At 41.8% G+C, this 72,089-nt stretch overlaps 2 protein-coding genes and 1 pseudogene across 3 annotated transcripts; 1 reads left to right on the top strand and 2 right to left on the bottom strand.

Moving 5' to 3' along the window:
- Positions 1–18,166: 18,166 nt before the first annotated feature.
- On the bottom strand, positions 18,167–26,349 carry LOC308417434 (diphthine methyltransferase-like; annotated as a pseudogene). Its single transcript has 4 exons — positions 26,309–26,349; positions 25,435–25,549; positions 19,216–19,429; positions 18,167–19,149 (listed from the first exon to the last, which is right to left on the bottom strand). The product of its transcript is annotated as a diphthine methyltransferase-like (transcript).
- Positions 26,350–53,784: 27,435 nt separating this feature from the next.
- Positions 53,785–64,822, bottom strand: TMX1 (thioredoxin related transmembrane protein 1). The gene is made up of 8 exons (XM_080929082.1): positions 64,662–64,822; positions 61,583–61,698; positions 61,086–61,131; positions 58,996–59,124; positions 57,585–57,630; positions 57,398–57,499; positions 57,226–57,292; positions 53,785–55,712 (listed from the first exon to the last, which is right to left on the bottom strand). Exons 1-8 carry the CDS (start codon positions 64,811–64,813, stop codon positions 55,534–55,536), a joined length of 837 nt encoding a protein of 278 aa, XP_080785208.1. The 5' UTR covers positions 64,814–64,822; the 3' UTR covers positions 53,785–55,533.
- LOC308417423 (nuclear envelope phosphatase-regulatory subunit 1-like) lies at positions 64,812–67,608 on the top strand (the record flags this gene model as incomplete). Its single annotated transcript, XM_080912734.1, has 2 exons — positions 64,812–64,913; positions 66,999–67,608. 2 exons carry the CDS (start codon positions 64,812–64,814, stop codon positions 67,386–67,388), a joined length of 492 nt encoding a protein of 163 aa, XP_080768860.1. The 3' UTR covers positions 67,389–67,608.
- Positions 67,609–72,089: the final 4,481 nt, after the last annotated feature.

Genomic DNA, 72,089 nt, shown 5'->3' with positions numbered 1-72,089 from the left:
CTTTAACTCACAGTGGAGAAGAAAATCTGGTGAAAGTTAAGCGAAGGGACTTTGTGACTACGAAAAGTAGACTTACCAATGCTCCCATGTTATCCAAGATTCGGGGAATTTTCCAAGAGTTGGGATTTTGAATAATAAAGCCAGAATAAACCCAGGCAGACCTGTATAAACTCTGATCAAAAATTTGCTTTAATTTCCCTGCTCTCTGAGAGCTGCTATGATTTCTAAAAAGAAAGAAATTCTTTTCCCCAGAAAAGTTTCAGACAAAGACTTAATCCACAGACAGTGTTTTTGGCTCCAATCCAGGCTAATTTAATCACACAGAACTTTTTAATGCTCCTTAAGTACTTGTCCCACATCTGGGTCTGAGCTAGGAGGTCACCACTGCTGGAGTCATTACCTCCAATTGTATCAAACAATCAGGTGAATGTTACCCTGCTAAAGTCATCCATTAACGTTAACAAGTTTTTATTTTTAATGCTGTACTTTTTAAAAGAAGTCACAATGGATGATGTTTTGATTGTTCAAATTGCTGATTTAAAGAGGAACCTGAGAGCAGTCGGTCAAACGGTTCTGTCACCGTGAAGTTTTCTGTGACTTGTGCACAACCAAAGAACTCTTTGTGCTCAACTTGTCCTTTGGAAACTTGGTTCATTCTCTTTGAATCACCCATTGTATTTGTAATTCTGGAATGATCTTAGTAAACCAAACTGCAACCCTGCAGGTCTGCTCATTCTCTGAGGCTCAGGGTTTGTGTGTTTAGGAGGCCTTCACAGGGAGGCTGTTCCTTGGACTTCTTCTTGGTGACATGCCACCTTCCCTTTCTAGCAGCTCAACCCCAGGGAAGCCGTGAGATACTCTCTGGGCTTTGCCAACTTCCTGAAGCCTTTCCCATAACACGTCGATAAAGCCGTGTGAATAGAGTCCTTTGAGAAGAAAAGAGTAGCTGCTTGTGTAATGTAGCTTCCATCACTTAAAAAACAAATACAAGAGAAAGCTGGTGGGATGGTAGAGTGGGTAGGGTAGCTTGCCTACAGACCACACACACACACACACACACACACACACAAAATGTGTGTGTGTGTGTGTGTGTGTGTGAGAAAGAGAGAGAGAGAGAGAGAGAGAGAGAGAGAGAGAGAGAGAGAGAGAGAGAGAGAGAGAACAGTAAATAAATATAGGAAAAGGTTATTGTTTTTAAATCTCCAAGATACCCAACTTATAGCCAGGAAAGGCTGATTTAGGCTCATGGTTTTGGAGCATTCAAGCCACAGAAGAATATGGTGCACTCTTAAAAAGACATACTTATTACTGAATCTACAACCTCTCTCATGGTGCTCTGGAACATGAGACTGAACACAGGACTCTGATTTTTCTGCCCTGCCTTTCAAACTGATTTATGAAGGAAACCAGAAATAAGAAGGTTTTTTTTTAGTGCATACTGAAACTTTTATCCAAAATCCCTTTGAAACTTGTTATCGACCCAATGGTAAATATTGGAAATTCATTGTTCAAGTTCAGAAAGGCTCACCAAAGATAAATAGTATGTATTCCCAACCATGATAGTAATCCTTATTTTATCTTGCAAGATTCTAATCCCATTTAAACTCTCCTAGTGGCAGTTGGCCCCTTTCTCGGTCTGCATCTGAAACTGTCAGAGGGATAAAGGTGGAGTCGCTCTTGGTCAATGACTGCTCACTTCTCTCGATATTTAGTTTCTTCCCACATTCACAATCTCACATCCTTCATAAAGAAGGAATGTGAGTTGATCTCCTCACCATTTCTCATGATTGGGATGAAGATAGTTGATCACAGAATGGAAATCTTTCATCCGGGGAGAAGGTGCAAACTAGAATCCAGAGCTATGTTCTTCTGGTGGTAAAAGAACGTGAAGACATTTCACATGTGGGAACTATGTTCCAGTGCCAGGCACAGAAGAAGGTAATCAGAGCCAGGGAGATTGAAAAGATTTCAAGGTGCTGTGGCAGATACGACACAGGCACACTTTGTTCGGCCTTGACATAGGCTACCACACAGAAGGCTAGGCAGACAGATACACACCAGGCACACAGGCACATGCCGGAACACATGAGCAGACAAGGATACTCATATGGGTTGGCATGGAAAACATAGGTGGGTAGCTCACAGGTCACACACAGGCAGGCTGGGAAGGACAAAAGCTAAGCTTCTGACCTCAAGGTTGTATTCATAAAATATGCACACAAAAGTGGCATTCTGACAGAAACAGTTATATAACCAATTACATCATTGCTTACTTTTAGGTTCCCTTGGCATCCAATGTCAACCATTCTTGCTGAGTAATAAGATTTATACTGCCTATCAGGAAATTCCTCTTCACAAGCACCCAGAGCTTTACTGAGCTCAGACACCTTCATCTTGCTGCTCAGTGACTTTCTACATCTGCTGGGTTCTCCTTGAAGTTGTCCTGTCCGTGATGCTCACTGCCGGTGGCCCACACCCCTCCCATCACCCATAGTTCACCCCATGCTTCAGTTTCCTTATCTCATCATGACCCCCCTTCAATCTGTCGTCTTAGTCAAACCTGTGCAAAAAAAAAGTTATTCCTGGGCTGTCAAACTCGTCTCCCTTTATGCCATCTAGTGGGAAAGGCTTTATAAAAATAATAACTGTATAATTCACAGTTACGAATTAATTATGTTGAAAGCAACAGTCACCAGACTACTGTTTGGTTTGCAACGTTTCCTTCATGGCTTCCTCAAAGTGACTGAACAAACTGCTGATGCCATCACACCCTTTCTTTGTTAAGAGTTTTGTCTGTCTTCCCTGTGCAAACCCCAAAGCAAGGGCATTACCGCCTTTGCCTCCCACTCTTTCACAAAGCCACTGCAGGTTCTGGTTTCTCTTAGAACCTAAAACCAAAAGTGGGAGATGAGTTCCCATGCCTGGGGCAATCTCCAAAACTGTGCTGGTCCTCTTCCTCCTCCTGCTCCTCCTCTTCCTCCTCCTGCTTCTCCTCTTCCTCCTCCTGCTCCTCCTCTTCCATCTTCTTAGTTCTCAGAGACTGCAAAAAGCTAGATCTCTCACATTATATACAAAAAGGCACTGTAGAGATAAGGTTTGACTAACTGCCCCTGCTTTGGTGTGTGTGTGTGTGTGTGTGTGTGTGTGTGTACATAAATGTGTAAAACATAGCAGAAATTGCAGCACTGAGAAGAGCAGTGTGTTTTAGGACTCCCAATCACCCTCTTTACCTCAGTGCCTTGGCATTCCCCTACATTGGGAAAAACATGCCCTCCCTGGACCAAAGGCCTCTCCTCACATTGATGCCAGACACTGCTATTCTCCACTGCATCTGGAGCCATGGGCCTCTCAATGCGTGTTCAATGGCTGCCGACCTAGTCCATGGGAACTGTGGAGGATTTGGTTGGTCGACAATGTTGTTCTTCCCATGAGGCCACAACCCCTTTCAGCTCCTTCATTCTTCCCCCCTACCCTCAACCCCAGAGTCCCCTTTCTCAGTCTGATGGTTAGCTTCGAGCATGCTCAGCTGCATGATTCTGGCTGAGCCCCTGAGGAGGCACCCCATCTGGTTCCTGCCAGCAAGCACCTCCCAGTATCAGGGACAGTGTTTGGGCCCAGTGGCTGCACATGGGGTGGATCCCCAGGTGAGGCAGCCCCTGAAAGATCCCCTCTTCAATCCCAGTTCTTCCATTTGATCCTGTACCTCCTCCTGTGAGTGTTTTGTTCTCCCTTCTAAGAAGGACTTTGAGCTCCCTAAGGTCTGTGAACAATTCATAATTTTTAAATGACATGATAAAATCTTGTACCATTTAAATGTGTCATCCACTCCATCCAGCATGTCCATTCTGTACACCGTACCTGCCTGCTACTTGCTTAGCAGCTAACTCTGCTCTCACAACAGTTGCTATGGTAACTGAGTGTGTGTGTGTGTGTGTGTGTGTGTGTGTGTGTGTGTGTGTGTTCAAGTCACCCTTGTGCAATCAGGAGCTCGATGCTGCAAAACTTCATGACATCATGCAGGCGTTGTATCATTTTACAGCCTCCCAAGAAAAGTAAGTACAATACCAGACTATAACAAGTTATTTGGAATGAGAGGGAGAGAAAGCATATTCAATAACTTCTTTACAGTATTACTAGAGCCATCGATTCTTGTAATCTCTTGCCCTGTCTAATTTATAAATTAACCTTTTATGACAGCTATGGGAAAAAGCATACTGTATATCAAGTTTAGTTCTACCTGACCATTGAGGTGATTGGACTGTCCTCTCTACAGATGAGGAGAGACTACCAACTATTTAACATTATTTTGCTGCACAGTTTCCCATCAGATAAATATATAACTCAATTTTTTTACATAATCTAACAATATTCCTCCTGATGATATCTGTACTGGCTGGTTTTCTGTCAACTTGACACAAGCTGGAATTATCACAGAGAAAGGCGCCTCAGTTTTGGAAATGCTTCCATGAGATCCAGCTGTAAGGCATTTTATCAACTAGTGATCAAGGGGGGAGGTTCCAGCCCATTGTGGGTGCCATCCCTGGGCTGATAGACCTGGGTTCTATAAGAAAACAGGCTGAGCAAGCCAGGGGAAGCAAGTCAGTAAGTAACATCCCTCTATAGCCTCTTCATCAGCTCCTGCTTCCTGACCTGCTTGAGTTCCAGTCTTGACTTTCTTTGGTAATGAACAGCATTTTGGAAGTGTAAGCTGAATAAACCCTATCCTCCCCAACTTGTTTCTTGGTCAAGATGTTTTGTGCAGGAATAGAAACCCTGACTAAGACAATATCTAAATATCCAGTAGCTCTTCTACTGGAATTGTTTGTCTTCCCCTGAAAGCTGCTTAGTTTACTACCACTGGACTATAATAACTTTTAGCCGTGTTTTATGGTTGAGTCTAAACATCGTATATTTGTCCATTGGCTGATGAATCTTTATTAAATATTTACTATGTACTCAGGACCACGATTTTATTTCCAGAGAAATTTAGCACTACATGGCAGGAATTCTGAAAGTATGTGGCTATTGTATTTTTAGAAATTTATTGTAAAAAAGAAATTATAGATGTGTAGACAATGTACTTAAATGTGCACTGCCATGTTGGGAGCAAGAAAATGGATGTGACCCCGTTTGCTGCTGAGGAGAGAGAACTGAGATGCTTGTGGCCCATCCATAAGATGGGATGCTTTTCAAGCCTTTGAGAGTACTGTTCTCAAAGAGTGCTTAATAATGTGGGATTCCAGTTCCCATTCCCACTAGGGAAGCAGGAAGGCTAACTGCAGATCTTCCCCTCTCTCTCCTCTCCAAAGGCAATCCTGGAGCCTTATGCCAGTTTTGTAGCAGAGCACCAGCTGTAGCTTCCCTTCCTCCTGCCACCATCTCCAGTGGATCACAAAGCTCTTCCCTTCCGACCTTCCTTACCCCCCAACTCCAGCCAGCACATCTGGGAGCCCACAGGCCTCCGTGGCCAGGAAAGCAGAAAGGTTAACCACAGATCTTAGCTTCTTCCCCTTCTTCTCCAATCCAATCCCCCAGTCTCATCCCCATCTCTGTTAAAAAACACTTACTGTGGCATCTCGCTTTCTCTGCCCCCATTTCCAGCAGACCATGCAGATCTTTCCCTCCAACCTTCCTTCCCCTGGCTTCAGCAGGCATTCTCTGGGAAACCTACTGCCTAGGTGGCAGAAGCTCTTCACTCTTTCTCCTTTCCTCTGAATCCAAATCCTCATGTCTTAAAATAGCCTTTATGAATATGGTAGAGGTCCTTAAAGAGGAAGTCAATAGATCACTTAAAAAATCTATGAAAACACAAGCATTTTAAGGATATAAAATTTTTCAAGAGCTGAAAGTGGAAATAGAATGAATAAAAGACCCCCCCCCCCAACAAAACTGAGGAAAATCTGGAAATGAAAATTTTAGGAACTTGAATGGGAGCCTCAGAGATAAGCCTCAACAAAAGAACAAAAGAGATGGTGGAGAGAATCTCAGGCTCTGTAGATATGATAGAAGAAATAGATTAAACAAACAAGGGGGGGAGGGAGGGAGAGAGGGAGACCGAGATCCTGGCACAAATGTCCAGCAATCAGGGACACTGTGAAAAGAATGAAAGAAATAGAAGTAGGAGAAGAAAAACAGGTCAAAGGTACAGACAATATTTTAAACAGAACCATAGAAGAAAATTTCTTAACCTAATAAAGATGTCTATCAAGGTACAAGAAACATAGACAAAACCAATAGGACAGAAGAGAAAATTCCATCAGCACATAATAATAACACTAAATATACAGAACAAGGAAAGAGTATTAAAAGCTGTGGAGGGAAAAAGACTAAGTAACACATAAAGGCAGACCTATTAGAATAAGACCTGACTTCTCAGTGGAGACTATAAAAGTCAGACGGGGCCAGACAGATGTGCTGTAGACTCAGATGCCCATACTATTACACACAGCAAACCTTTCATCACAATAGCTGGAGAAAAAGAGATATTCTATGATGAAGCAAAATTTAAATAATATCTATAAATCTAGCCTTATAGAAGGTGCTAGAATAAAAACTTTAACCAAAAGAGGTTAACTACACTCAAGAAAACACAAATAATAGATAATTCCAGACCAGCAAATCAATAGAGGGGAAACATACCATCACCAACACCAATACCACCACCAACAAAATAACAGGAATAAACAAAACTGCTCATTGGTCGGTGGTCTCAATTCTCCAATAAAAAGACACAGAATAACAAAATGGATGCAAAAATAGGTTTCATCCTCCTTTGGCATCCAAAAAACTATCTTAATATCTAGGATATTTTACCTCAGGGCAAAAAGATGAAATAAAGACATTCGAAGCAAATGGACGTAAGAAGCAAGCTGGTATAGCCATTTAATATCTGACAAAATAGACTCCAAACCAAAAATAATCGGAAGAGATAAGGAAGGACACTACATATAAATCAAAGGGGAAACATTCACCAAGAGGACATTGCAGTTCTTAATATCTATTCACCAAACACAAGGGCCTCCAAGTTAATAAAGGAAACACCACTGCAGCTTAGATCACGTACTGACCCTCACACACTTCAGTCCTCCACTGCAACCAGTATACAGCACATCCAAACAAAAATTAAATACAGAAATGTTGGAGCTAACAGATGTTGTCAACACAATGGACCTAACAGATATTTGCAGACATTTTACTCAAATAGAAAAGAATATACCTTCTTCTCAGCACCCCATGGAGTGTTTTCCAAAGCTGACCACATACTTGGACACAAAGCACACTTCAACAGATTCAGGAAGATTGAAATAACACCCTGCAACCTATCAGACCACCATGGACAACAGCTGCAAGAACAACAAACCGAAATACAAGAAACCTTACAAATCCACGGAAAGTGAATAATGCACTATTGAATGAAAATGGATCAAAGCAGAAATTGAGAAAAAAATTTTTTTAAACTTTCTGGAGTTGAGTGAAAATGAATACATGGTATACCTAAACTTATGGCACACAGTGAAAGTTATTCTAAGAGGCAAGTTCATAGCACTAAACGCTTACATTTTTTTTTAAATGGTGAGATGGCATAACTTAACAGACTACCTGAAAGCTCTAGAACAAACAGAAGTCACAGCTAAAAGGATAACAAATAAACTCACAACAAATAAACTCAGGGCTGAAATCAATAAATGAAAAACAAAAAGGACAATACAATAAATAAAACGCAGTTTGTTCTTCGAAAAAAAATCAGTAAGATTGATAAACTTTTATCCAAATCTGCTGAGAGGTGGAGAGAGAGTTTCCAAATTAACTAAATTAGAGATGAAAAGGACATAGAAATAGACACTGAGGGAATCCGGAGAACCATTAGGATATACCTTAGCCTGTACTCCACCAGAGTGAAAAGTCTAAGCAAAAGGAATCATTTTCTTGATTGGTACCTTTTATGAAAGTTTAATCAAGATCAGATAAGCAATTTAAACAACCTATAACACCTAATGAAATAGTACTCATTAGAAGCTACTAAACAAACAAAGAAAGTCCAAGGTCGGAATGGTTGAGTGCAGAATTCTACCAGAGTTTCAAAGAAGAGTTAATGCCAGAATTCTTCAGATTATTTCATAAAGCAGAAATAGCTACATTGACCAGTTCATTTTACAAGGCCACAGTTACCCTCATACTCAAACCACAGAAAGAAAGAAAATTACAGGCCAATTTCCTTTATGAATGTAGATGCAGTTTCTTTTTTCAATAAAATACTTACAAACTGTACTGGCTGGTTTTGTGTCAACTTGACACAAGCTGGAGTTATCACAGAGAAAGAAGCCTCAGTCAAAGAAAAGCCTCCATGAGATCCAGCTGTAAGGCATTTTCTCAACTAGTGATCAAGGGGGGAGAGCCCAGCCCATTGTGGGCGGTGCCACCCCTGGGCTGGTAGACCTGGGTTCTATAAGAAAGCAGGCTGAGCAAGCCAGGGGAAGCAAGTCAGTAAGTAACATCCCTCCATGTCCTCTGCATCAGCTCCTGCTTCCTGACCTGCTTGGGTTCCAGTCCTGACAAAAATCAAACACCTCTTCATGATAAAAGTCCTGGAGAAATTATGGATACAAGGGATGTATCTCAGCATAATAATGGCAGTTTACAACAAGCCCATAGCCAACACCAACTTAAAAGGAGAGAAACTCACAAACACTAAAATCATGAACAAGACAAGGACATACACACTTTCCATCTGTTCAGTAAGGTAGGACAACTGGAAAAGACCAAGGGATATAATTGGAAAAGAACCTATTTTTGCGTGCAGATAATGTGTATATAAAATGTATATATACATACATAAGCAGTGTACAAAAATGAGCCTAAAATTCTACTGAGAGACTTTTACGGCTTTTAAACACTGTTATCCAAATATATGGATACAAGATTAACTCACAAAAATCAGTAGCTTTCTCATATACAAATGACAACCATCCTGAAAAAGAAATCAGGGAAATAACACCTTTCACAATAGCCTCAAATAAAATAAAACATCTTGTGGTAACCTTAACCAAACTAATGAAAGACTTGTATGATAAAACATAAATACATTAAAGAAAAAAACTGAAGATATCAGATGGAAAGATCTTTCATGCTCATAAATTGATAGGATCAATATAGTCCAAATTAGCCATCCTACCAAAAGCAATCTACAGATTCAGAGCAATTCCAGTCAAAAGTGCTACATAACTCTTTACAAATCTTGAAAGGATAATTTTCAGTTTCATTTGGAAAAACATGTACACCAAAACCCAAAACAAACCAAACAAAAACAACACAACAGGGTAGCTGAAACAATTTTGAATAAATAAGAGAACTGCAGGAGAAATCATCATCTTCAACTCCAAATTGTATTACAGAGCTATGGTAATAAAAACAAAACAAAACAAAACAAAAAACAAACAAAAAAAACAGAACAGCTGTAATTCCACACACCTCCTTATATAGAAGCCAGAAACACAGCTGGAAAATAGACAGCATCTTCAACAAATAGTGCTGGTCGAACCTGGAGGCATCCAAGTAGATCTAGACTTGTCACTCTGCACAAAATTCAACTCTAAATAGAACAAAAACCTCAACATAAAGCCAGATACACTGAACCCGACAGAAGAGAAGGTTGAGAATAACCTTAAACCCTGGCCCAGGAAAAGACTTTCTGAACAGACACTGTTAGCAGAGGCTCTAAGATCAACAGTTAATAAAGGGAACCTCAAGAAATTGAAAAGCTTTTGTATGGCAAAGACACAATCAGTTAAACAAGGAGACAGCATAAAGAATGGGGAAAGATTTTTTGCCAACTACACAACCAATAGAGGACCGATATCTAACATATATAAAAAGAACTCCAAAAATTAGATAGCGAGAAAATGAATAACCCAATTGAAAATGGGGTACAGATCTAAACATTGAATTCTCAAAAAAGAAAACTCAAATGGCTGAGAAACACTTAAAGAAATTATTCAACATCCTTAGTCATCAGGAAAATATAAATCAAAACAACTGTGAGATTTCATCTTACACCCATCAGAATGGCTAAGGTCAATAAAACACATGGCAGCTCATGCTGGCAAGGATGCGGAGTAAGAGGAACATTCCTCCATTACTGGTAGGATTGTTTGTACAATTTCCATGGAAGCAAGTGTGCTGATCCCTCTAGAAGATGGGACTTGATTTACCTCAAGATCCAGCCATACCACTCTTGGGCATATACCCAAAGGATGCTTCATCCTACCACAGAGACACTTGTTCACTGCCACTGTTCATAATAGCCAGAAACTGAAAACAGCCTAGATGTCCATTAACGGATGAATGATAAGGAAAATGTGGCACCTTTACACAATGGACACAAATGACATCATGAAATTCTTGGGTAAGTGGATGGAACTAGAAAAAAGAAATCATCCTGAGTGAGGAACCCCTTACCCAGAAAGACAAGTATATATTTCCTTATATATGGATACTAGCTGTTAGGTTGATGATAACCAGCTACAATCTGTAGAACCACAGAGATTAAATATACAGTAAGGAACTATGTGAAAAAGATAAATTAAATAGATGAATAGGCTGTTTGTTTGGGGGGGGTAGAATGGAAATATAATATGGTAGATGCTTCCTAAAATATATGCGTTTATAAAGACAATCTAAATGAAATTGCCAAATAATGAGGGAGAAAGAGCTCCAACTGGATGTCTCTTGTTACTGACACTTTCAGTATCAGGAATGGGTTACATCTAATTAGAAGTGTTAGCTAAAGAGGCCTCGTGGAAATTCCCAAACAACTCTGTCTATTGCCAAGACTATAGGGTGCTCTCCACAAACTGATGGCAATGAGCTATTGCTGAAAACAACACCTGTACAGCTCAGTAAACACAGAGAAGTTGAGCTGGAGCTTACACAGAGCCTTCGCCCCCCTGTGCAAGCAAAGAGAGATGCAAACACCACCTCAAACACAAAACCCCTGATCTACAGTGGTGTCCTGCCTTCAAGAGATGCTAGCACAATGGTGGCATAAAGCTCATGGGAGTACCCAATCAATTATCTGGTTTGGCTCACTACTTGAGAGGGAGCTGATACCTGACACTGGTAGGTGACTAAGCCTGAGACTAGGGTACAACCAAATACTACTATCCTAGTAAAGGAATATCATCATAAAATGACCCCTTATGACATTCTGTTGTACTCATAGACAGCTTTGCTCAGCTATCATCAGGGAAGCTTCTTTCTGTAGGAGTTGAGAACAAATACAGAGACTCACGGCCCAATATTTTGCAAGGAGTGGGGATATTGGAACACTCAGTCCTAAATGACGTGTCTCTGTCAAATCCCCCTGTCAGGGTTCAGGAAACCCCAAGGAAGAGGAGGTAAAAAGAGTATAGGAGACAGAGGAGAAAGAGGACACTAAGAAAATAAGTCCGTCTAAATCCACACGATAAAGGTCCCGTGAACTCACAGAGACTAAGGCAGCACACACAGGACCTGCCTGGGTCTGACTGCTCCTCTGCACATAGATTATGGTTTCCAGTTGAGTGTTTTTTACAGGATTCCTGAGTGTGCAAACAAGTGGTTCTCCAATTCTTGTGCTGTTTTTTGGGCTCTTTCCCTTCTGTTTCTTTGTCTTGTCCCACTCTGATATGATACTATTTGTCTTATTTTATTTTATTTTGTTACATTTTATTATTATACTCTTAGAAAGGAGTAGATCTGAATGGAAGGGGGAGGGGAAGGGGGAACTGGGACAAGTAGTGGGAGGGGAAACTGTAATCAGGATTGTATTATGTGAGGAAAAAACATTTTAAACAAGAGAAAAAAATGGTTTATTTAGCCTATTGATTTTAAAATTTAAGATCCAGAAAGCATGGTGCTCTTCAGAGAGCCTCTTCTGCACCATTCCATGGCCATCACCTGAGTGGTGGAGGCAGGCATAGAAGGGAGAGATCACATTGTGGGTTAAAAGGACAGAAAGAGGGGAGGAGCCAGTGATGCTCCCCCACCATGCCTCACCTCTGAAGTCAAGGTTTAGACGCTGATCACCTAACCACAGTCAAAGGCACTGGATGTCTACAGCTGTGGTTCGTGGCAGCTGGAGTGCTCAGTGTCCCTGCAGAGGGTCGTGTCACGGAGCTCACACCTCCCTGTACCTCTAGGCCCAGAGAATCAAATGTCCTTGCAATGTTTAGTTCTTTGTCAGTGTGACACAAGCTCAAGTGACCTGGAAAGAGAAAACCTCACATGAGAAAAATGTCTCCATCAGATTAGCTCGGGAGCCATTTGTGGGACATTTTATTGATTAATGACTGATGTATGGGCATCTGGGACATTGTGGGTGGTGCCATTTCTGGGCAGGTGGTCCTGGGTTTATAAAAAAAGAAAAGAAAAAGAAAACAAAAAAAAAGAAAGCAGAGCAAGCCAGTGTGCAAGCCAGTGCGCAGGGCTCCTTTGTCGTCTCTGCTCATTCCTGTATCCATTCTGCTTGACGCTTCCACTGCAGTGTCTGCCAAAAAGGCCTTGCTCTTGCTCATGGTGTTTATCACAGCATTAGAGAGCATAGTAAGCCAGCCCTCTTCTGGATGTCATAGACTCCTGCACTGACCTATGCATATAACCACACATGCATATGTAATTTTCACGTCAAAATAAATACTTTAAAACATACCGCTAAGGCTCTCACTAGGCAAAAATCAAATAGCATTAATCTTACCCAGGCCAGTTTTGGAGGGGAGTCCATTTAAAAGGGGGGGGGGGATTTTAGTCTATGAACTCGAAAATAATGGAAGAAAGGAGAAAGCCACGTGCTGGGTTCCAGCTGTGCTCACCCAACGAACAAACACACCCACCAGACACAGCCTGAGAGCCCAGAGGCCACATCTGCGCCTTAGCGAACTGGTGCCGAATGCCATAGACTTTGGAGTTGCTTCCAGACGGTTGAAACTGCAAATGTCAGGCGCAGTGTACCAGCAAAGCTTAGTGTCGGGGCACGAGGCAAAGGAATTCCCGAACTCTGAGGACTATAAGCAAGGCCCTGTGTGCTGGCTTCTGTCTTGTTCTAGTTGCCATATTTGGATCTCGATTTGATCAGGTGAAGCATTAGAAACCTATTGGTAATTAGAGGCATCTGAATTTCTTTTCTTTTATTCAATATTTTTATTTACACTTCAAATGTTATCCCCTTTCTCGGTTTCCCCTGTGGAATTTCCCTATCCCACTCCACTCCCCCCTGCTTCTGTGAGGGTGCATCCCCACCTACCCACCCACTTCCTCCCACCTTTCTGCCCTTGCATTCATTCCCCTACACTGGTGCATTGTGCCTTCACAGGACCAAGGGCCTTTCCTCTTATTGATGTCTGACAAGGCCATCCTCTGCTTACATATGTGGCTGGAGCCATGGGTCCCTCCATGTGTACTCTTTGGTTGGTGGTTTATTCTCTGGGAGCTCTGGGGGTTTGGTTGGTTGATACTGTTGTTCTTCCTATGGGGTTGAAAACCCCTTCAGCTCCTTCAGTTCTTTCTCTGACTCCTCCATTGGGGTTCCCATGCTCAGTCTGATGGGATCATAGCGTTCTAAAACCTTACAAATAAAATGTTGTCTAGCAGCTTCTCCATCACCCAGAGCCTGTTAGAAATGAAGAACCTTAAGTTCTAAATTCTTTTCCCATCACAATGCCCTTTAACCAGATCTCTAAATGAGTTATGTGCACATTATAGCTCAAGAAGTCATGCTTTAGGAGCTAAGGGACCCCAGGAGCCATACAGATGCTGACTAAGGTAGCTCATTTTCTTTTTTAAAAAGATTTATATATGTATATATTTATTATTTATATATTTATAAATTTATATTTATTTTTATATTTATATTTATTTATATTAGTATTACACAGTGTATATATACCGTGAATACATGATTGCTGTCTTTAGACACACCAGAAGAGGACATCTGATCCCATTACAGATGGTTGTGAGCCACCATATGGTTGCTGGGAATTGAACTCAGGACCTCTAGAAGAGCAGTAAGTGCTCTTAACCACTGAGCCACCTCTCCAGCCCCTGGTACCTCATTTTCGGAGTGAGGAAAACGACATCTAAAGCCCTACAAATCATTCATAGACTTCACGCAGAAATGGCCCATTGATCAACCACAACAGTTTTCCTAAGCCTTCTTTCTTGCCGCTCTCCACCTTACAAGGTGAAAAAAAACCTCTTTTTCTTGGTTTTATTTGCATGGATCCCTGGCAAGTGGTATCTGCTTAAGATAACTCATTTGAAGTCTGCTTTCTTTCTTATAGAGTGAAGCGTATATGTAGACCCTGTCCCCTGCCCTGTTAGTCCTGCCAGAGAGAGGATGCAGGAAATAGAGCAGGGACGGGCATGGGCATCTCTTGGAATAAAGCCTCAAGCATGTGGATAAAATGGCCAACATTAGGACAGTCCAGAGAGACTTTCTTATGCCTCCTTCATTAAGTAAGAAGTCCTAATGTGAAGACACAGGTGTGCATTGAGAGATGCTTTGTGAACTCTTGCAGAGATGAGATTCTATTTTGAGGGCAGATACCATGTTCAGTCTAGAAACTGTGCCTAAGGTGCCTGCCCACCTTTAAGGATAATAATAATTTAAGGATAATACGGATTGAATGAGCAGACAGGTCTCATCTCAATCTAGAGTCTCTGCTGGGCATTTCAGAGCTGTGCGGAATTGATATGTAAAATTCATGCAAACAGGAGAAGCAATTCCATTTTGGTGGGGCCACCTATCACCAAATGCAATGTCAGTTCATCAGTGTCTGCAGATTTTGTTAATGTGGACTTAACGGGTTATTAAGAAAATGGATGCTTATCTAAGCGTGGGCTGCTGGTCTCAAACATAGTTTTCAAAAGTCAAAAGAAAAAATGCTAGGAATCATTGAGTCTGCAAAAAAAGAAAAAACTAATCAAAGTAATAGCTCCCCCAGAAACTAGAAAGTCTGCTCCTTCCCAGGAGCCTGTAGGCAATGAAAAGGCATGCATTTCTGGCTGAGTTTACAGGAGACCCTAGCCAGGGTGTCTGGAGACCAGTAAGAGGGTGCATATGCCAGCTTCTGTAGCACAGAAGGCTTTCTGAGTAGCTGAGGGTACCCCAAATGGGAACCCACCAAAACCATCTGACAGTTTTCAGAAGAGAAAATAAGATTTTTCCAGACACTGCATCCCACAGTAACTTGCTTCTGTAAAGTTACATGTTGCAAGACAGCTCTTCACACCTTGCTACAGCCTGGTCAGGTTGGGTCCCTGGTGGATGAGGAGCACTTCTCAAGATCACATACAATAAGCAGAAAGAGTGTAGACAAGCTTGCCTGTTTCCCTCTAACCTTGCTGGACCACGTCTCCAGGCTTCAGCCTTCCTGCTGAGCTCCCAGCCCAGCACTCGGTCCACGCCCCTCTAATTCTCGTTTCAGCTGGGCTTACTTGCTTAAAAAATATCTGTTTCACATCCGGCCCTGAACCACATATCCCTTTATGAGCCCTCACAATGTCACATGCCCCTCAGCACTTACAATTGTTAAACAACCAACTTATAGATATTTAAATTGGATTCCATCATGACTTTTGTAGAAATTATGAGACTGTATGTTATGTTGGCAATGACTGGTCCTAGACCATTCAACATATCCATTAGTTTTTAAATAAACAGATTATCTGGCACTACAAGATAGTGGATCACCACAAGAAGGTGGCTCTCTGTCATTCTCTCTCTCTGTCATTGGAATGCAAGTTCCAATCCTCTCTTCTGTAGAAACCTCAGATCTACTGCGACAACCATGAGACCCTCCCAAGGGCAGGAGGTGTTTCATATCCCATTGGATCCTAATACAGTGTCGAGTACATGGTGTTTGCTGAATAAATGTTTGGCTAAATGACTTAGGATCCTCGGGTCATTGCTGTTCCACTCTGCCTTTCTGCCTCTTTCAAGATGGAAGGCTGCAGAACTGTTGCTACATTCTTCTTCATAGCCTTTGTAGGGACAGGAACTCAGAAAGGCACAGCTTGGCAGACAAATCTTGCTTATGGATTTGGCTCAGATATCACATTATTTTCCTAATTAGAAAGAATTGCTAATACAGAGGTAGTAACGCATAACAGGGACTTCCGGGCAGCTATAATCCTTGCAGCACATCTTTCAGGCCACCAAAGGCTCCGGGACTCCATTCTCAGGCCATCACCAGTAGATAGGCCAAACTCAGATCCACCCACTGCGCATGCTCCAAGCATCTGATTTGAAAAGCTCTTAAACAAATGCTGACCCGAAACAGTGTCAGGGGCCCAGAGAGCAGCCTTTGAAACCCCAATCTTATCACGCACAGAATATCTCTGGCCCAGTTAGAGAGATAGGACAACTAAATTGCTTGGGCCTGGTCTTTGTCACTTAAAACCACAGCTCAAAGTTCCAGACTAGGTCTGGATGGCGCAGAAACGCAATGGATTTTGATTGTTTATTTTGAGCAGGGACATTTTGGCTGCCAATTCCTAAACCAAGACAGAACCAAAACACCGTTGTCTAAGTGTCTGTCACTCACAGGTCTCCTTGTTAGTTGTCACTGCTCCTCGCCCAGCCTCCTGCTAAAACAAAATATTCACCTAGTGTTCATTATCTGAGAGAGGCCAAGGACACAACAGATCCAAAACATTCACCAATGGCTCCTGGATCCCATCTTCCTTTGAAATATGAACACATCTAATACATCTACAGCACTGAGCATCTCCCCTTCATTCTAACACCACATAACTTCTGCTACCCATGACTTTCCATATGACTATAGAGATATGTGGTATTTTGGAGCTAGTTCATGGTACTATGCTCAGAAACCCAAATTAATAATTATGATACACATGGTGGAGAAATGTCTACAGCATTTTTATCTACCTGAAGGACAGTTGGGGGTATACTGGGTGGGCTGAACAAGACCAGTTTGCTAGTACTCTCTTTCTTCCTGTTCTGCTTGTTTGAAATGTGGCAGAGATGTAGACAGTTGCAACATTTAATTTGCTGGTGCTTTTATTAACACCAAGTGTTTTTGTTATTTTAGAGACATTAATAATTGATTATATAGAATTTAATATGTTCATGAAATAACCATACTTGGCAAATTTAAAGGTGTAATCTTGGAGATAATTAAATATTTACCAGTCAGATTTGCTTTAGGGCATGCTCTGTGTGTTCTGAGGTATTGCAACTGATATACTTTTGAGAAATGTAAGGTTGGTTTGGCTGCTTTCTCAGAAGCATCCCAAAGCTAAACATCCTTTGCTTAAATTAATATCTATAAGGTTTGTCAGTTTGATGCTTTGTGGATCTGGAGTTCATATCTAAGAGGAGGAAATTTCCACATCCAGGAAGCGGGCGCAGAGCATCGTAGATACACGGGATGTCCCTTCTCTCACACTGTCTGGGTAACTATGTGCTAACTCTGCAGTCAGTCTCGGGGAGGAGGCGCTCAGAAAAGGGGCTGTTATCATTTTTCTATAAAGATGGTGACAGCTTCATGAATACTGTAATACTGCATTTCACCATTTTCTATAGCTTGTAAAACATAGTTTCTCATATACCACCCAAACCAAAACCAAAACAAACAACATTCTTTTAACCTTCATGATGTGATGCCTCCTTTGATCACACCACCCTCTGTTTGCTTGAATGTTTCACTCACTGGGATGCAGTTTCTGCTGGTGGGTTTGTGATAGCCAAACCTTTTGTGTACCTAGCAATAGCCTCTTCTACCTAAGGGATGGCTCTTCCTGTTTTAGATTTCTGGAAGCTTTTTGATATGTTTAATCCTCAGAGCGTGCATATTTGCTTCACAGACATCAAATTAAAGCCCCACTGCTCTGTTTCAAGGGAAGCAATTTTTTTAATTAAAAAAAAAACAAGTTATTTAATTAATATTAATAGGGACTTAAATACAAATGAAGAGCTGAAAGTCAAAATATACCCAAGACACTTAGTTGTAGAGCTGGAAAACCCCAGCCACTGCCAAAATAGAACCACAGAGTCCATTCTCAATGGCTAGCACTCCCCAAATCATATCCAGGATCCCTGCAAAGAGTGGAGCCCCAAGCTTGTTTTGTCTCCCACTACGTCTCTCAAAAGTCTATCAGTCACCCCCTTTTATGAGAGCACGGTCATAAAAGGAGCAGCCAGGAGGCTATTGTCAAAGTTCTGTCCACTAGAGCAGTGGCTAATATCATTCATCTTGACTGAGGATGAGGAGTATCCTTGGCTGTTGTTTCTTCATGTCCTCTGTTAATGGGAGGAGAGAATCCTTCAATTCAGCTCTGCCATGAGCTCTAGCTGGGCCTTCCACATGGTGAGCCACTGTGTGTTCATGAGAATGTGCTGGTGGCTCCTCTGTCACCTTCAGGCTATAGTGGTCTGCTGCTTTGGCTCCCGTGACATTTTGATCAAAGGATGAGGTAGGTGTGGGCTTCGTGGAATGGGAAAGAAGAGAGGACCAGTCAGCCCCATATACTAATGAGTTAGGCATGTTGTGGATGTTAAACAGTTATTTCTGCTTCTCCTCGATGGCCTTCTGGCAGTTGAGACTCTTGAAGCTGCTGTGTGTGCAGGCCGCCAGGAGTAGGTGGTGGTGGACTGGGTGCCACCTGAGCCTCCATGAGTCTCCTTGCACTGGTACATCTGCCAATGGCTGTCTTATGTTCTGAGTGTCCCACAGCAGAACGTGCTCATCACAGCTTCCAGTAGTCAGGACACGCTCCTGATGGGGGTTGCTCTGGATACTGCACACACCCGTGGAGTGTCTTTTGCTAGTGAAGATAGGTGTACCCAGCATCCTAGTGTGCCAGGCTTTCAAAAGGCGGTCATCTTCACCAGAATACACCTGCAGTCTGCCAGTAATTGAAATCAGCAGTCCAGGCCTCAAAGTGATGGGCTGGCCAAGACACTAGCTGTGGTCCAGCTGCGCCCTCATCCACCATCAGGAGGTGCAACTGCCCCTTAGAATCACTGGTAATGCACTTCAAGGGCTGCTCTCTGGCCCTTACAGATTTCCCAGTGGACCAATCCAGTGACAAGGACAGACAGCTCTCATCCAGAGTAAGGCTAAATACTGGCTGCAGGGTATAACTATTCTTCTACCAGAGGGAACAAGGACACCCTTGTGTAAGCAAGCCTCCAGTCCCTAAGGTGCACCCTCACACTCTTAGGCAGAGCAGCTCTACAGATCCACTGACCTTTGCCAAGCCTAAAAGCACATGGCCAGACACTGGGATATGGCAGCATTGCATGTCCAGGACAGCAGAAGAATCCCTTCTTTGGACCCCCAATCAGAGGTTTGGCTGTGTTGTCCTCACTGAAGCTGAACAGGTAGAGACTGCCCAAACGAACTTGAGGCTCACTGCCATCCAGTGCAAGCTAAAGAATACACACATTCTCTGATTACCTTAACAAATGCTGTGCTAACAAAGGATGGGAAACCTAACTGGAGCAAAAAGGAGGGCCAAGGCAGAGAAGAGCTTCTAAGGTAGATGCTTTCAATTTCTGAGAAAGAATCTCTTTTCCTGCCAAGTGTTCACAGAACAAGGAAGCTCTCCTGAACCCAGTACAGCCAGGACAGTCCTGACTTGCCTAAAGTTACAATGGCCAAAATTCTACTCTTACATGGGTTGCTTTTTTTTTTTTTTTTTGTGGAGGCAGGGTCATGTTCAGAAAAGTCCCTTGCCATTAGGTCTCACAATTCTAGACCTTTCAGGTTGGCGGTCCCTCTTCTCCAGCCCTGGCCTCACCCTCCCAGCCATGCACCTGGTCCTGGGTGCACCCAGCTGGTAGGTTCCGCAGGCCAGCAGATGGGAAAGTGATATTTTTATTTTCAAGGTCAAATCCTGGTTCAGTCTTTCCGAAGACCTTTTGAATGACAACTGAACTCTAATTCTACTCTGATTTCAGTGCTCTCGGTCCAGCTGAAGGGATGGCAGGAAAAGCTCCACTGAACTCACCATCAACAGATCCCCAGAGATACTGGGGTGTGAAAAATGTACATTCTAGAATCACTCAAGTGTAGTTTGACCCAATAATCCTGCTCACATGTTAATCCTGTGACCAACCAGTGGTTGAAACAAAGCCGAAGAAGAAAATAACTCCAACTAAGATTAGGACACTGGTAAATGAATAGCCCCACCCCTTCCTGCAATATAATTATCATTTCTATTACTTTGTCTTTGTTTGTTTGTTTGTACAGCATTGGGAGTAAATCCGGGGCCTTCTGTCTGCCAGGCAAGAACTTTTATATCTCAAGCCCCATCCTCATTATTTTATCTTTTAAGAAATATTATTGTTTTATGTGTATGGGTATTTTGCCTGCATGTATGTCTGTGAATATGTATGTGCCTGATAGTCACAGAGGGTAGAAGAGGGTGTTGGGTCCCCTGGGACTGAGGTTATTATAGACAGTTGTAATGTGGATTTTAGGAATCATACTCTGGTCTCCTAGAAGAGCAGCCAGTGTTCTTAACCACTGAGCCATCTCTCCATCCTCATTGCATCCTCTGGTCTACCTTAAACTTCCTCTGACCTACTCGCCTCCAGTGTATATTTTTATCATGATCTTCATGACATTATCCAGCCCATTCTCTCTCCCTCTCTCTCTCTCTCTCTCTCTCTCTCTCTCTCTCTCTCTCTCTCTCTCTCTCCCCACCCCCCGTGATTTAAAAGCTAAAGCAGGTGGGTGACATATTTAAGCTAAGTCAGCATTACGAGCTCATGATATATTGCTTCTCCTTTTTAGTCATACTTCCATTGAGTAGTAGGAGGGAGAAAGACTGATTTTGCTGATGACAATATAGGGGAAGGGATGGAGGTAAAAAAATACAAGTCCAGCCTTTCAGCCTTGTTTAATCTCTGGCTTCAAGACCATTGTAGGAAGAAGAAGAAGAAACTGTTACTAAGATGCCCTAAAGAGTCCCTCATTACAAACCACTGTTCGTGGTGGAAAGAATTTACTATGCACTACTCAAAGTTGAAGGAAGCCTGGTTATGGATGCTCCATTTAATGACTACTCATTTGACAACACAGATTCTGCAATTTCACACAATCCCTGGATATCTGAGGGACTCACATTGCCTGTGTCTTATTTTATCTCATCACAGTATTCACGTACATGAGGGTTTTTTTTTGTTGCTATTGTTTTTGTTTGTTTGTTTTTTTGTTTTAAATATGCTTGGTTCTACCTGAATTTGAAGAGTCCAATTCATCCTTGAAGAAAACTTCTTCCCAGAATATCCAGGTTTTCCATTAGCAGTTGCTAAAGACACACCTTAATTTCTCACCTAGACATTGGTCTTCAGGCAGAGGTTGGTGGTGATTAGTTTTCAGGATGTACAACCCACCAAGCCACCATGCAAGCACACCAGGGACCTCCTCACTGAGCTCCTCCACAGTCTCCACCTCTTCCTGAACTGTCCTATGATCCCCAAGCCAAGCACAACTCCTGGGGGACCCAGTGCATCTTCTTTCATCCTTTGCCTCCTTGGAGGGAAACATATCTCCAGAAAGACCCCCGCTCACTGCCAGGGAAACTGCTGGCCATGGCTAGGCTTCCTGGTGTTTATAAGCTGGCTGGTGGTCAGGGATTTTCCAGTCTCTTACTATTCTGAAAAAGCAACTCTAATTTCATGTTAAGTGAGGACATTGGATGTCACTGGAGTGCTGGGACCGATGAACGGGATGGGAGCCTGCTTGGTGAAGCTGGAGCCTGTATCGTGTAAGGACACAGACACTCTGGCCTCTTCCCCTACATTAACTTGAGAATATGAATGTTGGCTTTTAATTAACTTCCCCACATCCTCTCTTGGGAAGGAGACAGGGTTCTGCTCTTAGCTTTTCGTTCTGCCCCACAAAGGGACTGTTGCAATGATTGTTATTCATCTTTGCAGACATTAGTGCCTCAAGGGACACTGGGAACATGGAAAGCCTCCAATACAGTCTTATCTGGAATACCACCAGCACTAGTAATGGTAACACTATACAGTGTTTTTGAGTTCATAGAACTTTCAGCTCTGCTGTCATGCCAACTTGATCTTGATTTAATCCCTTCTCCAAATAATTCCACAAGCTCATCTGTCATAAAGGCAGCAAGAATTGGATGAATCTAATGGCACATTCCTAGTATTTAGCTGGAAATTATTTAAAGACAAGACTATTCCAAAGACAAACCAGATAACATGAATCCTGATATTTGATAATATGAGCACAAAGTAGGAACAGACTCTCCAAACGGTAAGACAACTGACCACTGACAACAACTGGAGGTAGTCATCACCCTCAGGCCTAAGAAACCCAATCAAGAAAACAGAAACCACACCACTTATTATTAATAAGATGAATTAGGTTGAAGGATTACATTTTAAATGGTCGAGGAGCTTTATATGATGTATGAAAAGTAGCCACATTAGTAGATTTTGAACATAGATTGATGGCTAAGGGGCTAGAAGGTACAAAGGGAAGATGTTTGATGGGTACAGGTTTGGAGTTGTGAGTCAGAACATTCCTAGAGATTAGGTACACAGTGACCGTGCATAATACTACTACCCAACTGTGCTGCCAGCATGGTCAAGACAATGCATTCTGTTATGTACTTCTCTTACATCCTGGTACCTATTTTTCACCTTAAAAGATGGCGGAGGAATGGAATCTGAATGTGCGAAGGAAAGTGCTTTCGAGTACATGCACACACATGCACCACACCCACAAAGCTGGACAAAGGTGTGAAAAGGCTGCTAATACTGCTTGGGTGAGGAGCAAAGGTTTGTGCGTTGTAGCCCAAACTCAAAGTGGGCACAGATCTTGGATGTAGGCCCCTGAAGGACTGGTGAAGCTGCTGAGCAACAGTACCACGGGGGTGATGCAGAGAATGCCAAAAGGACCCAGAGACTGGAACCCCTCACCAGTATCCAGAGAGGAGGTGGCTGCCCAGTGGAATGTGCTGGGGGCTGGGGGAAGCAATCAGAGGGAGAAACAGATCTTCCACTCCCTCCAGCCTTCCGGGTTCCTTGAACCAGTCTATATTGGCAAGCCAAACAAAGTAGCCGGCAGATGGGATATGCAAATTCTCAAGCTTAGGACCTAAGAGCAGGATGGTTAAGAAGCTAAACAGTATTAGCACAATACCAAGCACATGGCATGGCCCCATTATAAGGACGTTAAACAAGAGGAAGGAGACGGCACCCCTGTGCTAAGGGCATGAAGGGATGTGTTAGAGGAACTTTATCAGGATCCATGGGGCTACGCTACAGAACACAGGTTAGCCTGCAGGAGCTTCAGACATCTATCTAAACCAGGACTATGCAAGGTAAGAACTGAACAGGAGGTGGGCAACCAACCTCCCTCTCCCCAGCCATTCCCTCTTTCCACATGCTGATCTGAACTGTTATAAACTGGTCTAGCCAGGGGGCAATATTTTAAACTTTAAAATAAAGTAAGCAGAAAGTACATCATGGACTTTTTTTTTAAATCTGCATTTTCAGTTTGCTTCCTAATAATAACACTGATAACAAAACGGAAATACCTCTAAGGTAGCCTGCTTCCACTTATTCTCTCTTCAAAGGCTTAGAAACAATTTGGTATGGAGGAAATGTGCTTTTATCTTAAGCATGAAAAATCAGTGGGTTTTATGCCATTGAAATGCCAATAGCTGATTTTCACCAATACTGAAATACAAAAAGCAAGTTAAGTGCTTACTGCAGCTTCTTTTTTAAAATTGTTGGGAAACTGCATTCGCTTCAGGCTCCTTCTCTAAAATGGAAAGGATAGTGCATATCTCACAGGAGGTGGTAAAATGAAATTGGAAAATATAGAGGAAAGCACTATGTAAAGATGGGTTTTTATCTACCTTCAGCTCTCTCTGGAGGGATGAATATTGTTGAAAATACTACCATTCTCATTGTCATCATAGTCATCATCATCATAGTCATCATCATCATAGTCATCATCGTCATCATCATCATTGTCATCATTGTCATCATCATCATTGTCATCATCATCATAGTCATCATTGTCATCATCATCATAGTTATCATTGTCATCATCATCATCATCGTCATTGTCATCATCATCATAGTGATCATTGTCATCATCATCATTGTCATCATCGTTATCATCATCATTGTCATCATCGTCATCATCATTGTCATCATCATTGTCATATCATCATAGTCATCATCATCATCATCATCATCATCATCATTGTCATCATTGTGATCATCATTATCATCATCATAGTCATCATCGTCATCATCATCATCATTGTCTTCATCATCATAGTCATCATCGTCATCGTCATTATTGTCATCATCATCATTGTCATCATCATCATTGTCATCATCATCATTATTGTCATCATCATCATTGTCATCATTATTGTCATCATCATCATTATTGTCATCATCATCATGTCATCATCATCATTGTCATTATTGTCAACATCATCATCATTGTCATCATCATCATGTCATCATCATCATTGTCATTATTGTCATCATCATCATCATTGTCATCATCATCATGTCATCATCATCATTGTCATTATTGTCAACATCATCATCATTGTCATCATAATCATTGTCATCATCGTCATCATCATCATTATTGTCATCATCATCATCATCATCATTATGTCATCATCATCATAATCGCTGTCATCATCATCATCATTGTCATTATTGTCATCATCATCATTGTCATCATCATCATTGTCATCATTGTTATCATCATCATTATTGTCATCATCATCATTGTCATCATCATCATTATTGTCATCATCATTGTCATCATCATCATTGTCATTGTCATCATCATTGTCATTATTGTCACCATCATCATCATTGTCATTATCATCATTGTCATTGTTGTCATCATCATCATTGTCATTATTGTCATCATCATCATTGTCATCATTGTTATCATCATTATTGTCATCATCATCATTGTCATCATCATCACTATTGTCATTATCATCATTGTCATCATCATCATTGTCATTGTCATCATCATTGTCATTATTGTCATCATCATCATCATTGTCATCATTGTTATCATCATCATTATTGTCATCATCATCATTGTCATTGTCATCATCATTGTCATTATTGTCACCATCATCATCATTGTCATTATCATCATTGTCATTGTTGTCATCATCATCATTGTCATTATTGTCATCAGCATTGTTGTCATCATTGGTATCATCATAGTCATCATTGTCATCATTGTCATCATCATTGTCATCGTTGTCATCATCATCATTGTCATCATCATCATCATTGTTGTTATTGTTATTGTCATCATCATTGTCATCATCATAGTCATCATCATTATCATTATCATCATTGTGATCATCATCATCATCATCATCCCTACCATTTACCTTATTATTACTGTCATCATCACCAACATCATCATAACCATATTCATCAATAATCCCATCTTTGTTATCTTTACCATCTTTACAATCATCACCACCATCATCTTCATCATTGATACTATCGTCACAGTCACAATAACCATTATTATCTCATCATCACAGACACTATTAACTTTTCTACAGGTCCTAATTTTCCTTGCCCATAAGAATTTTCAAATTTTATGAAGCATTAAACCCTCTTGGCAGAAATATGAGATGGGGTTTTAAATCAGCTCATCTATTTTCTCATTATTGATTGTCATATAGCAGATAGGCATCTGTGAACAAGGCAGATACATTTTCTGGTCCATATCATGTGCTCATCAAGTTGAGCAGATTCTCAAAACACCACAGCTATAACTCCATGATAGATGACTTTCTTTTACATTACAATATTGTGGTAGTTTGAATATGTTTGGCCCAGTAAATGGCACTATTAGAAGGGTTTGGCTTTGTTTGAGTAGGTGTCACTTTGTTGATGGAAGGCTGTCACTGTGGGGTGGTCTTGGAGACCCTCCTCAGGACCACAAGTCTTGTCCTAGTGACCTTCAAATGAAGATGCAGAACGCTCAGCTCCTCTTGTACCATGCTTGCCTGGATGCTGCCATGCTTCCACCTTGATGATAATAGACTGAACCTCTGAACCTGTAAGCTAGTCCCAGTGAAATGTCCTTATAAGATTTGCCTTGGTCATGGTGTCTGTTCACAGCAGTAAAACCCTAACTAAGACAACTGTGAATATTATGTGTGTCCATGCATGCATTGCACTATTGAAATGATGTTACCATTGACAGGCCCCTTGGGAGCATCGAGTTTTCTGATTTACGGAAATGCTTACCTATTGCTCTTGAATGTTTTCTTTAGCCCTTCCAAATCCATCCGTACACCCTACTCTGTCCTATTTTGGGTACTGTAAATATAATCTCTGCAGGATGAACCACCCAGGGTTCATATGCATGCATATTGACAGAAGGGACGGAAATATGTGTAGGAAGCTTGACTCATCAGATTTAAGAGAGCAGGGATGGTGATTGTACTGGAAAGATTACCTAAGTGTAATGGTTAGTATTAACTTTCCACTTGACAGAATGTAAAATCACCTGAGAGGTGAGCCTCTAGACATGTTTGTGGTACTGTACGTTGTCATCTTGACTATGTTCACTGAAAGGGAAGGCTGTCTACTGTGGGAAGCACTATTCCTTGCATGGGATTCTGTACTGTATACATGGAGGGAAGGAGCTGATCTTTTCTTCACTCTCTGTTCATTCATCACTCTGTTTCCTGAGGGTGCGAACCATAGTAGGTACAATGTGACAGATGCTTCAAGCTCCTGGTACCTTGACTCCCTTGCCATGAGGAACTTTACCCTAGAACTGTTAGCCAGAATAAACCCTTTCTGCTTTAAGTTGCTTTGTCGGGGCATTTTATGATAGCAGCAGGAAAAGAAACTAAGACATTAAGAAAACAAAAGGTTAGAATAAAATAAAAAGAATTTACATTAAAATTTTATGATGAACAAAAGAAATTGGATACAAAATCATACTATGTATAATATCATTCATTTGCAATTTTTTAAAGACTTATTTATTTTATATGAGTACAGTAGCTATTTTCAGACAGACCAGAAGGGGGCATCTGATCCCATCACAGATGGTTGTCAGCCACCAAGTGGTTGCTGGGAACTATACTCAGGGCCTATGGAAGAGTTGTCAATGCTCTTAACCACTGAGCCATCTTTCCAGCCCTTGTTTGCAATTCTAGATAGTGCAAATTGACCTGTAGGGACAGACAGCAGATCCTTGTTGCCTGGAGCCATGAATGAGAGACTGACTCCTATAGGCATGAGGAAAATCTTACTTGGTGACGAAACTGCTTCACCTATATATAGTTCACTGTGGGTAAATTATGCCTTACTAAGATTTGTGTTACAAACGTGAGGAACTGGGCTCCATGCCCTCCGGATCTACACCAAGAAAAAAAAAGTTGGGTGTGGTGGCATGTACTTATAACCCTAGTATTAAAGAAGAAAGTGGAGACAGGCAGATGCCTGGGGCTCTCTGACTAGCCAGCCTATCCTACGTGACAAACTCCAAAGAAGTAAGATCCTATCTCAAAATAAAATAAAATAAAATAAGGGGGACAGCACCAGAGGAATGACAGCTGACGTTCTCTGGCCTACCCCCTCCGCCACACACATGCATTTATGCACATACCAGCACACAGACTCACACACACACACACACACACACACACACACAATATCCACAGTATAGCCTAGCAGGAAAATATCTATCATGGAGTTATCTGCTTAACTCGATGAGCACACGATATGGATCAGCAATGAGAGAATAAACAAGCAGAAGAAGGTTTCTGAGGACAGGGCTTATCCAGAAATGCTAATCTTGCTAATGACATGGCTCTTCACAGAAATAAGGCCCAGGAGTACTGAGAGAAAGGAGAGGAGACAAAGCAAATGTCTCTGGGATCCAGTGGGGATCTCATTAAAGCAAAGAGCTTTCTGCAGTGGACTGTGGAGTTATGTGGCTTAGAGGAGGAAAGAGACCGCTGTGCCACTGCGGTGAGAGATGCTCACAAGCCTTTTCAGTCTCGATGCCTTACTTTCTAAGCTGAAGCTCACAATAGCATCCAAATGGAAAATTTAAAGACTCCAGTTGCTACTGAGAAATAGTTCCAAAGGCAGGCGAGCCAATATCTATACACTGAGACATAAAATGTGTTTGAATCATTAGCTCTTTGTGCTAATTGTTTGAGAAATTTAAAACAACACAATTATTTCCCTCAGTTTATGGAGCTAAACAGTCTGTCCTCTGCCTGCTGGTCCAGCAGCTCTCTGACTGGCTGCACCCCAGATGCACCCGCAGAACTTTTATAAAGCATAGACTTCTGACCTATACCTCAGTGGTTCTCAACTTTCCTAATGCTTTGACCCCTTAATACAATTCCTCACATTGAGGTGACCACCCCCCACCACCACCATAAAATTATTTTCACTGCTACTTCATAGTTGTAATTTTGCTACTGTTATGAGTTGTAACGTAAACATTTTTGGAGACAGCTTTGCCAAAGGGATGGTGGCCCCAAGTTGAGAACCCCTGCTTTGGCCTGCGCCTCCAGAGACCTGGATGCTAAGTGCCCACGAAGCTATTTCCACGCAGCTTAAAGAGTCATCGCAGAGCACCAGAACTGAGGTGGAGAGGGTGGGGGTGGGCATGTGTTGTAGAAAGATGGCAGGAGACATCTGCTCTGGCAGGAAGTAGAACAAGGCACAGAGCAGGGGCTGGAGGGGATGCTCATGAAGCTACTTATCTGGAGCTATAAAAGGCTGAGGGGGGCGTGGCAGGCTCAGCACCACTGAGGCCCAGGCACAGATAGAGGGGGGGGGGGCAGAAGCAACAACAGGGCAAGATCAGATGCAGGTCCTTGGATGCTGCGATGAAGTGCTGGTGCTTCATTCAGTGGCCAACTGGAAGGCCCAACTGGAGATCCCATCCAATTCTTGTACCTTTAAAGGTTCTGTGTCTCCTGAGTGGAGTATGTGCCCTATGAAGCATAAGGGTAGACAAGTATCGGGGTGCAACAAATTCACCCCAGAGCTCCAGTGTTCAGAAATGAGACCCAAACTTGCCTAGATAGATCTGTTCTGGCTCACTAGCCTCTCCACAGCCCAGGGAGACAGATGGGTCAGGGGAGAGAGAGGCTTCATGCTAACACAGTTCAAACCAGCCCCTTGGGGGAAATGTGCTTAATCTACAGCTCTTATTATATTATAGCCAGCTCTGTCCCTAGCGATGAGGATGGCTCATGGATTTAGGAGGAAAGAGTCTTCAAAATCACACAGGGTCCAGAGCTGCATTTTGTCCCCTTTGTTGCTGATCCTCAGTGGTGTCATTAAGGGAGGTGGCCGAGACTGCAGCTGGTAGACATTATTGTCTGTCCCTCCCCTTCGGCTGCATGGGTCCCTGGTGGCTCTCTGACTACCTCCCACTGACTTTACAGGCCCCAGCGCCTCTACACCCTCATGACATAGGCCCCTAGGGTCGCCCTGGCTCTCAAGCCCAGGTTTTTATATCCTGAGGGGAAAGATGAAGGTGGAGGGCCGTGATTACTCTGTCATTCTCTCTGTATCTCTAGCTTACTTCATCCCATCACCCTTTAGGGTGACCGAGAACTTCCTTGGCAGGCCTCCTGGAGCCCCTCTTCCACTTTCCGGCTGCAGCCTGAAGAGAAAGTCGGACAGCCACAAGACCACGCACCCCATTCATCTCCCACCTCCAGTGGTTATTCAGGCAGAAGGGCAGGCTGTCACAGCCCTCCGCTTCTGAACTACAGTCTTGCCACTGAGAATTGGTAAAAGGAACATTTCCTACTTTGTGGTAGAAATTTATATTCTTCTGGGCTAAATCTTGCTGTTTAACTGGAAAACATTTATAAAACTTGTTGTCTCCCTCAAACGCAACCTTTAAACTTTTTGATTTTCTGAAAAACTTTACGTCCAAAATCAGATCTTGACTTTATTTATTTATTAATTTTGACTTGTATGTTTGAAGACAGTTATAATCAGGAAAAAGAGAAAAGCGCATTGCTTTTTCCCAATTGCGGCCATCATTGCTCCTGTGGGAAGCTAATGGGATGTTCCAGATGAGATAGCTGTAGCTCGATATTATCAGAGGGAGCAGGAAGAAAGCAAATAAGGAAATAAGTCCCAAGCAGGACCTCCAGGATTGGCCAATGAACCTGACGACAGTAGACAGGAAGGAAGCTCATAAGAGTAATAAACATACTTCTTTCTGGAATGGGACTTTTAGGGCAGAAACAGGCTAATATGAAGAAATCAAGGCCTCTGTTTTTAAACTACTTAAAATTCCAGCAAAAGCCAGGTATGGTGGCATACACCTTTAATCCCAGCACTTGGGAAGCAGAGATAGTTGGATTTCTGTGAGTTCAAGATCAGCCTGATCAACAAAGTGAGTTCTAGATTAATCAAGGCTATACAGTGAGACATTATTTTAAACTAACAAGAAATAGCAACAAAATAAAAATAAATTATATATACACATAAAATTGTCAAATAACAAAATTAATCAGTAAAAAGAAAACTTTTTTTTTTTAAAATCCAGAGAGAGAGAGAAAAGCGGATGGAAATTTGGGAACCAGCTGCATACAGATGGCTGTTTAACGCTGGGCAGACAAAATGAAGCCTCTCCTTGGCTAAGGACAGTGCACCAGGGGGCTGAAGTCTCTGTGGGTCAACTCTTATCACGACAAAGAAGAAAAAAAACAAATCTCAGCCAGACTCCAGGTCTACCTCAAGGCAAACTCTTGGACGTCACAGGACGTTTAAAATCCAGGAACAGCCACCATGGATTCATCCTTGATCAGGGGGAGAGAAGAGACAGGTATTTAGAACTAGAACATCGTTATTCTTTGAGTTTTTCTTCCAGAGAAAATTAAAGGTGTTTATTCGGAACAGTTATAGAGAAAACCACCCGCGAGGCAGGAAACGGGCAAGAAACAATGCAGACTCTAGAATCTTTTGGATTTTAACACACGGACCTTTCTAGGTGAGAAGCCACCTGTAGCGTGGGCTCTTCAGCTACTCAAAATAGCCCATGGTTTAGTCTGGGATTCTGTATCTAGACATTTTGTTGTTGTTGTTGTTAGGTACAATGGAAAGAAAAGAATTCATAGGCCTCGTTATCTTAATTGCTGGGCAAGGATGGGAGAGCAGAGAAAGGAGGGATAAAAACCAAAAGGCTATTTGCAAGGAAATAGCCCCACCTGCTGGTATGCGTTTCCATGGGTGAGATGTGAGTTCTTTTTCAGGCATTTTTACTAAACAAACTCAACCTTCGTGCTCCCTCTAGAGGCGAGCAGTGTGCATACCATCTCTGCAGAAGACTACCCTAAAGGCTGCAGTTTCATTTTATTGTTAATTAAATTTGTTCTTAAGACAATTTCAGCAGTGCATTCTCACTGTGCCGTGCCCAGATCTCCCTGCCCACTATATTCCCACCCTTCCCTCAGTCTTTCTTTTGTGATCATGTCTTCACTTCCTTTGGAGATCCACTGAGTTTAACTGGTTCCCATCTGTGACGTGATCATGGGCTTGGAGCTGGAGTCTAGTTGGCTGAGCAGTAGGTTCACGATTAATGTTCAGTGGTACAGGACAGGGCCCTGTGGACACTTCCCCCGTCTATGACTGATGATTGACAGCCAATCTTGTTTAGGCCCCTTGCAAATGACCAGTTGCTGTTAGCGATGGCAAAGGTTATGTCTGGTCTAAAGGACGGCATGCCCTTGCCTGTCTTTGAAATTTTACATACTGCCTTCCCCCTCTTCCACAGTGTTGCCCAAGCCTTAAAGGAAGTGATGTACGTATCTTGTTTAGGGCTGATGCCTTCTCTCTCAGCAGTCTGCACAGCACACCCAGGTACTTTGAAAGCTAGCCCACTGGGATGGGGACAGAAGGGCAGTTGCCGCTCAGTCTCAGCTTGCTTTCATTACATCATACAACCATCATACAATTGTGTCCTATGGTCTACAATATGACTTCGTCCTCTGATATCTGGCTAGGCAACCAAGAGAGCTGACAAAAGCCTGTGTGGGTTTGGAGACTTCCAGTGTATCCCAACAGGAGCCTGTGTAGGTATCACACTGGAACTGGAAACTGTATTTAGCAGCATACTGTTTCGAGGAGCAAGATAGGCTTGCATATAGCTTCCTTTTGCTCTTTGTCCAAGGTAACCCTTCCCCTCTTTTAACACCCTCCTCCCCGCAGCTCCCACCTTGTTTAAACTTTCCCATCCACCATGTACCGCCTCTATAATTTTCTTCCTCTCTGTAATTTCACTTTACTTCTGTTGTTACTATCGCCCATCACTTATGGCGCCCCCTCCACCCTGACCTCTTCCTAGTTTCCTTGCTTTCGCAGGCACCCCTTGTTAATGAGAAAACAGCAACAAATGCTGAAAACCAAGAAAAAAACTCAATTAAACAACGGGTTTCAGAACTAAACAGAGTTTCCAAAAGATGACATCCAAACAGTTACAAAAACACTTGAAATGTTTTTTTGGCATCCTTACGTGTTAGGAAAAAGCAAATTAAACTATTTAAAGATTCCATCTCATCCTAGTCAGAATATTTACAAGATTGTAGCTCTCTAGGGAACAGAACTAATAGAATGAATATACTAAGGGGGTATTTATTAGATTGGCACACAGAGTATGATCTGGGTGGTCCAACAATGGCCATCTCATGCCAGAGAGGCTAAGAACCTAGTAGTTGCTCAGTCCCCATGGCTGGGTGTCCAAGCAGTCCCCATCTGGCGCTGAAGGTCCCAGAAGAGCCGCTGGCTTCATTGCCCATTGGAGGGCAAAAGCTAGGTCCTATTATCAGCAAAGCAACACAGCGAGGTAAACAAACCTGCCAACAAGAGTGGAAGGAAACAAGTGGGCCAACATAAAGGTTCTTTCTTTCATCCTTTATGTGTGTGGCCACTGGAGGGTGCAGCTTGCATTTAGGGTGGGTAATCCCACTTCAATTATCTGATCAAGAGCAGCCCTCACAGAGGTGCCCAGCAGATTGCCTTTTAGTTCATTCCAGGTATGGTTGAGTTGACCGTGAAGATTAGCCAACTCAGCAAGGACACCATCATTCCTAGGCAAGTCTGGTCTCTGAATGTAGAGCCAGAGGGAAAGTGGGGTACCTCGTAATTCTAATAGTTGTTCCCTGGGGCGATCTCAGTGTTAGGCTCTGTCCACCTGGATCCAGCAGCTGAACTTCGGAAACAAGTCCTGGAGCCAAGGACAGTGAACCTTAATAAAGCCCAGTCTCAGTAAAGTGACTCCGTGTAGCATGGAGACTATACTAATAAAGCTCAGTCCAGTCCAGATGGTTTTACAATGAAACAGACACAGGTGACAGCTGAACAGGCAGTCCACTATCTCAGAGCTGTGGGTTCGGTTTGGGTAACGGTGTTTTATAAATACACAGCTGGAAGGTAAATTTCTCTAGCTTTCAAGATGCTGCAGTAGTTAACGATTCCTGAAGAACAAACAACAGAACATCATTAGTTGCCAGAAGCAATGAACAGATGCTGTAAAGCACTCTGGCATCTCCTATATGCGACTGAAAAGCACACTGACAAAGTATAAGAGGAAAAAAGGAAAATTTAAAGGTACTTCCATGAAATGTGGCATATGATAAAGTGTCATCTAAAATCCATGGGACAAAGATGGTTTTTTTTTTTTTTTTTTAAGATGGGTTTTCACTATATAGCTCCAGCTGGCGTGTAACTCACTACGTAGATTAGCCCTAAACTCAGAGATCCCACCTATGGGGGTCAAAGATATGCACCACCGTGCCTGACTTAAAGACTGGTATTCAGATGGGCATTATTGTCTTAGTTGGGGTTTTTATCGCTGTGATGAAACAGCATAACCAAAAAGCAAGTTGTGGAAGAAAGGGTATATTTGGCTTATACAGTGTTGGACATCACTAAAGGGCAGGATAGGAACCCACACAGGGAAGGAATCCGAGGCCATGGAGGGATGCTGCTCACTGGCTTGTTCAGCCTGATTTCTTACAGAACTTAGGACCATCAGTCCAGAGATGGCACCACCCAGAATGGGCTGGGCACTCCCCCAACGTTAATGTCCCTCCTTTCAGATAATTCTAGTTTGAGTGTCAACTTGACATAAGATTAGCCAGCCTCGGTATCTTAAATGAGAGGCTACTGAAGAAAAAGATAAAACTGCATCTGTGTTGCAAGCCATTCAAAAGACATAAAGTCTGAGTGTATCAGAGATTTACATGTAACAAATAAAACTGCCAAAACCAAGTGTTAAAAGTAAACATGAGGTCCTCCAATCTCAGACTGGAGACTAAGATTGTGTTTTAACAAAGGCAATACCATACTGATAATGTGACCACTCGAAGTAACATGGAGTGAAGAGCAAGGGAACAAACCCACAGTGAACGGACAGAGCATAAACTTGGTGCATACAAGTGACCACACATATTTCTCTGACAGTTATTGAACAACAGCAGAGGAAAAAAATCAGTATAGATGAATTCTCCCAAATGCTGAAGGCCCTGAAATACAGGAACGTAGCAATGGGTAGAGACGTGTAGATGGTGTAACAAACAGTACAGTGCTCTCTCTTACCGGTCAGGACACACGTTAGAAAGTATAGGTTCCGCTGGCACAGTGTGGGAAATGATTTTGGGCAGAAGTAGCATCAGCACGCCCTTCTGGAAGGAAATCACACGATGCTTAACAATGCTCCGGGAATGAAAAAGAGATGAGATAATTACTTCTGTCCACTCAGATCACAGTAAAATAAAAGACTTCAGCAGCAGGAGAGACCACAGGAACCACACAAACACCCAGAGACTGAACAATCCACCCAGATAAGCACTGGGTCAGGGAAAAAGTCAGGGAAGACATTTCTAAGAATTCTAGGTGAAGGGCTGGAGAGATGGCTCACTGGTTAAGGAGCACTGACTGCTTTTCCAGAGGTCTTGAGTTCAATTCCCAGCAACCACATGGATGCTCACAACAATCTGTAATGGGATCTAATGCTCTCTTCTGGTCTGTCTGAAGACAGCTACAGCATATATATATGTATATATGTATACATATATACATATATATATATATAGTAAATATTTTTCAAAAAGGAATTCTATATTAAGTGAAAATATTGTAATTCACCCAAACCTCTGGGATATACCTAAGGCAGTTCGAAGAGGCAAGTTTATACTCATAAATATTTCATTAAAAAACAAACTGAGAGAAGGCAGGGGGGACGGCTGAGAGAGTGGTTAAGAGTGCTTGCTGCTCCTATAGAGACCGAATTGGGTTCCCAGTAACCACACCAGGCAGTACGTCCCTGCTCATAAATCCAGCTCCAGAAGAGTTGATGGCCTTGTCTGGCTTTCACAGGCACCGCACTCATGCGCACATGAACATGGGCAAGTATGTGCACATTGCTGAATAAAGAGTTAGCGTCTTGAAAAGGTAAACAAGTTGATGAGCCTGTCTTAGTTATTGCTGTGAACAGCCACCCTGTAAAGAAAAACATTTAGTTGGGGCTGGCTTACAGTTTCAGAGGTTCAGCCCATTATCATGATGGAGGAAGCATGGTGGCATGCAGGCAGACGTGGTGCTGGAGAAGGAGCTGAGACTTCTACATCCTGATCTACAGGCAACAACAGAAGACTGAGCCACATTAGGCCTAGCTTGAGCATCTGAGACTTCAAAGCCTGTCTCCACAGTAGCACTGTCTCCCACAAGGACACATCTTCCAATAGTGCCACTCCATATGGGCCAAACATTCAAACACATGAGTCTGTGGGGGTCATTCCTATTCAGACCACCATTGAACCCCTCTCCAATATAACCAGGAGAAAGAAAAAGACCTGGTTTCATAAAAGTAAAGATGGGAAGGGGATGGCAAACAGACTCCAATAAAATCCCAAGAATCATTAAGGAAAACCGTTAGAACTTGTATTTTCAAAAGTTTGAAAATCAAGGAGAACTAGATAAATTCCTAAAACTATCAAACCTGAATCAAGAATAAATATGCAACTTAAGCCAGACCTAGGTGCCTATTTTCTTTTACTCAGAAAAATGCTCTAAGTTTTAAACAAAGGAATTAACAAAAGAAAAAAATACAATATAAGTAAGAAAAGAAGTCAAATTATCTTATTTGTAGATGACATAGTCCCATAATAAAAAGACCCTAAAGACTCTGCCAGTAAACTCTAAAACTCTATAAATACTTTCAGCAATAAAGGGCACCTTTCCTATCTACTAATAACAAACTTTCCATGAAAGAGATTATAGGGGAAATGCATTTACAATAGCTTCAAAATAATAACCAAATAAATAACTCAGAAATAAACTAAGCCAAGGAGTTAAGACGCCTATAGTCAAAACTTTGAGAAGAAACAAAGATGTTATAGGATGGAAAGACACCTCCTCCCCACCAATGCTCTTCCATAGGCAGAAGTAATGTTGTAAAAACATATTACCAACGCAGTCTATAGGTTCAGTGTAATCCCTGTGAAAACTCCAATGATATTCTTCACTGTCATTGAAGTAGAAAACAATGCTAAGATTCATACAGAGATTCCAAAGACTCCACACACCCAGAGCAGGAAGAACAATGCTGAAAATGTCACCGTATCCAACCTTAGATTATACTAGAGATCTTTAATAACATTTTCAACATGAAACAAGCATGCAAGCCAGGTGAATAAATTAAAGGACCTGGAAACCAATCCACACACCTGCAGCTACCTGCAGCCATCTACGGCCACCTATGCTTTGACAAAACAACGCACATTAAAGGAACAGTTTGTTGTAACTAACGGTACTAGGGAACCAGCAATCCAGCCCAGCAGAATGAAACAAGACCCCCTCACACATCACAAGAATCTATTCTAAATAGATGAAAGTAATAATGTAAGACCCCCCCAACCTATGAAATTTCCAGAGTAAACACAGATAACAGCACTTCAGGACACAGGCCTAGACAAGGACTATCTGGAAAGACCACAGTGGTTCAGGAAATCATTCCAATGGCTGACAAACAGGATGACAGGAAACCGAAAAAGGGTTTGCAGGGCAAACTGCAGAATGAAAGACAGCTTACAAAATGGGGGAAACTTGTCAGTTTTACATCAAACAGAGCCTGGATAGCTCCAATATGCAAAGAAACATGAAAGTTAAATACCAAAACGAATATTCTAATGAGAAAAATGCAGTCATAAGCCAAACAGATGAGTCTCAAAAGAAGAGATATAAACGCCCGATAAATACTTTGAAAAAAATGCTCACTATCTGTGGCTGTCAGGGAATACACACCAGTACTGCAAACAACCAGGTCTGGAGGAACATGCCTGTGATCCCGGCTGACAGAAACATTATAAGGAAGGAAATATGATGTTGGCTAAAGCACAGGAGTAGGTCATGGGGAATGGGAGGGCAGCGGAGCCCGAGGAAGCTGGTCACATCGAATCATCACATCCATGGTCAGGAAGCATAGCGGGACGAATTCTGCAGCTCCTTTTCACGCAGCTCGTGACCCCAGCCTACAGAGCGGTGTTACCCAGACATTTATAGTGACCTTTGAGCCTTCATAAGTCCGATCACTTTTAAATTCAGCCTCAACTGAGGTCCCAGGAATGAAGATAATACAGCTAGTTTCTTTGCCAAAACAGCTGGAATGGTCTGTGTAGAGTCTAGTCGTCCATCACCCGAGTTTCTCTCGGCACCATCGCCTTCTTTACCCTGCAGCTGCAAACTTTTCTGCATTCCTTCCGCACATCAGGTCCAAGAGCCCATAAACCTTATGGCCAAGGTTATCACAGCAAGAACTCCACTCCCCAGTGTCAGTCTTAAGTATCAGCTAATTTCTCAGCGCTGTGAAAAAGTACCAGTCAAAAGGAACTTAAAGAAGGGTTCGTTTTGGCTCACAGTTTGATGGCAACAGTCATATGATAGGAAATCATGGCAACAGGAGCTTGAGAACCTGTTCACTTTTCAGGCATGGTCAGGTATAGAGAGATGCAAACTGGAGCTCAGCTTGCTTTCTCCGCTGTATTCAGTCTGGGAGCTTACCGCATGGGGAGGTAGTATCCCTATGTTTAGGGTGGGCTATCCCTCCTTAATTAAACCAATATAGAAAATCCCTCCTAGAGAAACCCAGAGAGTTGTCTCCTGGGTGATTCTAGAGCCTATGAAGTTGACAATATGAACTATCACAGCTATTTACAAGTTTGAGGTCATCCTGTGCTGCATGGTGTGAGACTCAATCTAAAATTAACAAGGGGTGGGGAGAGACATGCAGTAACGTTCCATATACTCAAAGAAATAAATGACTATAATAAGATAGGATTTGGGGAAAGTCAGTGATGGGTTGAACACAGTAACAAATGAATGTAACTGTATTATAAGTAAACAATAAAGCTATATGAAGGAGAAAAGAGAAATCCCAAGCATTCTGACCACAGTAAAAATGTTTTAAGAAAGACCACATGAATGTATTTGATATACACCCATATACTGACAACCTCTGTCTTCTGTGAGGGTCTGATTACTGATCCTTGTATCAGTGTAGGCAGAATGCCTGAGGGGAAACTCCAAGGAGCACCATTTGTTTTAGCTCACAGTTTTTGAAACCTCAGTCTCATTGTAGGTTGGTCCCACAAGCTTGGGAGAACATCACAGTGGAGAGAGCAGGTCAACAGTTCACATCACAGTTGCCAAGAAATGTGGGGCAGAAAGGAACCAGCAACTACATACTCTCAGGACCCACATATAACGGTCTGCTTACTCCAGCCTAGGCTCCATCTCCCAACATCCCCAAACCTCTGGAAATAGTGTCACTTTCTGGTGATCAAGCATTCAAAACACAAGACTATGGGTGGGGGCATTTTAAATTCAAACCACAAGAGCCTAGAAGCAATGAACACAGCTCTAAGAGCTTACATTCTAAGTACTGCTCTCAGGATGGGCATAGCAATTAGCACACTTTTAATCCCAGCACTTGGGAGGAAAAAACAGATAGATCACTGTGAGTTCAAGGCCAGTCTGGTTCACATAGTGAGTTCTTGGATAGCCAGGGTTATGTAGTATCAAACCAAAACAAACAAAAAACACTCTCTAATAAACAGAACAAAAGCTTATTGGAAAATGATTGCTTCCGGGCCTAGAACATGATACCAGAAAGAGAATGTTCAAAGTAATAAATGGATGTTCAAAAGACATAAGAACTAACTCAGAGTCACTCCCAAGGGCAAGGGCTGAACCACTCTGAAGAACAGTTCACATCATTGTCACAGTAGATTTTGCCTGGGAGCCCAAATAAACTAGTATGTTAACTAATACATAAAGAAGAGATAATAGATCGCCATCAAGCAAATCTGTTGAATAACTGTTACAAATAACTAGCAATGTGTAGGTTGATGTCAAGGCCATACATAATTGGACAGTAGAGAGTGGGCAGGGATAGAGTTTTGGTAAGATGGAAGAGAAGGAGAAAGATGGAAGATGAGGATGATCCATCTCCTCTGTGCAGCTCTGAGTAGCCATGGGTAGATATATATACTTTCTAGGGATGGATTTTTATAGGTCAATTTATCTTATCTAGGTGGGCAGTTTATATCTTTATCAACTAGTTGTAAACTTATTGTGTGGAGGGTTTGTGGATTAAGAATTTAGCATATAAATCTGTTTGATAAGTTATTGATTGTTGAGTCATGTTTTTACTGGGCTGTGGAGAGCAGTGTGTGAAAGCAGAGGCTGAAAGGCAGCTGGAACTAACAGTTCCAGCTCTGTTTCCTTCGTGAAGTGAGGGAGCATGGCCCATGGAAGGAGATGTGTGGGTACCAGGCTTAGTAACTAACTACCTAGGGGATTGCTCCACACTGAAGCGGCTCCCCAAAGTGAGAGGGAAAGCTGATTAAGCACATAGAGGACTCTTTGTATTCTAAGAAGTTTATTTTATGAACCTATAGATATTTTAAGGTAACTCAGGGCTGAACATTTCCAAGTACTTCCATTCTTTAGGGAATAATCAGGTGAAATGCCGTTATTATCCCTTGATTGAAACCTTCAGACAGTGCCATGTAAATCCTGTCAGAAGAGTGCTGAATGCCATCTCTAGTCAGTAGAATAATTATTGGAAAATTAATTATTAAATTTAATAATTATTAAAGCATTGGAAAATAAGACCGAGCCCACTTGTCACTTTGGCAGATCTGTGAAAATGGGAATGAAATTGTGTGGTTTCTTTCTTCACAGGTATAACTTCCAGTGCAATACATAGTCACCAAAGCCATACTGTGTGCTCAGAATTCATCCGACTCACATTAACATCACTGTTACCCACCACAAAGACTGCCTATAAATAGTTTTGGTCCCACTTCTTGTAATCAGTGCCTGCAATGGCCAAGGTTAGCCAACAGGAGGCAGAAGACAACATATATTTTCCAGCCTTGTTTCCCAGGCAAACAGTTCTGAGAAAAACTGAAGACTATCCCATCAATAAGTAGTAGTAGTCAGCTACACACACACACACACACACACACACACACACACACACACACACACACACACACACACACAAAACAAAACAAAAAAAAAAAAAACTCAGCAATAGATAGATCTTAGTATTTCCCCTGGGCCCCATTTTGTTCCTTTGGTCTCTCAGTCTAGCTTAATGGGACTTCCAAATGATCTACTTACTCACTCACCAAGTTGTCTCAGGGACTGTAGAGAGGGATCATGGAGACTCAAGTAAAGAAAGCAATACAGACTATCCCTTAAAGCCAAGTCATAGGTGCAAATAAAAATATACAATCAGTGGGAGTATTCACAAAATCCACAAACTATCCATTACTATGTTAGACTAAATCTGACAATCCTAGTCCATTATGAAACTATTCCAGATTCCAATGTAGGATTGAGAGCATAGGTCAAGAGGGCTTTCTATGGTCATGGAGAGAAAACTCGTGAAGTAAATCAAGTTGAACTTTTATTTTATTTTATTTTATTTTATTTTATTTGTCATACAGACAGATACCTTCGGCACTGCTCCCAGCTTTCTTGTGCTCCTAAAGAAGTCTGTTACTGGGTAGCAACAATGATTAAAAAAGACATTTAAATCTAGATTGAAAACAATATTTATGCTGTGTTTTCTCCCCATAGAACTTGCCTGTGTAAAATAGTAGATATTGGGCTCATTTGTTTAAGCGGAGCCCACGAGAAGCATGAAGTTAAAAGTCATCCCCATTTGCAGTAAACCCAACATTACTGCTACTTGATTTGAACAGAACAGCTGCCATGGTGCTCTGTGCTTTACACATAAAGCTTCAGTTCTTCTCATTGGTCAGTTTGTCTTTCCTTTCCTGTAGTGTTGGCCAAGGCTGGGCAAACTCTAGCACTGAGCTCCAACTCCAGGTGCCCAAGGCTTCCTATCCTTACAGTAATGTCTGCTTGTCGTTGAGGTTAGCTACTTCCCTGAAGAAAAACAAAACAGGAACTATAGAGTTAAAGTTTGGTTAGTCAGTGCCCAAGTTCCTTGTTTCCTTGAGAAGAAAAAAAAAAAAAAAAAAAAAAAAAAAAAAAAAAAACATAAATAGCAGTTGGGGGTGACCATAAAGCACAGCACATTTAGTGTGGTCTCCAAGGAACCAGGCAAAGGTTTCAAGCCAGAGGGCTCCTTCTATGATGAATGACAATGACACTTCCTAAGTATAAGACACACAAACTCACACACTCAGAGACAGACAGAAAGAGAGAGAGAGAGAGAGAGAGAGAGAATTTACCCATGTTCCCTCAGCATGTTGAATCCCAGTGCACATTGCTTTCATCTACTGTTTTCTGTTTCTTAAAGAGTGGGACAAACTCTAAGAAAAATAGTGTTTCTGAAACATTCTCTTAAATAGCAAACTCTAAGACTTGGCTACCCACTTTGTGTATTGTACAATAAACCCAGCCAGAAGGACCTGTCTTAGCGTTACTATTGCTATGATTAAAAAAAACAAGACCAAAAGCAAACTGGGGTAGGAAGGGTTTATGTGGCTTATATTTCTGTATCACTTGTTCATCCCTGGAGGACTGTCATGGTAGGAACCCAAACAGGATGAACCTGGGTCAGGAGCTGATGCAGAGGTTATGGAGGGATGCTTTTCATGGCTTGCTTTTCATGGCTTGCTCAGCCTGGTTTTTTATAGAACTCTGGACCACCAGCCCAGGGATGGCCTCACCCACAGTGAGCTTGGCCCTCCCCCACCAATCACCAAGAAAATGCCCTGTAGCAGGATCTGATATAAATCATTTTCTCAATTAAGACTCCATCCTCTGATGAGTCTAGCTTATGTCAAATTGACATAAAAGTAGCCATCACAGGACCCTAGGACCAAGGAAGGATGCTAGAAAATGCATGACCATAAATATACCTAGGTAATGCTTCACACAAATTAAGGGGGCTCAAGCCATACTGAGGGCCAGATCATAGTTCAAAACTCTGGCTCTGCCATTCTGTACAAATAAACAAGGCTCACATCTTGCCAAATGAATTAAAAATTTCCCAATATCAATCTTCCCACAGCAAGAAAGCTAATCACAAATGTACCTTTTCCCAGATTAACATTTTTTGTTAAATTAATGAACTCCATTAATTAATGTTGACAAATTGCCCTCTGTTATTAAACATAAATTTCTTTAGAAGGCAGCTCTCAAGCATTTCCTGTAAAGTCTTTCTTCTGCCCTGAGGAAGTCACTCTCTACATGAGTGTCCAATCATGTCACCTGCATAAAACAACATTGCGGTCTATGAATACTGAGACACATTCATAGCTATTCCGCAGGCCACGGGTCGGACACACCAGAATAAAACACTAAAGGGCTAACTTTACAGAATGTGTATGTAGAAGTAAAAACCCCAGCATTTATACTTTTATAATATTTCACATCTTAAATTTCACTAAAAGAAGAATTTATCAATTGGAGTTAACGGTTGGTTGGGTAGAAAGCGGGACACAAATGCTCAGCTGACTTAGCAGTATTTCCTAGCCAAAGGGAGAGACAAAAGCATCGTCCTTCACTTCAGGATGCAGTGGTTAAGTTAAACCCATTCCACGTTCATGACATTATTATCCTTATGCCACAGTAGAGATCCCCCAGTGTAACAGAAGAGCAACTTTGTATAATAAGTTTTATTCAATGTGTGTAAAATACTAAATTAAAAGGAAAGAAGTTTTTAAAATTACAAACCCATTACATCAAAAGAACACTTCTGTTCCAGCTACTTTGGTAAGAGGGAAAACATGCAAAGATTCCTAAGACAGACACGCCAAACAATTTGAGTATCCTCCCCATGCCCCACCCCTGACAGACTGACTATGCAGCCTTGGCTGTCTTGTCCTGGGAACTCAGTCTGTAGACCAGGCTTGTCTTGAATTCACAGAGAGTTGCCAAATGCTGATATTAAAGGCATATGACAATATACCCTGCTCTGGTAATTTTAAAAAACTGCTCTAAAGTCATGAATAGAGTGATTTGAGAACTCCTTAGGGACCAAGAAGTGAAATGGTAGCTACCCTTGGAGCTGCTGAGTAGGCCTTTAATTTGCTGGAGAAAAGATACTGGGGTGCCAAGGCAAATGAGAACCTCATGCTCACACAAAGGGCGAGGAAAAGCTTCTCTAGGAAGATGTGCCTATTTCACCTTGGCCTGAATACAAGAACAAGATCCTGCTCATTCTTAGGAGTGGGAATTGTAAGGTAAAAAACATTCTGGCAGAAGTGAATGCAAACTCTAGGGTGGCACACATGGAACAGAGGGGCACCCCTGGAATTCAAGCCTCCCTGGATTTACAAATGCATAAGTGAGAGCTTCCATCAAAGTTCCAGATACACAGGAGGGGGCCGGGCTCACAGAGCCCAGCAGAAACCAGCACCAGAGACAGTGACTGCAGAGAAGAATAGGAGGCTTCAGGCTCTGTGTTTAAGTGTGAGAAACATGAATGGGCTTGTCTTATTAATAGTTTCTAGAATATAAAATATGTCACTGAATTCAGAAACAGAGTGAACAGAAGATCGGATATGGTTGAAGAAGGAATTAGTAAATTTGAAGATAGTTCTAAAAAAATTACTTAGAATGAAGTAAAGAGAAGAAAGATGTATAAAAAAATCAAATGGAAACTGAGGGCACACAGACAATGTTTAACATCACTCTAGTAAAATTGGAAGAAAGAGACAGAGGATTTAAGTAAGAGACAATATTCAATTACATATGGACTAAAAAAATTCCTAAGCTTATATATGATAAAAATCATCAGATCAAAAAGCCCCAAAGGACCCTTAATAGTGTAGGGAAATTAATGGGGAACAAATTCTAACCAGAGTGCAAAACAAATCATCTAGGAAGAAACTGGCTTAGACTGGCTTCTAAGATTCAGAGGTTGGTGCATATCATAAAGGTCAGAAGTCATTCCAAAAGGGTACATAAAATGCCAGGCTGATCACCTTGTAAGACACAGGTCCTCTGCTAAGATCATAGTACTCAGTAAATGTCTAGAGATCAAACCTTTAGAGAGGTTCAAAATGGCCACCAGAGAACACCAGTGATTAGGGTCAGAACTCAGAAGAGAGGTTCTAGAGAGGCCCAGATACAAAACACATGAGGGTAACCTTGGGTAACCTTCAACGTGGAATGATGTGAAAGTCTTAGCTGAAGTCACAAAATGAAAAAAAAAATGGTCACTGTGCTGAATGAACAATGGTGAGAAAACTTTACTACAGCCGCTAGCACCAAAGTCCAGGCCTTTTCATACCTGCAAATGGGTTTCACAGAAGCACATTCTGCCTTCGAGTTCTAGCATGCTCTCTGACCTTGTTGCTCATTCTCAGGAGACTGAAGCTTTTCCTTACCATGCATATAGAGCTCCATCTTAGAAAACACACTGAGGTCTCTAACATGGAGAATACAATTTTATATCTCTATTGATAGAGACACCAAGTTTACATGGTGTTTCTGTAAAGATGGGTACTCAGAAAACTAGCCATCTCTAGTGACCTCCAATATCAGGGCTAACCATCTGGTATCCCCCCAATATCCAGGGAAAGTGGAAAAAAATAAAATTCTGACTTTCAACTTAGCGAAAGTTTCTGAGCTTCTGAATGTTCTATGTCTCTCACATTGCAACAGACCTGCTCAGGTGTCTAGAAATGGTGCATCTTGACTCTAGATTCCACTTATTAGTAGACAGGGACAATATTTGAAAGAACTTAGGTAGTACTTCTTATCTTAAAATCAACAGGCATGGGTAAACTTCCCTTAAAATTTTTCTCCATACCAGACAGTAGTGTCACATGCCTTTAATCCCAGCATTCAGAAGGCAGACGAAGGCAGATAGATCTCTGAGTTTGAGGCCAGCCTGGTCTACAGAGAAAGTTCCTGGACAACCAGAGCTACACAAAGAAACCTTATCTTGAAAACCAAAACCAAAACCAAAACTCAAACCAAACAAACAAAATGTCTCCACAACCTTTAAGTAAGTTAAAACCTGGCTGTCTGGAGAGTACATTCCCTTTCTTTATCTCCCAGCTAAAGCACACAAAACTGACTGTCAGGCCTGTACCCAGTTTCTGCTTCCATTTTCTTGTAAAGACAAGTACATCAGTCATCCTATTAGGAGACTTTCCATGGCTTACAACACAAGGATAACCAGGAATCTAACACCCCACCACCACCATTTTACCTTGAAAATGAGACTCCTGTCTCAACCAAAACTGTGCCCCAGACCATCAGTGCAAGTTTTCAAGCCCAAACATACACGGGCACAGAATGAGACAATTGGAAAGCAGATGGTACACTGTTAAAGACCTCATGCTCCCAATCTGACAGGTAAAATCCATTACCTCTTTTACTTCACAGCCATTAATTAATAGTCTTGGATCTGTGTGTTGTGTTGCCTGGACCAGACCACTCATCATAAGTGACCCCATATCATAGTAAAGCATTTGATAACCCAAGTAAGGAAATTTGGACAAAAAGCAGACTAGTCACCAAGGACTAGATAGATTAGTAATACAAAAGCCTGGAGGTTACCCATTGCAAGCCGGACAGGGCTTTGTTATCTTGATAAATTAATACCTGTCCTTGTTCTGGTCCCTGATTTTACCCAAGGTCTGTTTGATTCACTGATCTTAGCTCTTGGAGAACAGATCACATAATTCAATGAAAGGAATAAGGTAAGCTCTGAGAACCAAATACCTAAATAACCAAGGCAAGTTCTTGCTGCATCCCTCCCTCCCCACCCAGACTTTTTAGCTTATTTCACAAGAGGCAGAGGTAGGAGGATAGAGAAAAAAACAGTCACATGACACTCAGGATAAACAATCAAGAAATTCAGGACGCTAAGCTAAATAATGTATATGTTCATCTCGGCACATCTCTAGCTTGATGAGGTTGTTATGATTATTTCTAAGGGTTTCTATGGGTCTAATTTATCTTTTCTGGATGGGCAGTTTATATGTTTGTCTGCTGGTTGTGAGTTTATTGTGTAGAGGGTTTGTGGATTGAGAATTTAACATATAAACCTGTTTGATAAGTTAAAGGTTGTAGAGTTGTATTTTTACTGGGCCCGTGGAACGAGATGTGTGGGTAGCAGGCTTGGGAACTAACCACTAAGGAGATTGCGCTCCAGCTCCACACTGGAGCAGCTACTGGTGTGGTTCCAACAGCTCCTAGTGCAGCTCCTGATGCCTGACGCAGCTCCTGAGGAGTGAAACTGTGTGTGTGTGGGGGGGGGGAGTCACAACAGATTACTTTTTAATCTTTACCACACAGAATAAGAGTCCATCAGACTTAGAAGTGGCATCTACGAAGACAATGTAGAGCAGTGGTCCTTAGCCTTCCTAATGCTGTGAACCTTTAGTACAGTTTGTGTTTTGGTGACCCCCCAGGGATTTTACTGTTGCTATTCATGACTAAGTTTGCTCTTATTATGAATTGTAATGTAAGTGTCTGATATGCAGAATATTTGATATGTGACTCCTATGAAAGGGTCGTTCGACACCAAAGGGGTCGAGAACCGAAGGTTGAACCGCTGATATAGACGGAATGCTGCCGATTTAAAGGTTACGGTGTGTTTACCCCACTTACCTGCTCTCTTTATATATGGACCTCCAAGTTGATCCACACATGGCTACCTTAATTTGCACCATCACCAGCAGTGGACAAGGATTCCACTCTGCCCACATCCTCTTCAACAATTACTGGTGTTTGTTTGTTTGTTTGAGACAGGGTTTCTCTGTGTAGCCTTTGCTGTCCTGGAACTTGATTTATAGACCAGGCTAACCTTAAACTCGAAGATGCACTTTGTCTCTGCCTACTGAGTGCTGAAATTAAAGTTGTGTGCCACGGACAGGCTATTATGACTGGGATAAGGTGGTATCAAAGAGCAGTGTTAATTTTTATTTTCCTAATGTCTATATATTGAACAGCCTTTAAAATAATTATTGGCCTTTTGTATTTGTTCGTTTCTTTGAAAAAAAAAAAAAGGCTATTCAATTCGCCAGTCCATTTGTTAACGGGCAGTTTTATGTCCTTGTTTAACTTCTGCACTTGGTAAATTCTGAATATCAGTTTCTTTTCTGAAGCGTAGCTGGTACAGAAGTTCTCCCATGCTCTCTGTGCTCTGCTGACTAAATGTTTCCTTTGATGAGCCACCCCTTTCTACGTTCATGTAGTTCCATCTGCTGATACCTGGGGCTAGGCCCCACGCTACTGAAGGCCTATTCAGAAAACCCTTGTCTTGTACTCTCTCTGTTCTCTGCAAGTTTCGGCATTCCAGGTTTTAAGTTAAAATCTTTGATCCATTTTGAACTGATTTTTATATAAGGTGAAAGATAACCTAATTTTATTCTTCTGAATGTAGATACCCTGTTTTGCTAGCACAATTTGCTGAATAGGCTACATTTTTCCAATGTGTGTTTTGACCCCCTTTGTCAAAAATTAAGCAGGCAGAGCTTTGTTATTCTAATCCATTGGTCTCTCTGGTCTTACGCCAGTACCAGGCCATCAAGATCCCTATGGCTCTACAGTATAATTTGAGGTCAGGTTGTCAAGCCCCCAGCAATGCTATTGCACTTTAGAATTTCACTGGCTGCTTATGGTCTTTGTTGATTCTATATAAATTCTTGTATTGTTTCAAGTTGTCTGGTATGTCAGGGTATCATGACTCAACTATTTTACTCCTGGGCAAATACCCAGAGATTCTATACTCTATCACAGTGATATTTATGCCCCCCCCAGGTTTATTGTTGCTAAATATGCAAGGAAATAGAACCAGCCTAACTGTCCATCAATAGATGAATGGATAAGAAAATCTGATTCTTCTTACATGGAATAATGGTCAGCTCTTAGGAAGATGGATAGACTTACAGTGTATATTAAGTAAAGTTTTACAATCTCAGAAAGAATAGAACAGCAAGTTCTCCCAAATACTGAATCACAGCCTACATGTATGTGTATACATGTGAGTACACAGTCTACATGTATGTGTATACATGTGAGTACAGTATAACTTGTGGAAAGGAGAACAAATGGCAAATAGGTCATGAGAAAGAATGAAATCCTGCTAACGGACAGGTCACATGCCGGATAGTAAACCATGCCAGAAAGCTTGGTAGATAGAGCAGGTTGAGACCCCAGAAACTCACACCTGAGATGGTAGGCACCTCCTTGCTCTCTGCCAAATTCCTGGCCTGGCCACATTTCTAACATAAGGAAACTTGACCTACGGTCACATAGGCCCAGAAGAGAGTTCTTTATGATGAGGTACCTAGAGAGGCCCTGAGGTTTTAGCCAATAAACCTCCCTTCCCAGACATTCCTCCCTGCAAGCAGTATTTAATCTTGGGTCCACCCTGAGAAGTTGGTAGGGTATGCATCCATTTTCCACGATGAACAGTCAGCACACAGTTTAGAACCGTGGGCTGTCTCTTTCATCATAGGGAGCATGGAGCGGGTCTTCAACGCCCCAGCCTAAGCCTCCCACAGGAAAATCAACAATCACCACTAAGCTGGAGTTGCTAGATTTCATCCTCGGCCCACTGGGCCCACCCTGCCCTCAACTCCAAGACTCAGTGGGACCTGAACATCCAGGAGTTTAAGAGCTTCCAGTCCTAGCTGGCCCCATCGCGCCCCTCCCACCTCCACCCCGCCATACACACACACCACACCCACCTCCCACCACACACACACCCCCACACCCCCCACCTCCCACCACACACATACACACACACATACACACACACACCTCCCACCACACACACACACACACACACACCTCCCACCACATACACACACACACACACACACACACACACACACACACACACACACCACACACCTCCCACCACACATACTTCATTCCCAAATTCTCTGTGCAGTTTTCTAGCAGCAACTAGAAGCCAGGAAGTCAGGGATTGCCAGCTTCAGCTTTCTCACATCTCAGACTGCACTTTCCCGCCCTCCAGCAGTGTCTCGATGCTTCCCTCAAGTCCCGCATCGCAGTCAAACTCCCAGCATTTTGCTTCTTCACCAGCAGTGCCCTGTAGCAGGTTGGAACTCAGACCAATGGTCACGAGGTTGGATATAAAATTTGTTTTTCTAGTTTTAACTCTGTCACGAATCTCCCTGCCCCCTGCCCCCCATGGAAGGTGCATAAAAATATAACTGAGAAAGGGTAAGATCTAGTATGAAGCGCCACAGCTGCATCAGAATGACTATTCTAACTGCTGTACAGAGGTTTGCTGGTATGTATAAACTTTGGGACTGGGCAATTAATCTTCATATATGTGTGTGTGTGTGTGTGTGTGTGTGTGTGTGTGTGTGTATAAGTTATTTACCATTAAGTTATAATTACAGAAAACCATTACCAGGGATCTCGGATGCTAACAAGCCATAAAAGTAAAAGCTCACATGGCCATGGCGGCAAACGTTGGAGCCCAGCACTGCAGTGGTAGGTGCATGAGGATTACAAGCACTGGGCCAGCCTGGGCTATAAGCCACCCTGTCTCAAGAAAAAGATACAACAGCGCGGTGACTGTGCTACTCACTGTGTGGCTGGTACATACACTACTCTTATCCGAGCACGTGATGAAACAGATGATCATCCTAGAAGAACGGGAAAACATTTACTGATACTGAAACAACCATCAGGGGAACTTGAGTAGGAATCATCACCTCTCAGTGGGGATGGGCACGGGTCACATCATCGACGGTGAACCTGCATTTCAAGCCAAAGATCCTCAGAAGGGATGAGTAGGAAAAAAGGCATCACCTATAATCAAAATCAGACCTCTGACACCAAATATGGGCTAGGGGCCCACACATTTGTTTTTCTGTGGCTCCAAGTCAGGTGACCTATGATTTAATTCTAGTACTAATGATCGAGTCAGTGCACACTCCACAAGCTTCAGGATGCTAATTACAAATCCAGGCCTCCCAATCTTGCAACAGCTACAAAATAGTTCACCAGAAGTCCCCTGCCCCAGTATGGATGCATGCTAGAAAGGCTTACAGAACTCTGGAAGATGGTTCATTTACTAGTACTGGTTTTTATTCTAAAGGATCCAACTCACAAGTAGTCAAGAAGAGAAATTCAGAGCAAGGCCAGAGCACAGGAAAGTAGTCTCCCCGTCTTCTGAGCATGCTGCACTCCCACACCAGCACCATGATGTGTTTAGGGTTTTGGTAGTGAGTCTACTGCAGAGGAACTGTGGATTAACTCACTGGCCCATCTTCAGCCTCTCTCCCACTGGAAGGTGGGAGACAGCAGAGGTGAGTTTCTCTCTCTAATATGCTATGCTCCTCTCCACTCAGCCCTGCAGTGGCTGTTTACAGCCATCGCTGATCTCAGCACACACCCTCACCACTCACTTCCGGAGACTCAAAGCACCTGTAAGTCCCTGTATCAGGAAGTAGGAAAAGACCAAATATTTTAACCAGAGATGCTGCCAACACCTCATCACTGAGGAAATTGTAAGGTTTCAGGAACTAAGGTCTGTGTGTGTGTGTGTGTGTGTGTGTGTGTGTGTGTGATGTGCACACACATGCCTGGGTTTGTGTGCTTGTGTGCTCTGAGTGCCTGCGTGTGGAATACTGTAAACCCAGAGATACCAAAGCTGAAAGCATCTACACCTACATGATTTGCTCTCACTATTAACATCTTTATTACTGAGGCATTTTTGTTCTTCATGGTGTCCGAATGCTGAGAAAACTTCCCTCAAACCACTGAAATTACTCATGCCGGAGTTTTGCTTCTTAGGCAGGTAGCACTGAATGGAAGTCTACTTTTAAAAACTCACATTAAAACCCTAATCCCAGGCTCAGGCGTACAGTCAACTCTAAGCCAAACTCTAAAAGAACGCCAACAGCTGCTGCTGCTTTGTCTCAGAAATGCCACCAAGATGGCAATGCAGTGACAGCCCTTTTCATGGTAAGCAGTGAATTCAGCATTGCAAAATCAATAGTATCCTGGGGTGCTTTCAGAGCTCCACACGAGAGCAGTAGCCACAATTTTAATGTGAGAATCTAGAGCTGGAGTGAAGGATCCATGGTAGAACACCAGATTAGAGTATGTGTGTGGTCCTGGTCATGATCCTTAGCATGGGACAGAAATGGACAGGAAGGTGTCAGACTTGTGTTTAATTGGCATGAGATATTACCAGTTTTCAACCTCAGTTCACTGTTGCTTCATTTTTAATGTTAAGTTTAAAATAAATGCAAAACCTGCCAGACACAACTATACTTCAATTAAAATATTCAGTTGGGAAAAAAAAAATGACCTTTAAAATGATGCAATCTCGGGGCTGGAGAAATGAGAACACTTTTATTTTAACTTCTTCCAGAAAACCACGATTCGAATCCCAGTACCCACCTGACAGCGGCTCACAATCTCTTCAACTCCAGGTCCCGGGAATCCATTGGCTTCTTCAAGCCTTTGCGGCCGCCATATGTGCATGTGGTGCATAGACGTGCATGCAGGAGGCACGAGCCTACAGAAACGCTGGTGGGTTCATGGCTTCTGCAATCTCAACCTGGCAAGGCAGACCTGGTATCTCCAGCGAGCCGGCGCATTCGTATCAACAGCGCCTCCTGGCTCCAAAGAGTAAGGCTGAGCTATGGCGAGGGTAACTTCCGAGATCTTCAGGCACTAAATTCACGTAAACGTGCATAAACGGAGAACAGACTTTAGGTTAGTGCATCTTAGGAACCATGTGGCGGCAGGCTCGTTACTGTGACACCCAGAGAGGCACTGCAGTCCTCATCTCGCTCCAGTCCTGCCCTCAGCACACAAGGCACACAGCATGGAGTTACAAGCCCTACTTCTTCAGGGGCCCTCCTCACAAAAGACAGCCTAATAATGATGACAGGCAAGAGGATAGGGAAAGTCAGGAGACCCCGAGGTCAGTAAACACTTCACCACCAGCACACCTCAGCCCCGGTTACTAAGACAGGAAACGGAACTGCAAGCAGTTTTGCTTGCTCTCTAGGCTGAGCAGAGTAAACAGAAGCCACGTTACAGTGACCCAGTGTACTCATTATCTGTGTGGCATTCCAACAACATGAAGATTGGCAACAAGGACCTACATGTTTGCATTTCGCCTCATTAGCTTTCTCTGCAATGTTTATGAAATGAGACTTTTTTTTTAAACCCAGGAAGCCTTCTTGCAAGGACAAATAGCTTTCTTAAAAAAGTCTGGTTTTTCTCAAGATACCTTTAAAGTCTGAATTGTTTTGTTATATAATAAAACTGAGATTTTAAAGAACTTCAATCATTTTTGACACTTTATTTTCATTATGTGTACATGGAGTACTGGTGCCCATGGCAAAGAGTGGTGTTGCCATCCCTGGGGCTACAATTACAGGCAGCTCTGAGCTGACCAACATAGGCGCTAGGAAACAAATCCCGTCCTCTGCAAGGTGTCTTCAGACCTGACAGAAAAAAAAAAACTATTTTCAAAAGCAAGAACTGCAACCACCTAACAACTGCATGTTGGAAAAAGATTTGCTGGTATGGAGAAGTATGATTTAAGCTCGAGAACACACACACACACACATACACACACACACACACACACACACACACACACAATGTGTCCCTCTATTCTCAGTTCTCCATGACAAAGAGGACAGGACTAATCAGATCTGGATCTACACTCTACCTACTTCTGCTGTTACCCAAACTGGTCTTTTGAAAATGCTTGTCTAGTTTACATGGAGGTTGCAATGATCATATTGAAAAATTTACCAAAGCTCCAACAGGCATGCTGAACATTTGCAGGGAGTTCTTAGCTAAGCCTCCACTCACATCTTTTAGCCACTCTTGCTGAACAATCAAACAGTATATGGCAGAACACTACATATTCCAAGTAGAGACCAGATTTTATGTATTCTGGTGGAGTGTGACAAGTGGTGGATGGGCCAGAATTTCCTAGTTTGTTACCTGTATGTTATTCATTTCAGAGTCCTTTGTAAATTAACCCACGAGGTTCAGTACACTGTGGTATCAAAATTCTTCAGAAGTCTACTGTGACAATCTTCAAGAATTATGCTTATGAGAACACCAACACCTTAATTCAGGAGACTTAGTTTTCTGTAATTTTCTAATTAAAAACTTAATGCTAGAGATACAACAGAAACACTAAAAACAAAATGTTGACTATAGAGCATTTATTCTCCTGAATGGGCCCACATGAAGCACACATGTAGTGACACATCTATTTACACCCCAGAGCACGGACAGTGATTAAGCACTTTCAAATGGAAACCAGCAATTGATGCCGGGCTAGAGAAAGAGCTCAGTTGGTAGAGTGCTTGCTGGGCATGCAGAAGGGCACCCGGTGATGGTGCACTCCCGTAATCCTGCCTACCACCCAGCTAATACGGGCCGAGGATCATTGGTTCCATCACTCTTGGCTATACAGTAGTGGAGGCCAGCCTGGGATACATGAGACTCTGAAAAGAAACCAATAGAAATCATACTTCTCTTCAACATCACTGAAGTGCTTAGAAACATTTATTTTTGTGCTTAGAATGTTTTTCTAAGCCACCACAAACTACATATCCAAACTCTGACAGCAGAACATTTAATAAAGGAGAGGCCTAAAGGAAGCTGTTACACATCACAGTACTGCAGTCAAAGGAATTCACACAGAGAAAGTCAGGGGAGGGAGCGTCAGACACCATCTATCCCACGAAGGCTGGATGAAGGCCTTGATCAGGGCTTGAGTCTGCTTTCCCCTTCCAGACATTGAGACAGCCCCCACTGTACCCTTCCCTTTCTGTAAGATCAAGTGAGAGTCCATCTTGCTGACCTGATTCCCATGTGTGAGATGCACGTACTAGCAGTCAGGAACAATACAATATGAAATTTGTCTTTAAAACATAACAGTGTTACAATTTTCAAACACAAAGCAATATCCTGACTATAAAATTCATCAAAAGCCTGGGGAGGACAGAGATACACTAAACACAGATGGTTCTTGAGTAGAATACGGACTTCATTTTACATCAAATTAAGCTCTGAATTTCCAAAATATAAAATACCAAAGCTTTTCCACATCAAATTTTAAAAACCAGAAAATTTCATCTTCACATTAAAAAGAGAAAAGAAAACTTCAAGACCCCTTAATAATAATTTAAAATCTGGAATGTATAGCCAAATTTGTACATTTTCAAGTAAACAGTTCAATTTGATAGTTCTTTCAGTAAACTTCAACTTAAAAGGATAGGAAAGTTCTGTTTACCCACAGTAAACACACCAGTGATACTGTTAATTTTTCCAACTTAAAAATGTAACACATGGCAAATAAAAATCATATAGTGAACAAGAGACCCAAACAGGCATCAACCTTTAGAATTAATACAATGCCATAGACTTATAAAAACTTATTAAATCAGCAGCATATCCTAAATGTAACGTGTAGAAATGAAAGCTAGAAAGTAAGGTAGTTTTGTTAGCTGTATAATCCAAAATCCATAAAAGAATTTTGGACTCTACCCAAGCGCAGCGTTATCAATGAAGTGCACATCTTGAAACAATGGGCAATGCTCCCACTTATGGGAAATATGATCCTTTTTCACACAGTGAAACTGAGAAAAATGATGTGAAATGAGAAATCCTTCTCTCTAAGGTAATTTTCTTAAATACCCCAGTAATACAAATCTTGGGAAAGGCAGTTTTGAATCTCACACAAAATAGATTATTAAATAGAAACACAAATCTTACTGCTTGGCACCAGGATCTTCTGAAATTAAACAACTTTAAGCCATCATATTTTAAAATCGTATTTCAAACTGTTATGTCTAACTGCTTTTATTTCCTGAATGAAAACTGTCCAACCTAACGACAACCTAAATTGTATATACATCAAGTCACAGTCCAGTTCGCAACAGAAATGATCACCAATCTTCAGTTTTGCCAAAATCATAGTATTAAGATATATATAAAACTTAGGATTTGTCTGTGGCCGACGATGGGCCCACACAGCGCTGTCTTAGGCTGCTCTGAGGAGTGTCTTTGCTTGCTCCCTCTCTATTTTCTGTCTCCTCGTCCGAAACATCCTCTTCATCAGCCTCTTGTTCTTCCTCCACTTTCTTCAGAGGTTGAGAAAATTCTGGTGATGGTTTTTCTTAAAGATCAGAAATGTACTTTAGTTAATGTACTGAGTTTGCTTTAGAGTAAAACTAGATACAAGGATTCATAAGTCCTGACAGTTATGTTTGGAATTTCAAACGGAACAAAGCAGCTATTTATTATACAAAGATTCATTTATCACACTCAAATTACCTAACCCAACATTAATGAATCAATGTCAATGCAGTGAACACAGAAGATGAGATAAAATCTACTGCATCTTGTATTAAACAGACTGTCTTGTAAGAACTTGATACTTTTTCAGTCTATAAGTATACTAAAACTTCAGCACTATCCCATCTGAAGCTCCCAGAGAAACAAAAATCACCGATTTACAGAAAGCTGCATTCTCGCCCAGATATTTTCTCTTTCCCTGCCCTCACCTGTGTAATTTACTAAGGTCTAACTGCAAGAAACAAAATGGAGAAACCTCAAAGACACACCCAAGTATAGCCTTTCTACTTTTTAGAGGGCTTGATGCTAATTAAGTTCAAAGCACAAGTGTTAAAGAGACAGATGCAGAAGTGAGAACCGGACCAAAGAGGTTTACTGTATGCAGTGATCCTAGACTGCTCCAATCCTAGGCAACCCACTATTACAGGGAGGGTTAGCAAACACAGCAGCTATGGAAAGAACTCAATGCTGACAACTTGGCATGCCTCTTCTTACTGGGACATACTCCTTGTCCTGTGTCACACCCATGAGATTTCAGTGAGTACTAGTTTGCAACAGCAGTACCTTACCCAGAATTATTCTGTCCCCTCAAACAACACCCAGTAATGTCTGGAACACTTTGGGTATCATATCTGATGGGGGCAGATCAGTAAGCACATACAACTGTATATACACAAAAGACAGTCCATCACAAACAAAACTGACATGTGTAAAATAGAGCAAGTGTCAGGAAGCAAGCTTTATATACACATGGAATACACCAGAATTTCCTAAACTCTAGGGTTATGAGCCATGACCTTCTATGTTCACCTTACATCAACAGAGGAGAGTTCAGTGCACACCAAGTTAAAGTGCAGTGAACTGAACAGTGGCAAGAAATTATATTATTAGTAAGGAATAAGTATTTCTAATTATGTAGACTAATTTTATAGCATAGTCTACCATCAATACCAACTAATCCTTAATCAGCTTTTCCTACTATACTACCAGAAAAAAAAAAAAAGAAAGAAAATTAGCTGAGTACAAAGGAAAACCTACAAGCTACATGAAATACAACGTTCTCTGAATTATAATGATGTCCCAAGATCCAGAGTTATCATTTTACATGAAATTCTTATCTCTCATCTTCCCTTTATGCCACAGTTGACAAAAATCATCATTCACATTTAATAATCTAGGTTCAGAACAGCTGGTGACTGTATTTACAGAAACGGAAACCATCCAAAGTGTCAACTGTATAGTGGGTGTAACTCAATGGTGGCACTTGCCTAGCATGCATACATCCCAAAAATTAAGCCCCAGGACCACATGTGCAGATGCACACACCGACTTACTTGTAGACTGTTGCTGTGGTTTGCGCCTTTTTGAAGGGCAAAGGCAATCTGCTACAAATATCATAAACTGAAAAATAAGCAGAAATCTAAATGTATGACATGCAACGCAACTAATGTTAACAATGTTATGTTTTCATGTATGTTTTTAGTACTTTAAAATCCAAGTACTTACAAGTCCCAGCAGCAGTCCTGAGAACACTGTCGCAAAAGCAAAAACCAAGTAGGAGCCCCACGCCGGTATTCCAAGATCATGAACAAAATAGCTGTGGCTAGTCTGAAACGGAGAGAAACAAACTAAAACCATGCTCATTAAAAACAAATGTTAGAAATGGTTAAGATAGAAAAAGCTTAATCCATACCCTGATGTACACAGAGAGTTGAAAAAGTGCTGACATAGTAGTCATCCTAAAAAACAGAGGAATGAAAAAATTCAACAAAGAGATACAGCTTTGCCTATGCGTACACACTGCACTTCCTACTCTTAGTTTCTCCAACATGTCAAGACTTTCTTGCTGGGATTAATCAACTGAGAGCCTTTAATGAGATAGAAATAACACATAGGAAATAAACACTAAGCCATCACATCAACAAAAATAACTCTCACGTTGTTAAACGCAAGTGGTTTGGATGGTTTTGTTTAGCATTTGTAGCGCTTACAGCGAGTTTCCTGTAACAAGTGCAACTGGTGCTGCCTAGAACCTCTTCACGAAAGCCCAGTTAGCTCCACCCAACCCACTGCCCAACTACTTAGACGAGCAGAGGAGCCTTGCTGACTCGAGCAGCCCCTCCAGTCTGCTAATAAAGGATAACCTGCTACACCAGACTCAAGAGGCTCTAAAGCACTCCACTTCCAGAGTACAGCAACTCACTGAAGGGCTTCTGAAGTCCAACACAGAAAAGCACTCATCATGTTGCTTGTGCTTCTAAAGGCCAAGCAGGTTTGGTGGTTCACACATGTAATCCTAGCACTGGGAGGCCAGGGCAGGAGCATCAAAAGTTGCAGGTCAATGCAGGCTATCCAGCAAGGCCTTGTCAAAAACCAAAGTGGAACCGAGAAGAGAAACCTCCCTGTTCTGACTGCTGAAGGATAATTCCAAGTTCTGAACTTCTACATACAGCAAGGACTGACTTCTTTCCCCAATCCCAGAATCCACAGCATCTCTGTGTTCTTACAGTTAGTATTCCAACACTCCATCTTCTGCTGGCAAGTATGGAGGTCGGGAGTAATTCAGTCACATTAAAATGGGACCATGATAGTCTTAGCAGAGTCTACCTGCCAGGTTTCTCAACCTGGCTCACTGGATTCAAGGAAGCATGCTTGCCATCCCCAAGCCTAACTGCTATGGCAAATGTTTCTACCTTCTAGCTAAAAGCTCACATCGTTATTCATTGTCAGACACACTATTCATACAAGTCATCAGGAGTAGTCACCAAAAGTTACTCCACATTAACAATGACAGCACACGACTGAACACTCCTACTCCCATTATAATTAGGATCAAGCAGTAGCCTTCCTTACCTATTATGATGCTCAGTTTCTAAAGGATCAAGTTCTCAATGATGCATTTAACCAAATCAAAGCTAAAATAGTCTGAAAAGCACATCCTATGTGATCCCACAAAATGCCTACACTTATGAATAAAAGTATCTTTTAACAGTCACATCTGAATATACATAGCATAAAAAAATCCAAGAAACAGCATGCCTGCTTTACTTAAATAAAACATATATCTGTAATTAATTTTGAAGTAAGACAGTCCTCATACTTACAGAACAGAACTTGGACCAAACCATGATGATACAGGTTCAACATTCTTCCATTCTTTCTCACTTATGAAGTTTATAAAGTCCTTCTTAGTCCTTGGGCCCAGATAGCGCCTAAATTCACCATCTTTACAACTAAAGATCAGAACTAAGTATTAACTGGCAGCAAGAAATAATTGTGTTCAACCATTTCTTCATTTTACAGTCAATCCTAATCTTCAAAAAAATATAGCAAAACACCAGAACACATGATTATGTGCTGATGGCATCAGAACTCCAAACATATAAAACTATATATAAGCTTTAAGATTTTATTCTTTCAAATAATAAACCTGTGACTCATCTCAGTCAGTCTTGCTATGGTAAAGACTGTTACCTTGATGTAAGGTAGGGAACTGCTGATACTGGAGGCTGAGAGAATTCATGTCTAGTACAGAATGTGAGGGTGGATGAAGCAAAGGCTGCAGACTTGTCCTCAAGTTTTTATTAAGTAAGTCATTTATCCTAAGAGGCTACAGTGAGTTTCCCTGGCCTTCTCAGTATGCCGTTTGTTTACAGGAACTAATTCTTCTATGTTAATGCTGTATTTTGCTTACTTCACCAACATATTTATCAGCTATAGATGCTTCCTGGTGGAATTTCTGGGATCTTTTCTGCATAGTCATATCATCTCCAAGTAAAGATACTTTGACCTCTTCCTTTCCTGTATATATCCCCTTGATCTCCTTCAGCTGTCTTATTTCTCTAGCTAAGACCTCAAGTGCTATACTGAATGGGTATGGAGACAGTGAGCACCTTTGTCTTATTCCTAATCATTTTAGAGAAAATGCTTGAGTTCTTTCTGTTTAGGTTGATGCTGGCTGTGGGCTTGCTATAATTTGCAATTACATGCTGAGGTATGTCCTTTGCATCCCTAATCTCTTCAGAGCTCTTATCATGAAGGGGTACAGAATTTTGTTAAAGGTCTTTTCTGCATGTAATGAGATGATGGTGTGGTGTTTGTTTTTGGTTTTATGTAATATATTATGTTCCCTGATTTATAATGTTAAACCATTCCTGGATCTCTGGGAAGAAACCAACTTGATCATGATGGATAATCTTTTTGCTGTGTTCCTGAATTCAGTTTGCAATTATTTTATTTAAGAAGCATTGGTGTTAATTATTTTTTAGGTCAGGTGGAATTCTGCACTGAATCTATCTGGTCCTGTTCATTGGGAGATTTAATTACTACACTGGATATATCAAGAAATTCATCCACTTCTTTTACAGTTTGATGGTGTATAGATTTTTAAGAATGTTCCTATGATTCTCTGAATTTCTTTGGTATCTGCTGTACTAGCCCCCTTTATACTTCTAGTTTTACTTGGCTCAGAGTTTGCCAATCTTGTTGATTTTCATATATAATGAAGGAATAAAGTATAAAGTTTAAAAAAAAAAAAGCAAAGACAAAGAAAGGGGAAGATTTAGTTCGATGCTGTAATTTTAAATGAGGAAATAGGTACTTCCTGGTATTTAGTCAGCAGTTAATCACACCAATGTCTGGGTCAAGTGAACAGAGATTGTCTCTCTTTAGGCTAGGGTAGTTTGGGAAACACAGTCAAAGTTGCAGAGCCAAGACTTATTCACTTGAACTCAGGGCCAAGCTGTATAACCCACACTTTCTCAGACCGTGTTCCTCCTGGTTTAGATTACTCAAGAATGTTTACCCTGCATTCCTGAGAATTCTATCTATTCCCAGGGTTTCGTTTAAAACACACGCTTTCCAGGAAACTGCTCTGACCAACTGTGGCTTCTCTCCATCACCCAGCTTTCTATGGAACTCATTAGGACGCTGGGCTAATAGTTACTGACTACATTTAAGAGGACCATACCAATCATGAGAACTGTCTAAAGAAATTACAAATCTCCAAAAATAAGGAGTGTTTTATGTCTCATTTATTTTTAAGACGTACCACTAACTAAAACCAAATTAAGCTCTCAAGTCCTTGCTAAATATAATGAGATTACCTCTTCAAACATAATTCGAGTCAGAGGCCTACTGCAGTCATTACACTGTGATCTAATCCTCCCATGACCAAGAACCTCCAAATACTTACTGATAAATAGAAGGAAGAGCAGTTATGATAAACCGTCCACTCAGTCCTACAAATAACAATAAACAATACATTATTAGAGACAACTGCTTACTTAAAAATTGACTCTAAATTATTTAAATGTTAATAAGAAAAAGAAAACATCCAAACATAATCAACACTGAAAACATGGATTAGTTGTTAAAGCAACTTTAAAGATACATTAATGTACGTAAGTCAGCTAAAGTTTATAAAGCCTAAATACTGAAGTTATTTGTGAATAATTAAGTACCTGAGGAATTAGTATTACCACAGTAATTGACTAGTAGTGACCAGCCAAGTAACAACAATCTTAAAAACATCTCAAACCAAATGCATTTGCCATTCAAGAACAAAGGAAGTTTCGTTGCTAAAAATGGGAAATATTATCAAACTATGAGTCTTGACACTTATCATTAACCATATGTCAAAATATGATAACAGCATTAGCAAGAAAGCAGAACCAGCCAGAGCTGTAATACCTGTCTGCTCTGTGACATCCACTTTTGCAACTTTAACCTCAAGATCTTCTCCCCACTCAGCAAAACTTTCCCATTCTGGCTGAAGATTCTGACAGGCAGGGCACCAAGGAGCATAGCTAAAAACATAGGTAACATTTTAAAGCTAAGTACGTTAATGACCGACCCGTGAAGAACATTTAAGCATGTTTGTGAGAATGTTTATATTTATAACACAGAAATGACCCATGTGGGCTGCCTCATATCTGTAATCCCAGTTCAGGAAGCTGAGGCAGGAGGACTACTGAGTACAAGCCCAACATGGATTACAAAGTGTGATCTTGGGATACAAACTGGGTAATTTTATGCAGATGAACAAATTGAAAATAGGAGCCTGGCAATGTGGACATCAAGACATGCGAAATGTTCAACTGATTAACATTTAAAAAAAAAAAACCAAAGAAACAAAAAGACCAAGCCATTCGAGAATACATTCTTGAATACATGGGAGCTTTCTAACATGTCAAACAACTCTTCTGAAACCTTTAGATTTTTCAATTAAAACATGGCAACCAGAAAGTTTTAAGTTCACCAAGTTAAGTAATTTTACAAGCAGAGTCATGAGCAAAGTATTGGAAAAATATGAAGCACCTGGGCTCTACAAGCTGCAACCAGTACACACTCACTACTGCAACCAGTACACACTCACTACTGCAACCAGTGCACACTCACTACTGCAACCAGTGCACACTCACTACTGCAACCAGTACACACTCACTACTGCAACCAGTGCACACTCACTACTGCAACCAGTGCACACTCACTATTGCAACCAGTACACACTCACTACTGCAAACAGTGCACACTCACTACTGCAACCAGTGCACACTCACTACTGCAAACAGTGCACACTCACTACTGCAACCAGTGCACACTCACTACTGCAACCAGTGCACACTCACTATTGCAACCAGTACACACTCACTACTGCAAACAGTGCACACTCACTACTGCAACCAGTGCACACTCACTAGTGGGAAGAACCAGTGTCAGGGATGCCACAGGAAGGCAGGTTATTCATAGTAAAGGAAGCTGGAGACCTCTTTCTTGTGTACAAACCTCATAGACACTGAGTAGTGGAGACAAAACTCTACTGGCCAGCACCATGTCACCAACAGCCAAGGACACCAGTACTCAAAGCACATCTCTGGAACTATCTTTCCAGGTTCACGTTTTTTCTTAGAATTTTGTTTTCCATTTCATTGCAAGTTGCAGTTTGCTTGTGCTCACAGAACCAGGAAGAATGAAGCCTACACACACTAAAGCACTTCTCTAATCACACTTTCATCAAGTGTTTCAGGAAAATGAAGCTTCTAAGACAGGCATGTAAATAAAGCAAACCAGGGTCACATACAAAAGTCAAACTCTTTAACAGTAGAACCACAATGAAAACAGCTCTATGATAAAGTTCATCAGGAGTGAATTTACAGGATAATTCACTTGTAACTAAGGGTGGGATATTATGACTATTAAGTGTGTTGTTTCTTAATGCTTTTTAAGAGCTTCTTCCCCTTATTAATTGCTAACCCCCTTCCAGTACCCCCTCCCTTAAGAGCTTCTTTAAACTCCCAAATTCTAGCCAAGGAAAAAGGGGAGCATGGAACCCTGTAATTTCAGATGGATACTTTTATCTCATTTTCAGTATTATGGTAGTTCCTTTATACCTTTTGTGGATATTACATTTACAGTGTGACAAAAAAAAATGTTTAAAGGTATCTTCCTATAATATTTGACTATATTTTACATATAAATTTATAATTACTACTGCTTTAACACTGCTATTCAAGACAACTGAAAACAAACAGCACTGGTTAGTGTTCCTCTCCTGAAAACTGACTTCAATGAGCAGCTGACTGTCAGTATGTTTCCACATTTCCTTTTGTTCTGACTCAGGTATCATGGATTTCATCTGGATTCTCTCTCTAGGATGTTTGCTCCCACCTTTTCCTTAGTGTGAAGCCCTAAATTATAACCACAATATGGGAAAACACCAGAACCTTGCTAAAGGGTTGCCAACAGTGCTTACATGTATTTACTCTTGAAACCCAACAAAGCTACTATGACAACCCCTGAACAGGCCAATCTGTAAAGCAGAGGATGGGAGCTGTTAAGTACTGTAAGGACTGTGTAGAATAATTACAAAAAAAAAAAAATGTTTGTAAAGATCCTATGAACGTTCGATAGTGGTGCTTTTGTCAACAAGGCTATCCATCAGTAACACTGTCAACTAACCATTCCATTCATTTACCATCTAAAACAAAGGCCACCGGCAGTTTATTTCCTACAGTAGCAGATCGGACATTATTGAAGGAGGGTCATCATACAAGATAAGTGATTTTGTTTGAACTGGAATTTTTAAAGGGTCTACTAATAATCATAATAACAAATATGCAATACCATTCGCAGGCCAGTAAGTCACAATTCAAGCCACTCTCTAAACTGCAAACGCTCTCGGCTAAGGAAAAATGAGATTCATATCAATGAATGTAGGCAAGGGGGGGGAGGAAAACAAAGATTTGAAAATATATTTCAATTTATTTGGCATTTACACACACACACACATAAAAACCTAACCGACAAAAATAAAAAGAGCTCGAAATTCAAGCATTACAAATAGATAAAAATAAAAATTTCCGAATGACAGGTTAAAAGCGAGATTTTGTTCAACATCACCTTTTGTAAAAATTTGAAGGCTTAAAATCTAGATGTCTATAAAAGATCACTAAAAGTCTATAGAAATAGCCAAGACCTCCATCCCACCCAATCCCACCCTCAAACCCGCTAAATTGTTCCAGAGAATTCTGTGTGGCTCATAATCCACTAATCGCACCACAGTGCTTAGCAACGGCGAGGCTCCGGGCACGCTTAGATAGAAAAATAATATTCCCGATTAAGAAAGAACCTTGGAGCTGGGGTCGGCGAAGGCTGGGACCTCAAGACCTGGCCGAGGAAGATGGGACAGTCAGGTGTACAGCTTGAGGGAGGGGGCGGCGGAGGCCACCGCCACCACCATCAGACACCCAGACAACCGCTCCGCACTCACAATTCTATCATCCACTCTCCTTCCAGCAACGAGGTCCAGTTCTCATCGGTGAGGACGCGCACGTTGCTCCGCCGTCCGTGGGCTCCAGGGACCGCCCAGAGCAACAGGACCAGAGCTGCCAGAGGAACCCGGAGACGCCCCAAGTGCGCCATGTCAGCCGCTCGCCCAGCCTCAGCGCGCTCCCGCCCCACCTCCCCGCCGCAGTTCCACTTCCGTTCTGGCGGCCGCTCCGCTCATGCGCACAACGAACCTGTGAGGCGCGCGAGCCCCATCCCCCCAGCAGCTCAGTGCGCATGTCCAGGCCCTGAGTTCCCCTGCGGAAGGTGAAGAGGGAAAGAGGGAGGTGCTTCTGTGTCAGGCGTAGGGCTAAAGAGGAGACTTCCTTGAAAAGCGCTATCACGGGCGATAGGCGGAGGGATCAGGGTGATGCTCTAGAGATGAGTGTCCCTGTCCTGCCCACCAGTGCCTATAGGGTCACCATGACAGTTTTCTCTAGAACTTTTCCCTTTCAAAATATCACCAGTTAGAGGAACGTAGGATGTACTGCCCCTGTAGTATTCCGGTGGCCCACGACGCCATGTGCTAATCAATTTCGGGGTGATGTGGAGGGGTGCCTCTTTAGAAGGAAGGTAGGCGCTGGGGGAAGAATCCAAGATGGCTGCAGCAGCTCCAGGCTTCCAGGCACAGAGTGGGCTAGGTGGTTCTAAGCAGCAGCTCCATACCCTCCCCTATGGGAATATTTTAAGCAGCACGGCGTTATTGTAATGTGACTGGACCATCCATTTTAGGTTAGGTTTGTTCCTCTAAGGAAGTGTTTTGTTTCTCTCCTGCGTCCATTTAATTAGATTTAGGGTAAGGATTTCTTTATGACCAAAATGTGCTGCTGCTTGCCTTAAAAACTCTTAAGAGAATGCTATTAAATTTAAGATGATCAAATAAAATTAACTCTGATAATTTATCAACCTCCTGTTGGATTCACTTAGATTGGTCTAAAATCCATCTCTTCCTTCTATCGTTTGAGTATTAATGTAGACCATAATCCTTTTTTTTTTTCCTGGAGCCATTGTGTTTGTTTTTAAAAATAGCATTAATAATATATAACTCATATGTTATACAATTTTCATTTAAGATACAGGATGCATTGGCTCTTAGTACATTCACAAGATGGGTTGTAATTACCACAGCCAAATTTAGAACATGTATTACTCCACAAATCACCATATCCATGAGGAGTTACTTCTGCCCATCCACTCATTCCTTATCTTGGCCCTATGCAAACATGCATCTACTTTCTGTCCTAGATGCTGTGTGTGTGTGTGTTGTCCTTGGTGATTATTTTATTTAACATTCTAACATATTCATAATGGAAGGCTTCTTTGCATAACTCAAAGCCTCTTATTGGAAACGAAGATTTTAGGGTGTGTAATTTTGGTTGTTGACTCCCCTTGTGGCCCTTCATCTTCTGTCGGTCTTGTTTAGTGAGTTAGCAGGGCAATTGTAGTGAAGTCTGTTTCTCAGAAGATAGCCCTGGGCGGGCGCACAGATAATCTGGGTGAGAGCGGTTTTAGCGGGATCACTACTGTCACTTTTTGGGATGTGTCTGCCTCGTTTCTTATTTCCAGCTGTAATGTTACATGAAGTGCTCACCGATGGCTTGTTTTTATTTTATTTTGCTTTAAGTCTCAGAACATGAATTGTTCCACAGTCTAATACATCTTGGCAGATAGTTTTTGAGGTCAGTGGTTGAGATTTAACCCCAAGATGATTCTTCATTGCCTCCTTTCTTAGTTCTCTCTGGCGAACTAAGTGGCTTATACATCAGCATCTTGTTCTTACTTGAGGAAAACTTTTTTTAAGTGCAACTTTAGACTTGACCATACTCTTGTTTAATAAAGGGAGAGTTCAGAACTAACTCCCCTGGGCACAGGCAGCCTCAGTCATTATTCTAAGCACAGCATAGACCGACAGGATCTATTTTTCTGGACTTACTTCTAATGGCGTTTAGCCTCTATCACATGGGCAAAAAGGTTGGGGAGCTGTCTGGAGGTTTCTCAGTCTGCTGTACCCAGAGTCCAATGCACTACAGATTTAGTCCTTGGAAGAGATTAAGATGCCAGTAACCTTCCCTTCCTGACGAGGCGCTGTGTTCTCGGCCACGCCCATCTACAGTGGAGTTTTCACCAGAATAACCTGGGCTTAAAAAAACCGATAAGATAAATAGGAGTTGGAGGTGCGAAGGGGAGGGGCTGAGGGGAGCGGTTAGAGGTGGGAGTTGGCGCTGCCGGCGGGGCGGAGAGGGCGGGCTGCGATGCGACCGGGCCGCGGCGGTGACCGGAGCTGCCGCTCGACGTGAACTCGCTGGAACAGGCGGAAGACCTCAAGGCTTTCGAAAGAAGACTTACTGAATACATTCACTGCTTGCAACCTGCCACGGGACGCTGGAGAATGCTTCTCATAGTGGTGTCTGTCTGTGCAGCTACTGGTGCCTGGAACTGGCTAATAGATCCTGAGACACAAAAGATGTCCTTTTTCACGTCATTATGGAACCATCCATTTTTCACCATTAGCTGTATAACTCTAATAGGCTTGTTCTTTGCTGGGATACACAAAAGAGTAGTCGCGCCATCAATTATAGCTGCTCGATGTCGAACGGTATTAGCAGAATACAATATGTCTTGTGATGACACAGGAAAGCTAATTTTGAAACCTAGACCTCATGTTCAATGACAGCCTGCACTATTGCTAGGGAACCTAAAGCAGTCTTTCCTCAAGTCAGTGATACAGCAAAATGCCATGAAGCGTTCCTTTTGGAGTTGGACATGTGACGGTTTAGCAGCTCTGACAAGAAGCGTGCAATATTTGCCCAGATGGTTGATGCTGCTGGCTGAGCTCTCAGCACCGCAGCACCTTTGGTGACCTGTGTTCAGTATTAGTGTCCCGTCAGCACTTCAGCCCCTGCACAGAACTCTGCAGACGACGTATGTGTGTATTACTAAGTTCAACTTAGAAACCAAACCTCGTCAGTTTTTATAATGTATTTTTGCAAACTACTGTAAATAGCAAATCAATGCCAATGTTAAACCAAGAGAAAAATGTTTGGACTTTGTTCTCCTGCACCAGTATTTCAAGAACCATCTGCTTGACATCTCCACAGCTCCTTAAACTGGCTATGACGTGTGCCTTTCATTCTTAACGCCTCTTTCCATTGCGCTGCAGGAAAAACATCAGACTCCACTTAGACTGAGCAAATCTCATCTCCATTATGTTGAAATTTTATAAATGTTTCGACAGTTTTTGTTAAGCCCGATACTGGATTCTGACAACTATTACATTTTCCAGTAAATTGTTTTTATTTAACACTAAATTACTTTTTTAAAAAAAATTTTAAAAAAATTCCCCAAAATCTTCTGAATGTACAAGTTAAAAAATTATGTATTGTCTGGGAATTTGATGGTCCTTATTTTAGGGGACTGGATTTTATGTTGTGGTAGACGTGTTACACTAGTACCACCCTGGTGCAGCTGATGGGCCCAGTCCATTACCAGTAACACAGACCCACACCACAAACAAACCAGAGCTGCAGCTCTCACTGCTGGAGAGTGTTGGTGGCATACTGTGTATGCACAACAGCCACGTGTACTACAGTCACCCTTGAATGAAACTGTTGGGATTGCTATAAATGCTATAAAGTACTAGAGGTGCCTTTTACCTGTTTATTAGAAGATTTTGAAAAGGTTAAATTATTTCATGAGCAATATTTTAAATTTCATCCAACATTAAACTAAATTCAATAATAGGGCAAAAACATTTAACAAAGCTGCCATTCATCACATCTTGACTTTCTTGTGTATAAAATTGCATTCTCTGAATTGCAGCAATAAAACCCTCTGCTTCTAAGAACTCATTAAGAGGGTATTCTATATGTTCTGCATTGTTTCATTTTCTGTAAATTTTGTAGGTAAATATGTGAATAAAAATAAATACTTTATATATATATAAAAAATAGGAGTTGGAGATGGGTCAGTTGCCAAGAGTCGCTGTTCCTCCTGAATGTTAGTAGATTTTTCTGGAAGGAACAATAGCAACAAAAGCATCATTTATTGTTTGCAATTTCCAGAAACTTTTAGTGAGTTTTTGACTGTGTAGTTTTCAGCAATGCCATCAGATGAGTTGTGTCACTGGGAATTCTTACACTGAAGTCCTGATGCTCAGTAATTCAGAATGAGAGTGTATTTAAAGATATTTTGTTTTGCATTCTAGTAACATTCATTTTATTTTATTTAAAATACTGCACAGCACAAAGTACTTCAGTCAAATAAAATATCCCTTGTTTCTTCCTCCTTTGGAACCCTACAAAGCTCAGTGACATTTCTTTTTGTTTTGTTTTTAATTTTTATTTAATTTTTTATTGGTTATTTTATTTATTTACATTTCAAATGTTTCCTCCCCTTCCTGGTTTCTCCTCTGCAACCCCCCTATGGCACCCCCTCCCCACTGCTTCTATGAGGGTGCTTCCCCACCACCTACTCCCCAACTTCTGCCTTATTGCCCTAGCGTTCCCTTATACTGGGATATCAAGCTATGCTGGATAATTTTATATCAACTTGAAGTCAGCTAAGAGAGTTACTTTTGTAATGAGCGATTGATCAGGGGAGGGCCCAGCCCTTTGTGGGTGGTGCCATCTCTGGCCTTGTTGTCCTGGGTTCTAAAAGAATGCAGACTAAGCAAGCTATGGCCCACGACATGGCCTCTGCATCAGCTCCTGCCTCTAGGTTCCTGCCCTGTTTGAGTTTCTGTTCTGAGTCCTTTCAATGATGGACTGGCCAAACAAATGCTTTCCTCCTCAACATGCTCTTTGGTCATGGAGTTTCACCACAGGAATAAAAGTGCTAACTAAGACAAAGGGAGCCCTTAGGATAGGAGGTGAGAACACAGATATGTCTAGAGATTTTAGGAATAGATGGAACAAGCCTTAAAATAATAAAGGCTATGTACAACAAACCTATAGCCAACGTTATAACAAATGGAGGGCAAACCAAGAGCATTTTCTCTAAAACCAGGAACGGGACAAGGATGTTCGCACTCTCTTGCATGCTTGAAGTCCTACTTATAGCAATTAGGCAAGAGAAAGGCATAAAAGGCATAAAGGGGATAAAAATAGGAAAATAAGAAGAGAAACCATCCCTATTTACAGATGACAAAATTCTTTGTTTAAAAGACCCTATTGAGTCAGCTAGAAAACTTTTGAACCTAATAAATATAGTAAGTGAATTAAATAGGCAACTTTTCAAGAAGAGAAACACAAATTGCCAGTACCTATTCTTTTTAAATGTTCTATATTTCTAGCCATCAGGGAAATACAAACTAAAACTACTCTGAGATACTGCATCACCCCAATCAGAATGGCTCTCATCAATAAACCTGATAACAAATGTTGGAGAGCTGTGTGGGGTGGTTCGGATATATACATTTCCACATTTGTGGAAATCAAGTTTGGAGATTTCTCAAAAAAAAAAAAAAAAAAAAAATAGAACTACTATGCTGGCTATTTTTATAGTTATCTAAGAGAAGGGAGCCTCAATTGAGAAAAATTTCTCCCTCAAATTAGGCTGTAGAAAAGCCTATATGGAATTTTCTTAGTGGTTTATGTGGGAGGGCCCAGTCCACAGTGTGTGGTACCATTCCTGGGCTGGTGGTTCTGGATTCTATAAGAAAGCAGGCTGACCCAGTGTCTAAACCACCTTCCAAAGAGTACACATGGAGAGACCCATGGCTCCAGATGCATATGCAGCAGAGGATGGCATTGTCGGGTATCAGTGGGAGGAGAGGCCTTTGGTCCTGTCAAGGCTCGATGCCCCAGTGTATGGTAATGTCAGGGCCAGAAGGGAGTGGATGGGGGATAGGGGAGCAATCTTATAGAAGCAGGAGGATGGGATAGGGGGTTTCTGGAGGGGAAACTGGGAAAGGGGATAACATTTGAAATGTAAATATAAAAATATCTAATAAAAGAAAAAGTATTACAAGAAAGGAATGAAGGAGGAAGGAAGGAAGGAAGAGAAAGAAGAGAAAGAAAGAGGAAGAAAGAAAGCAGGCTGAGCAAGCTACATGAAGCCAGCCAGGAAGCAGCACTCCTCCATGGCTTCTGCTTCAGCTCCTGCCTCCAGGTTCCTTTCCTGTTCGAGTTCCTGTCCTGACTTCCTTAAATGATAAACACTGAAGTGAACACCTAAGCCAAACAAGCCCCTTTACTCCCTGGGTTGCTTTGGTCATGGTGTTTCATCATAGCAATTCTAACTGGACCTTAGACTTCCAGCCTTCAGGACCAAGAGAGATTGTATGTTGTTCGGAAAGCACTTGGGCAGTGTTGGAACTTTCTTAGTGCATGCTCAGAACTAAATTACACTTGTTTTGTTGAAATTGGGGCTTCAGAGCCACCTGCAATGCCATCCAGAACTACACTATTACAACATGGGAAAGCTTTAGCTAGCCCCAGTACCTTCATGCTTGCACAGAACCCACCCATGCCTTCAGCCACCAACTCCATTTTCATTTTCCAACTAAAAGCAAAATAGGCTTCTTAGAACTCAAGGCTGAGTATTTCGTTACAAAAATTATTTAATGGATGAGTAATAGGCTATCCATTATTCTCAACATAAAGTTCAAGTATATTTTTTCAAGGTTTATTTACCACATATATACATGTGCATGTGAATGCTCACAGAGGCCAGCAGAGGGGGTTGGATCCCCCAGAGCTGACTTTCCAGGTGGTTGCAAATATCTCCATAACATTCTGGGATCTGCGCTAGGTTCTGTGCAAGAACAGCAAGTGCTCTTATCCATCAAGCTGTCTCTCTAGCCTCAAATGTCCTGGTTATCTGGCATTTAATTTACCCAGGCAAATAGATAACTAAATGAAGATAGAGGAAACCGATGCTATTTTACCTTTAGATTTGCCCTTTTTTTTTTTTTTAAGGGTGAGGCATATTCTTGGCACACCCACATTGAACTCTGGACCGTTACCTTCACCTTTATCATAGCATCTTATATTTGCCCGTACAGTGGTGTCTCCTTTACTTGGTGTCTCCTGATTGAACTGTGTCTGTCATGTTCATCAGTGTATCTGTGATAGATACAGGTCATTGGTGTTACCAGATTCTGTAGGTCATTTAAACCCTTAACCCAAAGAGTTAGTGGTACCAAGTGTTCTAAAAACACAGAAATTGAGGCTGGAAAGATGATTCGGTGGTTAAGAGCCCTTGCTGCCCCTGCAGGCAACTGGAGTTCAGTTCCCAGCTCAGTTCAGTTCACTGGGCAGTTCACAATCTCCTGCTACTCCAACTCAAGGGCAGCTGATGTCCCCTTCTGACATGTCTGAGTACCTGCACACACATGGCATTCATTCACACGAGGACACACTCATCCACGTGA

This window comes from Micromys minutus (genome assembly GCF_963924665.1).
Source record: "Micromys minutus genome assembly, chromosome: 1".
Lineage (NCBI taxonomy): Eukaryota > Metazoa > Chordata > Mammalia > Rodentia > Muridae > Micromys > Micromys minutus.
Note: the sequence above shows the minus strand (reverse complement) of the source record. Positions and strands in the feature narration are given on the sequence as shown.

Excerpts from the sequence above, each read along its gene's own strand:
- TMX1 (XM_080929082.1), bottom strand. The coding sequence starts at position 64,813 with ATGGCGCACTTGGGGCGTCTCCGGGTTCCTCTGGCAGCTCTGGTCCTG. Across the intron at positions 57,500-57,584 it reads AACTCTCTGTGTACATCAGG|ACTAGCCACAGCTATTTTGT; the intron begins GTATGGATTAAG and ends TCTCCGTTTCAG. Across the intron at positions 55,713-57,225 it reads ACCACAGCAACAGTCTACAA|AAAAACCATCACCAGAATTT; the intron begins GTAAGTCGGTGT and ends CTGATCTTTAAG.